Below are 72,089 nucleotides of genomic sequence, written 5' to 3' on the forward strand. Positions count from 1 at the left end.
ATCTGATGCTCCTCCGTGTGCATGTGACAGGGGGGGTAATGCTGCTCCTACTGGTGGTGTCCTCGCTGTCCCCAGCATCCACAGCACCAGTGGTGGCAGAGTGGCTTGTAAGCAGCACATCTAGTGCACTGGTCACCCTCACCAGCCCCCTTGACACATCATTGCTGCAGTGCGCAAGCCCCTCCTGCATTACCACGGAGCGCCTGCAGAGCAGAGAAGTGGACGTTGCTAGGCGGTTCACTGCCCTTGTGTGGTGATCAATTTTCTGCCTCTCCCTCCGCCGTGTTGCTCTGTCCTCATCGAGTTTTGTGCACAGCAGCATGACGGACTGGGACATGTCCCGCATGCCCGCAGCCATCTCCCTCATGCCCTCAGCCATTGAGCTTATGCCCCTGTCAATGTTGCCCATTGTGTCATTTAGGCCCTTCATCTGGCGCTGTACTGACTGGATTGCCTTGCCTTGTAGGCGCTGCACCTTCACCATGGTGGCCTCCAGCCCTAAGAACACACCATGGCTCTCACCCTGTGGAGGTGGACTGCGCACCCGAGCCCTGCGGAGGCGTCTGGCCCCTGTGTGTGCACCCTTAGAGGCGAAGGGCAAACCGGCATTGCTACCATCCAGTGGCACAGTGGATGTGTCCTCCCCCCTCGAGTCTTCTGATGAGGACTCTGACACCTGCAGTCTGGCAACTGCACGCCTCCTAGACCTCACCAATGCAGGTGGTGTTGATGCGGGTGAGGCCAGCAGGAGTGGCGAGGGTGGATGTGGTGGCGAGGCTGGCTGTGGTGGCGTGGCTGGCTGTGGTGGTGATGCTGGCTGTGGTGCTGTTGTCTGCCCAGCACTCGTGGTGGCCTTCTCTGTCCTGTCCTTTCGGGGTGCCCTCTCTCCCTTCTCCTGAGCAGTCCTGCGCGAAGTATCGCCTGTGGACAGAAATTCAACATCAGCTCAGTGTACCTGCAGCCCTGCATTGCTTACATCATAATAAATTTCTGCATCACTATCTCATTGTCCTCTGCCTGCTTATCGCTTATGTGTGTCACATGCCTTGTTGTTCTGTGCGAATCTTGTCATGATAGGGGTGTCACAGACTACATCTCCCATAATGCATTGCTGGTATGCACAAACCCCTGTACTGGAGTGGGATTCACATTGCACAATTGGGGATTTGGGATAGGGGAAGGGGGGGCACAATGCTGTGCATGTGTCTTACCTTGTTTGGTAGCAGCTCTGGCAGAGCTGTCTGCATCCCCAATCCCAACAACACTTTCGGGCTCAATTGTGGTCTCCACGAGCTCCTCAAGTTCAGTCAGGGCAGGTGCCCCGTTCCTGCCTCCTCCTGTCCGGCTGGCCTCTTTCTTCAAATCAGCCATCTTCCTCTTTGTGATGATACGGATATCGTACCACTGCTTCTTCAGCACATCAATGTCCCGGGGGGTCACTCTGATGACATTTACCTGCGCCTGGATTCCAAGCCAGATCTGTCTTTTCTCAGATTCAGCCACTTGCAGGGACTGCTTTCCAAACAGCTTATTGTGCTGCTTCACCACCTCCTCCACAAGTACCTGCAGTTCCTTTGGGCTGAATTTGAGTTTCCTCTTCCTTTCCCCTCCATCTCTCTCTGTGTCCTGGCTGGCCATTGTGTCAAATTTCCTGTGCAAGTTCAGCCACTGGCTCTGTTGCTTTCCTCTGCACTCCCAGCCTCTCCAGAGTCTGCTGATTGTGTGCACCTGCCTGGGTGTGGCCACTTCCTGGTTGGGTGGGGTGTGGTTTGCACAGGATTGGCTGATTCCTCAATTGCTGTTCATTTGAATTACAGATTCGGTAAATTCCGAATCGGTATTTACCGAATCGGAAAATACCTAATCGGTATTTACCGATTCGGTAAATACCGCATCGGAAACACCGGTCGGTATTGTAGAATCGGTAAACATTTACCGATTTTTACCGAATCGGTAAGTGTTACCGAAAAATTAGGTACATAGCAAATACCGATTTCTAAATACCGATTCGGTAAAATTCGGTATTTAGGAATCGGTATTTCTAGGTTACCTACATATGGCCCCATATGTTGTGGACAGGGGATCATGATTAATCACTAGGGGTGGGCGGAATTTGCGAAATCCACTTTCGCAAATTATCGCGAAAATGTTAAAAACTATCGCAAACATGCGGAAATATCGCGAAGATGCGGAAGTTTTTTTCCCGCATGTTCGCGAGATTTTCTGCATGGTTGCGGCTCGCCAACTTACCCATGTGGTTGCTCGCGGGCGCGGCCATCTTGTTTTCAGTTGTCTCGCGGTGCATGATCGCGAGAAGAAAGACGTGATCGCGCGACGCATGACGTCACTGCGGGCGCGAACTGTCGCGAGACAGTGCAAATGGCTAAAAACAATACAACATCTCATGGAGAACGCGACTGGATCAAGAAAACTTGTCGGCGAACGCAGGGATTCAGGTAAGGAGATCGCGCACGCGCGAGACTGTATTATTTTACAGCGCGAGCAAGAAACAAATTATCGCTAAGCTGCGGAATGCGGAAATTTTGACATTTTCGCGCTTTCCGCAGAACGCGAAAATGTCAAATTATCGCAATTTTCGCGAACGGAACGAAATTTTCGCCCAGGTCTATTAATCACACTAGGCAGGCAAGAAGATAAATAAAAACATGGCACTTCCAAGTGACCTTAAGGGCTATGTAGGGAGGGCACGGTACCCAAGGCTGTAGAGTAAACAATTGGATTGATCTTTTTGGGCCTAACTGTAAGTAAATGAGTTCCATCCAAAGCAGCCAATGGTGCAAAATGATTGAAGGTAGTAACCGTTGGATGGACTTCATGTTTTTGCATCACACCAGGAATGGAACGTGCCAACTCATTAGTGGTTGAGGGTTGGTAAAAGTAGCCAATTGGAAGAGATATTACTTGATTAGGGGGAGCATTTTATAAACTAGTTGTACGCAAAATTGTCTCTACCAGGCTTGGTAATTTAAGAGACAAGGCTACACAATAAGGGTCATGTGCATTTCCTACATTGGTTGGAAGCACATCATGTTTCTTAAATACCCCTCACACATCAAAAGGGCCCTTGGTGTCATGCTTCATCATAGGGGTCTTCGCGCCCCTCTACAGAGCGCGGCGTGCGACTACCAGCGAATGCGCGGGAGCACTGATGTTTTTCACTATTTGTGGTGTGAGAGAGGGTGAGTGGCAGGGTCAGGAGTGAGTGATAAGTGAATGTTAAAAGATACCTAGCTCCTGTGGAGTAGAACAATTTAATATTCCGTGGTGCTGGTATTATTAAAAAGGTGTGAGGCGGAGGTGTGTTGTGTTAATGTGCAAGACCTCCTGTGTGTGTCAACATGTTTCGAAGCGTGCTGCTTCTTCTTCAGGACGGGTTCACAGATCCCTACCCTACTCACATAGCATGTGTAACAATGTCAAAAGAGGTTAGATACTATATATAAGCAGGTCGTAAATGCTACATGTACGACAACAATGGTCTCAATCCGATTTGCGATGAAGAAATTCCTTAAGTGTAATCTGAAAAAGAAAAACAATATTTAAAACCGTCAGGTATGCAAACCACTCCGGATGTAACAATGGTGACCTGCAAAAGTGATATATACAGTGCTTATTATGGAGTAAAATGTGAACTACTCGTACTGGTGCAGTGTCCTGTAAAAAAGAGACAAATACAAGACGTACAAACATTTAACAAAAAGCACACACACTACACGAAATATGCTCCAAGGTAGTCTTTGCTGTGACTGAGGAGTTTAGTTATTCATTTGTGGGAGATGAGAAAATTATGCCAAAAAAGGTTTGGTTACATACTTGTTGTACTGAAGGCAGTTGCCTCATGAGCCTTACAATCACGGGGGACAAGGTGCTAATTGCACTCTGTAGACAAAAGATTAGTGCATTAGGTAGGTCTATATTGTCCTTTGGATCAGAACGAAGTTGGCTTCTCTGATACGGCTATGCCGTACTTACATGTACCAGAGTACTACCTTGTACTAACGTCCCACCTCGCTGCTCCATGGATATGGTCTGGCCGTGAGGAGCTCTCATTTATACTATGCTTAATTGCCTCGATTTCCAGCTGGAAGTGGTGTGTGCGTGCGAACTGGAAGTGTTTATCCGATTCAGTTAGCAGGTTACGCTCCAAAGCCTCTAGTCCTGTCTTCCAATAGGCTCTCACGGTTGTTGTGTTTAGCCCTTTTGCAAGCTAAATCAGTCACCTGCCAAGGGTATTCGCGCTGGAGAAGGTCTTTCTTTAGTGTGTCCTACTCCTTTTTGTAGTCAGTAAGAGTACTGCAATTCCTTCTGATACGAAGGAATTGCCCAAATGGTAAGTTCTGTCTCATAGCCCTTGGATGATGGGGATATAGTGAAAGGGGGCAGAACACTAGTCAAGTTCAAATTATGATGAGAGCTAGAGCTAGAGATGCCTTTAGATTTCAAGATGTCTAAACAGCTAGCAGTCATATTTCCTACGATTGGTAATCTTGCAAAGATGGAATCTAATGATGACTTGACTAGGGCTTTGAGGGCTTGAACTGAGGCAAGTACATGTTTAAAGTCCTCCATATCGATTGCTGTACCTTTAGCTGCTTGTTCCCTTTTGGTAATAGGCCTGGAAGGCATGGCCATTGTAGCAAGTCCATCCTCTATGTCAGTATCTGGTTTATCCAAAGGGAGGCCAGGGATTTTCATACACTTAAGTGGTATGTGGGTTAGGGGTGGGCGGAATTTGCGAAATTCGCTTTCCCAAATTATCACGAAAATGTTAAAAATCTCCGCAAACACGCGGAAATATCGCGAAGATGCAGAAGTTTTTTTCCCGCCCGTTCGCGGTATTTTCTGCATGGTCACAGCTCGCCAACTTACCCATGCGTTTGCTCGCGGGCGCGGCCATCTTGTTTTCACTTGTCTCGCGGTGCATGCTCGCGAGAAGAAAGATGTGATTGCGCGACGCATGAAGTTACTGCGGACGCGAACTGTCACGAGACAGCGCAAATGGCTACCAACAATCCAACATCTCGTGGAGAACGCGACCCGATCGGGAAAACTTGTCGGCGAACGCGGGGATTCAGGTAAGGCGATCGCGCGCATGCGAGAATGTATTATTTTACAGCGCGAGCAAGAAACAAATTATTGCTAAGTTGCGGAATGCGGAACTTTTGACATTTTCGCGCTTTCCGCGGAACGCGAAAATGCCAAATTATCGCAATTTCCGCGAACGGAACGGAACGGAATTTTGGCCCAGGCCTAATGTGGGTAATCAATTCCGATGGTGAAACTGAGGTTTCACAGCATTAGCTGTCTTGATCGACGAAGTTCCACTTTTCCCTGCATAAGTTCTATATGGCAAAATTGATGGAAGCTGTTTCCAATGTCTATCGAGATGTGGTGGCAGGTCACTAATCTCTCTTCAACAGTGGTTATCTCTTTTTCGAGTACTCCCATTGCACTACTCAAAAAGTTTGTAATTGAAGAAGAAGGCTTACCCTGGGGCTTGGATGGAGGAAGTTTTCTCTTCTAAGTCTGTGAATGTAGTTGCACACACATCTCCTCTAAAATAAACGCTGTTTAAACACAAATTCTACTCCTCTGCGTGCATCCCAGAAAGAGGCTGCCCCCCCTCTTGCACAATAAAGAACATAAGCTAGTGACTCTTCACTCGATAACTGGTTGCACAGCATGTGTTAAATGTTTCACATATTCAAAGTAATCCAATTAAACAATTTAATCTATAACTCTTTATATTAAATCCTTATACTTTTATTACAGAATCACAATGTAAGTAAATTAATTGTATGCATCCTCATCAATCTCTTGCTAGAATATGTACAACATGAACAAAACCAATGTCCAAATTATAACACACTAAAACATTTGCAACATGAGTTGCCCAATGAATTTTGGGATTCAACAATTCCTTTTTCAGGGGCCTCTGTAAAAGATAACAGAAATGTTTTTTAGCTTAAACATGACATACTAAATATTCAATATACAGGGATGGCTGTACTATCTCCTACATTGCAAACAAACTTGGCAAAAACTAAACCATAGATATGTGAGATTAAAATGTGCCATGCATCAGTAGGAAAGGTGTCAGTGCCTCATGCTGTGTGCAGAAACTATGCTCAGAGGCAAAACGATGAGAAGAAGGATGAAGAATATTCAAACAACCACTAGCCTGTCAATCTACAAACCAAGTGACCACATCACCAAGTACAGATAAAACCCCATACACCACTACCACTCAAACTACTCCATTCTGTACTGTGTAACCAAAGTTTCCAAAAATTACTGGATGTTACTCCCAAAAAGGCGCTCGCCATAGACACTCGTAATGTCTCTTGAATCTCTCCTGAAAAAAACACAATATCGACCCATTAACAAAAAATCCACAATCCTTCGTAACTCAAGTAGAACACAAACTCTTGCACTTGCCCTACCTCCAAAACTGACTCTCTCGCAGCACAATATACCCAGACCTTCTTCGTGCTTTTGAAGAATATTCACAATATGACTGCAACCAACTCTAATCACTAAATAGAATGGTGAAAACACAAGAATGAGTCCTTGAATCTAATGAGTCCCATCTGTGTAGCTTCCACTGCCACTGGGTCTTACCTAAGTATTCTGGATTTCAATCATATCTTGAGTATGTCAGGTCCGCTGGAAGAATCTTTCACCCCAGTACAGCGCCGCAAAAGTCTAAACAAACATCTACGAATTCAAAATATAGACTTTAAATCAATGCCATCGGCTTCACGGACAACCCCCTCCCTCTGTCAGCACTTATGCCAACCTAAGACAAAAGGAAAACTTGCCTACCAGACGCTGTTAAGGAGATTAATCAAACGCCACTGCTCGGCTGCTCTTCCGCGTGAACCATGAGGGCACCAAATGCACTGGTGTTAAACCTGCGCTCAACACTGAGAACGGACAACTGCTCAAACATGGAAAAATGTTCGCCATCTTGTATTATGCGCAACGCCACTTCCGATCTTAACAAATAAACGAGTTAAACAGATAAACCCCGCACAAACAGAAATGCTCACATAATGACTGTTGTACGCCGAACCATCCTGCTCCCAAATTTTAGACTATGAAGTAAATGTACATCTAACTGCTGATGAACGCCTCACGACATCATAACGATGATGTTTGTGCCCAATGAGGCACACACAGTCTAATGTCCTAAAAGCTGGCAGATATCAGTTGTAAACTCCATAGATCAGAACATTAATAGAACAAAACAATCATGTTACATGAAACAGGGGAATCCCTGACTGTATGTACGGAATCTAATCTACATGGTGATAAATCCACCTGAAATCAAAGACAATTTGACTCTCCAAGAACCCAAATAGAAAGTCCAAATATCGAACCTGTGTGTTCTAATATAATGGCCATCTGCAAAATTGACCCACACCTCGTGTGTTTTCAAAGTAAAGAGCAAAAAATGGAAAAATAAATAGATAAGAATGAATAAAGAAATGCGATAACTTGCTGGATGATGATAAACATTTAGAAATTGATGTTGATTTTTGCCATAAATGTTTGCTGAAAATACAATGATGTGATGATAAAAAAACAAGAAGATCTCTGAACTACACGACAATATTCTTGTATTATTGAACCATACGCATTATACAGGTTCATACATTCGATAAAACAAATCATGTTCATTTTGTTATTTAACCCCTAAGGAGTCAAGGTATTCAATGTCCTAATCCACCAAATTTCACGTTGTGATAACACTCTCGCATTGTCTCAACCTGTTTTGATTGCCATAATTTCCAAGATGGTGTACCTCAACTGCACTATTGTATGTTTATGTTCGTGCCAGTGTGAAACTAAGATGGACTTGATATTCTTGGTCTTAATCGTACTTTTATGTTTGGTGATTCTTGTTTTTTATTCTCCTTTCGGTCTTGCCGATGTACAATAAACAACACGGACACTTAATGCTATAGATTACACTTGAGGAATTGGAGTCACCTGAATACCTTAGTGGGATTGGTTTTCCAGAATGTGGATGAGTCACGATGTTGCCAGTAATGACATTGTTGCAATTGACAAAATATAAACATTTACGCATCCCCAATGCTGCTGTACTCTCAATAGTTTTAGGTTGTTTTCACATCTCCTTGATGTTCTGTCTCCTGGTGTGCGCGAAAAATGGTTGCTCCTCAAATAATCCATTAAAATCAGGTACAGACTGAAGAAGTTCCCATCTAGACTTGATGATCCGTTTTATGGCTGCTGATTTGGAAGAATATTTGGATACAAAAACCATGCACTTTTGTTCTTTCTTCTCCTGGGTTTTCAGTAAATCCTGTCTGTGAGTATTCAATATTCTGGTCATTGCGTTAAACAGAGTGCTAGCTGAATACCCTCTTTGCCTGAAATTCTGGATTTGGTTCTCCATGGCCTGTGACAAGATGCTTGTGATAAAGTAATCCTTTTAATTCTCAACAATTGGAAGAATGCCAGCTTCTGGGTGAGACTAGGGGGATGGAAACTTGTGAATAACAAGTTATTCATGTTGGATTCTTTCTTGAACACAGTTGTCTCTAAATTGTCCACTCCTTTCATGATTAATACATCAAGAAAGGATAAACTCTGTTTACTGATGGTGTGTGTAAATTGAATGTGATCTTTCATTTCATTGAGTTCATAAATTTTAAATTCCAATTCAGAGTGAGACGTCTTCCATATTAAGAAAATATAGTCTATGAATCTGCCATAGAATACCAAATTGGAACTCCACTCAGTGTTAGACAAAATGAAGTCTTGCTCAAATTTTGACATGAAAAGATTAGCAAAAAGCAGGTGCCCCGGGAAAACCCATAGATGTTCCACTACTTTGTAAATAAAATTGTTCTTTCCACACTAGGTAACTATGTTGTAGGCAAAATTGTAACAATTCAAGTATGAACACTTTATTGGCTTCAATGTCAGGAAGCTGGAGCAAAGCCCATTCACATGCCTCCAATCTCTCTTGCAATAGTATAGAAGTGTACACACAAGTTATATCAATGGAACGCAACAACTATTGTTGGTATGATTAAATATCCATGTGATTGATTTGTTGAAGAAAATGAGTAGTGTCTTTGATATATGTTTTTCAATTCTGCACAAAACTTTGCAAAAAATAATAAATATATTTCCCCAGTGATTCAAAAACCGAACCACAACCAGACATTATAGGTCTGAAAGGTGGATCATGCAAGTTCTTGTGGACTTTCGGAAGCATATACAGAACCAGGCGTCTCAGATGTTGAACTCTGAGAAAATTGCGGGTGTTAGTTGATATCCAATTTTTCTCTATCGCATTCTCCAGAATTGCATCTAACGTTGCCACAATTTTGTGCATAGTACAAGATGGCGACCGTTTTTCCATGTTTGAGCAGTTGTTGGTTCTCAGTGTTGAGCGCAGGTTTAACACCGGTGTATTCGGTGTCCTCATGGTTCACGCGGAAGAGCAGCTGAGCAGTGGCATTCAATTAATCTCCTTAACAGCGTCTGGTAGGCATATTTTCCTTTTGTCTTAGGTTGGCATAAGTGCCGACAGAGGGAGGGGGTTGCCCGGAAGCCGATGCATTGATTTAAAGTCTATGTTTTGAATTCGTAGATGTTGTTTAGACTTGTGCCAGTACTGGGGTGAAAGATTCTTCCAGTGTATCTGACATACTCGAGATATGATTGAAATCCAGAATAATTAGGTAAGACCCAGCAGTAGTGGAAGCTACACAGATAGGTCTCATTAGATTCAAGGACTCATTCTCATGTTTTCACCATTTTATTTAGTGATTGGAGTTGGTTGCAGTCAAATTGTGAATATTCTTCTAAAGCACGAAGATGGTCTGGGTATATTGTGCTGTGACAGTCAGTTGTGGAGGTACGGCAAGTGCAAGAGTTTGTGTTCTACTTGAGTGTCGGAGGGACGGTTGGAAACAGAAGTGAGGAGGCCATATAGGATTAATATTGTGGTTTTTATTCGGGTTTGGAAAGTATAGTTCAATAAAAAAGGAATGATAGGGTCTTCAATGCACAAAATTAACTCTGAATGTCTGTTCCAGCACAGGGTTGTAGAGTAGTTCTTCTCTTGGGCATCCGGGTCAGGGTTAGAGAGATCCAAAGGCTCGGGTGCTTCTGTGGAACACAGATGGGGTCCCGGAATATACTCGAGAGAAAATAAGAAAGTAGCGGTCAGTTATGGTGTCCTACGTGGTTTGTTATACCATCACCAAACCACGTGTAGTGATAATAAACAAAAATGAGGTCTAGGCGAAAAGAAGGCAGTAAAGGCAGGGTAGAAATAAATTGGGCATTAATCCTTATCTGTTGGATTTCTGGGGTAGTGTTACGTAGTGCCTGTTTTCTTTTTAACCAGGAATGGGGCGAGAAGGACTGTGGTCATGAGAGGTGAGGCCATAAAACGGAACCAGTAAAAGAGCAACCATCAAAAGAATGACTCTCTTGTGTGTTTCCCCTCCCTACATGCCGTTTCCACCCCCCCCCTTTGTCCCGTCACGTACTGATAAAAGCCACAACTCTCCAGAGTTGTGGCGGCTTGTGCGTCCTCCGGGATCGTCCAGTCTTCTGTCCATGTCTCTGGAGCCTCGCAGTCCTCTTCTTCGGCGTTTCCAAATCTGGCGGTCACAGCGGTGTCAGGCAGTGTCTCGGCGTCTCTCCACTCGTCTGCGTCTTCCTCCTCCGGATGCTTTTTCCTGGCTGGCACCCCGGATGCTTCCTTTCCTCCGCTTTTCTGACAATCGTGACCTTGGCCCAGCGTTGCCGATTGGCTGGGCGGGGTCTCCGCCCCGCCTCCTTCGGGACGTTCCGTTTCCGGGTTACATGCCTCGTTCTGCAGGAAGGAGAAGTCTTGAATTATTTCTGGCGGAGGTGTTTCGTCGTCCTCAATACGGTAAGGCATCCATGCGGGCTCAGTTGGGGTTAGGATGGTATTCGTGACCCTAAACCCGGGGTCTTCCTGACATTGAGTTAAGAGGGATTGTGGATTTTTTGTTAATGGGTCGATATTGTGTTTTTTTCAGGAGACATTCAAGAGACATTACCAGCGCTCTATGGTGAGCGCGTTTTTGGCAGTAACATCCAGTACGTTTTTTAAACTTTGGTAACACAGTACAGAATGGGGTACTTTGAGTGGTATTGGTGTCTGGGGTTTAATCTGCACTTGGTGATGTGGTCACTTGGTTTGTAGATTGACAGCCTAGTGGTTGTTTGAATATTCTTCGTCCTTCTTCTCTTCTTTTTGCCTCTGAGCATAGTTTCTGCACACAACATGAGGCACTGACACCTTTCCTACTGATGCCTGGCACATTTTATTCTCACATGTCTATGCTTTGGTTTTTGCCATGTTTGTTTGCAGTGTAGGAGATGGGGCAGCCATCCCTGTATATTGAAAAATTAGTATGTCATGTTTAAGCTAAAAAACATTTCTATGTTATCTTTTACAGAGGCCCCTGAAGAAGCGATTGTTGAATCCCGAAATGCATTGGACAACTCCTGTTACAGATGTTTAAGTGTGTTATAATATATTCTAGAAAGAGATTGATGAAGAAGCATCCAATGAATTTACTTACATTGTGATTCTGTAATAAAAGTATAAGGATTTAACATAAGGAAGTTTTCTCTTCACCATAATGGATGGGGGCAGGGCAACAAAATTATACTATGAGAGCAACCAAAAGGACCAGGAACAAGGGGCTAAAAGAGCAGACCCAGCCCAGCCCTGTCCAGGCTCATATGGGTGCAGACAAGCCCACTCTCCACCGCGGCATGCGCCCGTGAAACATCCCACGCCACGAGTAGCACCAAGCTCTTAAGCCCGCCGCTTGCGGTGTGCCTCTACTCCTGGGCTGGATACCGGCTCCTGGCTGCTGGGGGTCGTAGTCCCACCTCAGCAGCAAAGGGAAGAGGTACAACATCACCATAAGGGTTAATATGTATCACTTTCCCATATGTTTGCACAAACACAGAAGCTAATATGTTGCTTAGTGCAGCCTAGTGGTTTAGCTCTTGACCTTTGCATCTGATCCATGAATTGACTCTACAGGGCAGATTTATCATTCTTACACACAGAGCAACACAGCAAGCCCCCTTGCTGTTCTGTGCTGTGTGAATGGGAAAGGGCCTGGATGTGCCATACTTACAATTATATGGTGCATTACTGTCCTTTCTTAGTGCTGGTGCACTTTAGGCTGCCTAGCACCAATGCAGGCACCATTATGCACAGGGTGTGTGAGTTGTTAGCAGGATTTTTTTGTGCAGTAAGGGACAACATCCTGCACAAAAACAATCCTCAGGGGCATTTTCCTCGTTCTACGTGTGCTGCAGGATGCAGCACACTTAGAAAAAGGAAAATAACGAGGAGAAATAAAGATATTTCTCCTCGTGACAGCTCACCTGGGGAGGAGTAGAATTTTGACGCATTCCCATGTCTACTATTAATGATCAATCTGGGAATGCGCTGAAATCCATAGGTGAATGCCTGGGAACATCCACCCTCCACCCATGGAATGCCTCCCTGCTACAGATCAACGCAAGGCAGCAATTTGCTCTGCTTTCCATTATTCTAGATTTATCAAGCCATACAGGGTCACGCAAGGTGGCCTTGCACTGCTTGATAAATCTCATTTAGGTTTTGTGTTGCCCTTGCGCCCCCTTGTATGTTGCAAGGGCAATGCAACACTTTGATAAATCTGCCCCAACATATATAAATCATTAAATTCTGTTCATGTGCAGCTCATGGCTACCCAAATGCGTGTGCTGTTAAAATGGCAGTAACTGTGATGTGCTACCCATTTGTATTATTAATTGCACTGAGGAAGAATGGAGTTAGTGCTGTATAATTTATATGACCGACTCATGTCTTCACATCAAATCCTTTACCCATTAATCTGAATGCTATAAAATATGGGTCATATTTTTAAACTCAGTTTCATCCCCATTCAAAGTTTGTAACCGAAAATACCTTATTTATGCTTCCCAGGATTCCAGAAAAAGATTAATGGTAGGCTTAAATACATTTTACTACAGCAGATTTCAACTCCGCCTGTGTGGAGAAATCAACAGTAGTAAATCCCATTCAAGGGGGGCTGTGGGGCAAGTGGCCATTCCAAGATATGATTTTCATTGAATATTTGTCAACGCCATCAAACATTACTACCGTGTCCACCTCCCTTGTTCCAGTCCTTATGTCAAGAGGTCTGCCTCGATGCGACACAGAGTTTGCCTATCCAACACTAAAAAAAACTTACAATCATATTACTGGAAATAGGAGGAAGTCCCTGACCCAATTCCCATTCTTAAGCTGAAAAGTGAACCTCCTCATAATCACGTACTGTTATTTTCCTATCTTCATGTGGGCAAGGTGCCTGTCCTTTCTGCAGATATGCTTTCCTTATTAAATGTTTGTTTTAAAACTGTTGGTCCCTGTGGCTGTGCTCTAGCCACCAGAGAGATCTATAAATGCAATATAAACTTCAAAATTGTTTTTAGGAACGACTTCCCTAGCGATCTTGTGGCTATTTCTCTCTCTGTTAATTGTAGGCGTGGTTTGCAGATGTTTTTTATAACATCTGCCAGTCTTGTGGTTGGGGCTTTTCATTGGTAGAGGGGTGAGAGGATATGCTAATTCTGATCATTATATCAGGGGGAGGACTCCCCCTTCTGCAAAGCAGGGTGAAGGCATGATATGTGATTCTGGAAGCAGCACCCTAAAGCCTCTGAGGGGAAACAACCTTTACAACGCAACTATTACATCGCACTACACTTACAGCGCAGGCATTACAACGGAACATCCTTTACAACACATGACACTACAACGCATACCATTACAACGCATAATATTACAACGCAGACACTACATCGCATGTCACTACAATGCAGGCATTACAACGCATACCATTACAATGCATACCATTGGAGTTAGAATAGTAATTTTTAACCCCTACACTATCCAACACTTACCCTACTGTTGCACCCCCTGGAGTTAGAATACTAATTTTTACCCCTATACTATCCAACACTTACCCTACTGTTGCACCCCCTGGAGTTAGAATAGTAATTTTTACCCCTATACTATCCAACACTTACCCTACTGTTGCACCCCCTGGAGTTAGAATAGTCATTTTTACCCCTATACTATCCAACACTTACCCTACTTTTGCACCCCCTGGAGTTAGAATAGTAATTTTTACCCCTATACTATCCAACACTTACCCTATTGTTGCACCCCCTGGAGTTAGAATAGTAATTTTTACCCCTATACTATCCAACACTTACCCTACTGTTGCACCCCCTGGAGTTAGAATAGTAATTTTTACCCCTATACTATCCAACACTTACCCTACTGTTGCACCCCCTGGAGTAAGAATAGTAATTTTTACCCCTATACTATCCAATACATACCTTAAATGCAATGTCACAGTATGCGTTGTAATGGTATGCGTTGTTAAGGTAGTATGCGATGTAATGGAATGCGTTGTAAAGGTAGTTTTTTAAAATGCGTTGTAGTGTTATGCGATGTAATGGAATGCGTTGTAGTGGATGTTGCGATGTAAAAATTGCGTTGTAAGTGCATGCGTTGTAAAAGTATGCGTTGTAACGTCATACATCCCCTCTGAGACCGCCACCTTTGTCTGATTCTGTCAGGTCCTTAGAAACTGTAAATGGGGAAAACACTTCTAGGTTTCAGGCAGTCTTGCACCAAAGAATGTCAAATTTATGCAGGCCTTAATAAATCAAGCTGTAGAAGCATCTTTAGGTTCCCCCGATAGTCCACCTATAAACAGGCTAGATGGGAGGGATATGTGAACCAAGAATTTGCGTTTTGCTGATGAAGACCCAAAACCGATATTGTTCTGTCCAAGAGTCGGACCTTTCAGTCCTCAATCATGCCTGCTCTAATCTAAATAATTTTGATTTGACTTCTGCTTAGGATGAGACAGATTTTTGTCTTCAAACCCAGACAAAAGAGCCAGCTAGCCTGCCTTTAAATGGACCCACTAGTAACGTGTTATATATGAAGATTAAATTGGTGGATAGACTGATATTTCCACTTTTCTTCTTCTGCACTTCCAGGAAATCTTTCTACTCACAGACAAAGTAAATGCTTTTCAAGGCACTTTAATATCTGAAGATACCACATCTTCTGATGAAATAGATAAGAATGTTGTTTCAGTCTAGGACAATAATTATACTGTGCAAACGGTCCAGTACATACTGTAAGATTACAACTCACTGGCTCAGGGCATGCAGCAAGGCGGAGACTGCAGCACACTGGTCAATTATGGAGAAGAAGGTATCATTTCATTATTTTCTTTTGATGGACTATGTGCTGCAGCTACTGTTTCAGAAACCTCAGTTGCGGCTAAGCACAGTAGCAAGAGAAGGTTCTGGAAAGCAGGTCGCTCTTCTAGGTCATCTTGCCCTCACTGACGTCAAGCTTTCTGGACTACAGCTATAGCAGAGTTATTTGGCCAAGAAGTAACCAAAGGATAAACATTCATGGCTCCAATTCGTTCTCCTTACAGGGGAAGGGGATTTGTATTTCATGGATCATTTGGTTATGCTACTCTCAAGAAGTCAGGGGAGCCTCTTAGAAGCCAAGGTCATGGACAGTGAAGCCCCTTTTCTGACAAGTCCAGGTAGTAATGTGTTTCTACCCCTCGGCCCCACCTGCCTCCAAGTCTCAACTATACAGAGCCTGTGGAGGGTTGACTTCTGAACTATTATTATATCAGGGTGACCACTGTTTTGTGTAACTGGGATCTTCAGATCATCAACAGAGGGATCCATTTTTCAATCAAAGACTCTGAGAGTTTTTTTTCAACATTCTCCCACACCAAAATGAACTCTCAAATTGCGAGGCCTTCTTCACAGAATCCAGGAATTATTAACAAAAGCAGCAGCGATACTGGTTTTCGAAACAAAGAAAGACCTGTTATGCTATTTCATACTGTTTCTGGTTCAAAAACATGCAGGGGAACTCTGTGCCATCTTGGATCTGAATACAGAGAATTCATGTATTCCCTACCAACGTTTTAAGATGACAGCTCTACAAAAAATGATTCCACTAATCAGTGCAGAATAGTTTCTGGTTTCTCTGGATTTGAAAGATGGCTATTTCCACATTCCAGTTAATCCAGTCTCAAAGATTCCTCCACGTCTGTGTCATGAGTCAACATTATCAATTCACTTTTCATACTGGCTTCTGCTCTTAAAGTATTAACCAGGTTTCTAGCTCCATTGGTAGGTATTTTGTATTGTGAAAGAATACTTGTCTTTGGAAGATAGGTTCATTTCTATCTCTTCATTCTCAGATGTAATTCAGGTCTTCATACTTCACCAGTTCCATGGGTTCTTGCTGAATCATCTCAAGGGACACCTCATTCCATCTCAGAACCTTGAATTTATAGAAGCACTCTTCATTATTGACTCGGTACGTGTGTTTCTACCAACTGTTCATTGTACAGCCCTTCTTTTACAGCTATGGGGATTGGCATGAGGCTGTTTAAGAGTACAGAGGGAGATGGCAGCCTCTCTGTAGCCTGTTTAGCACATCTACATCTTCTTCCCTAGTGCAGCACCTTTTGGCCCAGTGAGACTGGTGCTTGAAGAATAACAATACATTTGTTTCTGTAATGCCTGAAATCTCCCAGGACCTTCAGTGGTGGTTAGTGGTTGCTCATCTTTGGTACCTCCACAGTCAGTGGTTTTTACATTAGATGCCAGCATCAGGAGATGGCTTAAAACCTTTGAGAATCCAACAGCTCAGAAAGGAAGGAGTACTTGGGAGATTCCTCCATTTGTAGGGAACTAAGAACCATCCATTGGGAGATTAAATCCTTTGGCCCATTTCTGCAGGGTCAGCAGTCTGAATTTGAACAGACAACCAGGTCCCAGATCTAACATCTACCACCAAGAAGGGACAAGTACCCCCATCATGACTGCTCTAACTCAAGAGATCAGGGAGTGGGTGGAGAACAATCTCCCTAACAGTTGCTTATCAACCTGGTGGGGAAAGTAGCCATGAAGATCACTGGAGTAGACTCTTTCTATTCTCTCTGTGTCTTCACCCTTTTCAGCCAATTGCAGATTGGTTTACCCAACGCTTTCAGGACCTTTTTGCTTACCCTCAGAACAATATACTTCCTCTCTTTTGCTCTCTTCTCCCAATTGTTGGAGTATGAACAGTTAGCACATTGTTAGTCACAAAGCAGAAGGAGGTTTTTTTCTCCTTTGCATTACTAGACAGAGTTTTTAGGTTAATCGGGAATGACAAAGCAGAAGTCTTTTTGGTGGCTTCCTATTGGCAACAAAGGATTTGGTTTCCTCTTCTCCTCTTCTCCTCATACTGATTTTAAACTCAACCCCTAGATATTTACAAAGCACCTTTCTCTTCCCAGGGCTCTTTTGCTGCCAAAGGCCTCTCATCTTTTATTCTGATTTAGAGTCTGGAACTTGAAAGGCTAAATCTTTAGTCTACAAATTATATATCTAAAGTGTCACTCATTATTGAACAGTCTAGACAACCACATATCATATGATACGCATGCACAATGCGGTTCTGATTGTGACCACAATTCCACTTAGAGACACCAATTTCAGGTTTTTTTGCGCACTTTAAGCGTTTTTGAATCACAATCGCAATAACTATTTAAGCTGCAGTATGCCACGGATGCGCAGCGGTTAGCTCTCTGCTATTTTAACGTTTGTATGTACTGTTTAATTCATGACTAATTGAATTTGCATATTCACTTTTGGTGTTGAATCTTCCTAAAAAGCCTAATTATTTTTATTTCTGGGAACTTTTAAGGGCCTGAATACTGTTTTGATTGCCTCATTATTTTGAGTATTTAAACTGCAGTATGCTGCGGATGCGCAGCTGACACGCACAGTGGGGGTGCCTAAGGCAAGCATGTCTGTGCCCATCCATGTCCAGATCGCGGTCAGTGCCAGCCATGCTGCTTGTAAAACCTGCCACAATGCTCCCTTACAGGTGTATTCGAGTTGCTGAAGTTGTGCACTTCTTCCTGCAACCATTTGTGTGATCTGACCCCTGTTAATAAGGGAGTGGGGAACAAATGTCCCCTTTGCGGGTTCTCCCTTGACTTTTCAGATAAGTCTAGCTCGAACGCTGGTAGGGGCGGTAAGACTACCCTTCTTAGTGGGGCCAATGCTATGGTTTCACCTCCCTTGTGCGTTTCCTTTTCTACATGCCTTATTAACTGTTGATGCCTTGCCCCATGCCCTTGTTATTTTTAACTTATTTGCTGAGAACCACTCAGACTTGATGTTCCTAACAGAAACCTGGCTTAAAGATTGTTTGGCTGCTGATATTAGTTTGTTCGCTATAGGTTGTCTCGTGCCCCCAGTAGTCCTAAAGGTCAGCCAAAGAATCTTCCAACGTATCCAACCATTGTTACTCCAGGTGTCCCCGGGTAGGCCCAACTTATCTTCTGGAATGTGGCGAGCCTGGGATCTAAAATAATACGTCCGGACTGGTGTGAGTTTATTGAACAGTATGAACTGTGCCTCTTTCACGAGACATGATCCCTCCAACCCCAGTTCCATGTTGGCTATGCTAACTATACCAAGGTCATCACCACGGCATGTAAGGTCTGGCCTTCTGCGTGCCTAACGATTTGGGTTAAGACTACAGTGAGTTATACAATAAAATACATTATGGTTGACTCTCCTGATTTACTGGGTATATGCTTTAAGGCCCCTCAGGTTGAAACCTACCTACTATACAATGTGTGCTGTAGGCAGGCTGGAATAGACCGGAAAACAATGGTTTTTGACCAACTGAATGCACATATATCACTCCAGTCACCAGATGCAAAAATAATTGTGGGGGGCAACTTTAATTGTCAGTTCGAACCTTTGGGTCTTGACATCTCGTCCCTTTTTTGCGGAAGAGGATGATTTATGTTCAGTCCCAGCCCTTGAAATATCTCCCCTGTGAAAATGGTCTCCGACAGCAATAAAGATCAAACCCCTTACCTTAAATCAGGGGTTGAGAGCCTGTAATGTCAGAAACATTGAAACAAGGCGTATTGTTGAGAGGAAGCAACCTCCAACCTAGTACAACAAAACATGCAGTGACGCCCAATTCAAATTGGTTGAGGCAATAAAGGCGCAAGACAGGTCCTTGATCCAGGAGGCCAGGCATATACATAGAAAGGCCCTTGTTGATGCTAAAAAAGTTTGGGAAAGGGACAAATAGGAGAGCTTGAAACAAGATGCCAATTGTAAGGATTACTATCGGTTCTGGAACATTATATCTAGTGGCAATAGGGCCCCGTCCCCAAGATGTTAAAATTCCAGCAAGTGACTGGGTAGCCCATTTTTCAAGTCTGTATGTCCAGAAGAGAGAACAGCCCCCCGCTTTTAGTGATTCCGTATGGTTGGGGTTCAGGGGACGATTAACACAGGTTATAGGAGAGGAGGCTGACATCTGTGAAGCAGCGGCCCCTTGGTGTGCCCTCAATGACTGGGTAATAACAGAGCAGGAAATATGGCTAGCTGTACAGAACGTAGTACCCAAAAAGCATCAGACCTAGATAAAATTCCCGGGGATGTATTTCGGAGGGAGGCCGACATCTGGAGTGCTTATTTCTCCCCATTATTTACAGCTTTTCTAAAAGGGGCCCCTTTGCCCGCCACATGGGATGGGGCCGAAATGGGCCCCACAATGAACCATCAAATTATAGACCCAGAATTCTTATTGCTGCTCGCAAAGCCTGTTTTGTAGGGTCATACTTGGCAGACTGCAGGAGTGGATGGTTAGGAATGACATTCTGTCCCCCCTACAGGCGGGCTTTACAGAGACCACAAGCATGATAGACCAGGTGTTCCGGCTCAACATGGTGTAATGGAAAGTGGGCACCCTGGGGGGTGGCCGTCTGTATGTCGTGTTTGTTGACCTTCTCTCCCCATTTGGTTTGGTCTCCAGATCCACCCTGTGGAGGGTACTGAAAAGGATGGGAGTACCCAGTGATTTACTAGACATTATTGTCAGGCTGCACATGAACAATTATGCGCAGGTGAGGTGTGGCCAGACTGGTGAGTTCTCAGAGCCCTTCCCCGTAATTAGTGGGGTAAGACAAGGCTGTGTACTTACTCCAACGCTCTTTTCCCTTTACATCAATGGTCTTATAGTCTACCTGGGCCAGATTGATAATGATGCACCCACACTGGTGAGCATGAAAATTCCTGCCCTCATGTTCGCTGATGATACTCTCTTGCTGTCAAAACTCCCCATGGGTTTGCGAAAGCTCCTGGAACATTAGGAACAATTTTGCATAGATCGGACCTGGAAATCAACAGTGATGTGGTGTGTGTATAAATAACGGAGTTGGTGTGTATAACTGTATACATGAGTAAATGGGTATGTGATAAATTCTTTGCATGACTGACTATGTGTGTGAGTAACTCTATGGATGAGTGGCGGAGTGTGACTGTATGTATAGGTGTATGAGTGCATATTATGGTACTGTATTGATGAGTAACTGCATGTATAAGTGACTGGATGTGTGTGTAGACCTAGGAAATAGTGGGTGGTATGTAGTATCTGGCATTGTTGTGTGTATGGTTTCAAAAATAGTAGTCTGTATTTTAGAGTGCGTGTAACAAAGTTTATATTAGGGCATCAGTATGTGCATCAGATTATAAAGTGGATGATGTCATCAGTGATGTCATTTGAGATGTCATCAGTGATGTCACTGACCATGTCATGAGTGATGTAATATGTGACGTCATCACCAGTGCATTGCGGGCGCGCAAGTTATAGTTAGCGCAACTAACTATAACGGGTGAATTTCTCTGGTTTTATATGAGTCAAATGTACAACTAACTATAACATCCCTGAAACCTATGGTTTTTTCAGTGAATTTCTAAGGCTTTTTAAATGCTAATTCCTAACTATAACGTCTGTAAAACCTATAGTTTTTTCAGTGAATTTCGAAGGTTTTTTAAATGTTAATTTCATATTTTAATATGTATAAAAGCTATATTTTTTCTATTTTTTTAGTAATATTTTGGAACGCTATTATCCTTTTTTTATTTGAAAAATTGTGTAATTTTTTATAGCTTCAAAAAAAAGTATGTATATCTTAAATTTTTTTTGTTGAGAAAACGCCATATTGCTAAACTCGTAAAGGATGCGCATTTCGTATCCGACGGCTTCGTCTCGCCTAACATCATATACGTATAAGGTCGTGCAAGCTGCTAGTTTGGTAAGCGACGGGTGCGCAGTACCAAGCCGTGCGATACGTCATATATGTATGGGGTCACACTGGCTGCACGTTCCGTATTCGACGAGTGCACGCTGCCATGCCCTGTGTTACGTCATAGACATATGGTATCGCGCCGGGTACGCCATTCCCTCATTTTTTTTTATGTCTAAAAACTATATCTAAATAAGTTTAAAGTGTATATGAGAGCAAGCGATAACCTAAAATATTTTAAACATTTATATATTTCTAACTGTAATAAACTTATAGTATGGTAAATATATTTTCTCAAAATCACGTCGGGTGCGGCCTCCTTGTGCGCTCCGTGCGCGATTGCCATGTGACCTTAAAAAAAGCATTTGATTGGCTCATAACATTTCCCATTGTAACAGTTGGAGGACCCCACCCATTTTTTGTCATTTTCTCTACAGAGTTTGATGAGACACCTCTTCTGATTAGAGAGCTTTTTTGAAAAGTTTTTTGCTGTGTACACATATCTTATTGTACACACAACATGCAACAATCATCATGATCAATATTCATGCTCTGTATAGTAGCCTTCCACGTGTGATGGCCATGCATCTGAAACGTTACATCAAAAAACAAATGTGTGTTACACAATGCCCCTGGTGTGTGTGTGTGTGTGTGTGTGCATTATTGTGCTGCCTTTCGGCATGGGTATTGGTGGCTCGAAGGGGTATCATCAACCACGGGCAGAGTGCACATCCTAGATCGCATGTAAACAGTAAAGAGTAATGTGTAGATTTGTGTTCCAATATGCTCTGTTGTCAGGCTTTACCAGTATAGTACTGTGTCATATGTGAGACTTTCAGATTCACGTTTGACATGCATTGCTTGACTGTAATGAGCGTTATCACTGTGTATGACATAGCCTCACTGCTGATCCTCCCTCCATCTGAGCACATTCACATGTGTGCGCTTCGCGATAGCAACACTTTCAATAATACCGCACACCATTGACATGCATGTCTGTGCATATCCACAAGCTTGACAACGACATGTGATGTTGTCCATTCAATGTTTTCGGACAGCATCTCATTAGCGATAGTTGCCGCCCTCCCGAAACATGCAACATTACTGTAAATTGCGGATTGTGCGACGTCAAAACTGCAAAAGGGACACACACATAAGTACACTTCCTGCCCAGGCAGGAACTGAACAACGCTCAGGTCCCCGGAATAATTATTCACACCCCTACGCTGGCCTGGCGTACACAAGCCCATCCCACTTTGCGTACATATAAATAGGATAACGACGATGCCACATGTCCCAGTTCTTCCACACTGCCTCAGGTGATATGGTCGCATCCACCTCGCATATCACAATGCGAAATAAAAAAAAGGGATCCATGAGGTGTACACCATCCTGACAATCAAAACTAGATTTGAATTGTGAACCCTGCTCGCCGTCGTGTTTGGACACACACCAATGACAGCAGGTGAGCAGTGGGGCCTGGGTGCACAGGGGCTGCAATTGAGCGCAGTGTGGCGGGAGGGGTGGGGTGCATCAGCCTGGGTGCGCAGGTGCGAACAAGCGATGTTGCAGTGCATAATGATGTGATCTCTGACCTCATTCAGTCACATCTCTGTCTCATTTTAAGGACCTGCTGGACCATACTGTAGGCCTGAGCCAGCGGGCAGTGCTGCCCTACAGACACGTGGCATTGACTTTTGGGGCACTGTAGTGAGTTGACTACTAAGTGTGCATGCACACAGGCTTGCGCCACTGCATTGCACGTGCACATTATGCTTCTAGCATGCGCTCTGTTCCTTTGTATTTGAACGTTGGCATAACATATTATTATTTAACCTTGTGTATTCTCGTGCACTCCAACTCCTCTGTGGACCACAATTACCACTAACAGTTGGTAGACCGTACCCCATGAAGGAAGGATGTACTCAACTGGTGTTCTCTATTAGGATTGAAATAAACCTTCATTTACCTCAAGACGTTTCCAGCATTATATTATTTCTCCCTTTTCAGACACTGAGTTAGTGGCACCATAATTGGCGGAGCGGATGCTCAGCCCGTGATGAGGCCCTGGGCATTCTGACGCCTTCCATCGTGGTATCAAGACACCGTCCCCGACCGGAGACCTGCTGTGCCACCCTGAGAGTGGCACCCCGGAGTTGGAGCTCGCATCGGCACGTCGTTGGACACACCGGTTGTGGCAGGTGAGCATTGAAGCCTCGGTGTACAGGAGCTGCAATTGAGCACAGTGCGGGGGAAGGGGCTGGGGTGCAGCAGACTGGGTGCACAGCTGCAGGCAAGCGATGTTGCCGTAGATAATAATGTAATCTCTGGCCTTATTCATATCTCTGTTTAATTTTAAAGACTTGCTGGACCGCACTCTTTCTCGCGGACCCCAGCGTCCCCGACACACGGGTGACGGGAGGTGAACAGTGAGGGCTGGGTGCAGTAGGCCGACGCTTTGTCTCCTCCTCCCTCTGTTCTTTTGACTCTCCCTCCCCTTCTCCCTTCCACCCACTTGCTCTCTGTCCCATTCTCACTTTCTTCCTTTCATTCTGACTACCTTTCTTTTTCTCTTGGACATGGCACACATACCTATGTTTCTTTTTTGTCTTGCAGGTTTTGTACGCTGCTTCCGGAGGAGTCCCACCCACTTATTTCATGTTTTACTGTTGTTTGTTCGAATAAAGTTGTGTTTCCATTTATTTGTGTTGTTTTAATAAAAGTAATTTTTTTACCAATAAATAAGTGAGTGTATGGGTCTTCTTTTTCTGACAACACTTGTCTGTGGATTATTGTGAAAATCAGCGGTTGATAGGAGGTTATGAGGGCAAACATTTTTAATTTTGCGGTGCACCTACCAAATATAAACCAACAGACTATTACATAAATGAAGCCTGGGTAATTCTACAACTGCAAGGGTTCTGTTAGTGTATCACTTTATAACACCATGAGTACTGCCCGTGTGATTACAGAACCAATAAGGCACTGCCTAGGGCCACCGAGGCTTCAGGGACTGGCGACGCCCACCCTGCATATTTAAGTAAAGTCCCGGGGGGTGGCAATCCCCGGACTTGAGTTGGCCTCAAAGCCCCCCGAACAATTACTAAACAATACCCGAGGAGGTGGCGATCCCATAGGCTGCGAAACGTCGCCGTGCCCTCCCGTGCCTAATTTACATGTGAGATTAAGGTCCCCAGTGCGGCAGAGACCCCGCGATATAATAATAGGATTGGTCCCGGAACATTACCCACCAGGGGGCTCATTTAAATGAACGGGTGAGACCCCACTTCATTTTCTTTTTCTGTTTTTACCATCCGGATCTGCTTTAGTGAAGCGATACGAGGTTTTCCTCCTCTCGCTCCAATGAGGCAAACAAGGATTTGCTATCACAGGGTGGAAGCCATGCTCCCGCCCTGTAATAGCAAACATAAATGTCCCGTGGATGCACACCCCGGGACATAGTATGAGCTGCGCCTGGGAAGTGGCGCTGTTAAATGGTAGCTACCAAAACAAAAGAGATGCCAATGCTGCACAAAGTATCAACACAATACTTCAAATCATGGACTGAACAAAACAGTACCACTAAAAACCACTTATTCCGTTTGATTTTAATCAACAATTTTAAGGGATCAGTGCTTCATTAACTCATTTTTAAGCACGGTCTTATTTACTATTTGCTATGTTTTTTGCTATTTTCTGTGTAAATAAGACCGTGCTTAAAAATGAGTTAATGAAGCACTGATCCCTTAAAATTGTTGATTAAAATCAAACGGAATAAGTGGTTTGTAGTGGTACTGTTTTGTTCAGTCCATGATTTGAAGTATTGTGTTGATACTTTGTGCAGCATTGGCATCTCTTTTGTTTTGGTAATTATATATTGACTTGGCCTTGCTGCCCTTGAAGTCAAAACCCAAGGTTGTTCCTAAAGTTAAATGGTAGCGGCAGTTTCAGTCGATAACCTTTCAAGTATTGCCCGGCGGTAATCGCCTCTCATACCATTCGATAATTTACCAATGAAAGAGGCAGGCGCCGGAGACTGGAAGGCAGGAAACAAAGTTTTATTCCGTCGGAGCAGAACACATCAGATCAGACAGCAAGGTATCGTCACGAGGTGCTCTAACTGCATCTCTGAGACTTGGCCTCTTATACACACGTTTATGACTTTATTGCAGGGTTATCATACATGGCACATTCTTGAGATCACTTTGATGCATGAAAGAACATCCTCAGAATCCCTGGCTCAGATCCGATCCCACGCATAGCTACAGTAGAAGTTCTCACCCCACCCGCAGTAGGAGATGGCTATCACACAGCAGGATATTCCGCCAATTCCCGGGGGTGTGTGTGACCGGTCGGGTCTCAGGGGGTGGGGGGCCTTGATCTACTGTAATACCTTTACAGTAGGGGCAATAAACTGCATCCGCAGGGCTAGGTGATGGCCTGGGATCGGTTCGGACAATGGGGCGCAGAGGAAGGGGGTTATCAAAGAGATGCATGACCATGTATGGGATGTCAGTCAGGCGTGGGATGCGGTTCCATGGCAGGGTCGCGCAGAAGGAGAGGGTTTATGGCCCGTGTATGAGAGAGCGGGGGTGGCCGGCGCGCGGGGGATGCTTGCAGCGCCAGGGGGACGCGCTGGCGATCGGCAATGAGCAGGGAGAGACCAGGGTGCCTAAAATGGCTGCCGTGCGCTTTCCTGTGTGTCGCGCTGGGGAGAGACAAGATGGCGCAGATAATGTTCAGTTTGCAAGCTAAATTTCCACAGTCCTCCCTTTTAACATATCTCGCCAGCTTGTTTAGTTCGGATCTATCCCCATAATACTACGAACTTCCACCTCATACAGAGCTTTCATTCGTTCCGCTTCAAAGTTCAAAGTCTTAGGGCAGATGCAGTTCATAAAAAGCGAACATAAAGGTGGCAGACACTGAATCCCCAAGCAACATCCACATAGTATCACAATCGGTATTAGGATAAATGAAAACAGCCTCCATCCCCAACCTTTAATAGTGTCCCAAAACCAACTCCCAAGTGACCATCCTTCTTGCTCCTGATGAACCTCTGCGGAAAATCTGTGGAGGTGTTCAATTGCTTTGTAGACTGAGGGTGAGTTATCCGGTACGTAGGTACAACAGCTGGACCCAATGATGCGGCATGCTCCTCCACGATCAGCCAGAACCACATCTAGAACGAGGCGGTTCTGAAGAGCCACCAGGCGAACGGCCTGAAGCTCGGCGGTGTTGTTGGCGAGGATGCCAGCCGTAATGTTCATCGCCGTCTCGACTGCCTGAGTTAAGTGGCGGATGGCACGGCTGTTTGCCATTGGACCCCAGAGTGGAACAAGTCCCTTTACTGCATCCAGGAACTGTGCTCCGGTGGAGTCGGCTTGTACAAGGTCTTTGGCACGTTTCCGTCGGTGAAGGTTTGCTGGAGCCACATATGTCGGAGGAAGGACAAAAGCGATGTAGCAGGTGCCTCCCCAACCTTTCGGAAGCCAGGTGTAGGCCTTAGTACCACAGACGAAGTACATATTCGGGGAGGCAACAAAGGAGGGTGGATCAACTGAGTCCAATGTTCGGGTGATGAGGCAGGAGCTCTGGCCCACCAGCTGCGCCCCCAGGCCTTCGAGGCACACAAATCCAGTGATGTTGATGACGGATAGGGCCACTGTTAGGGTGGCGGCCGTTCGTTTCCGGAGGTAAGGGAAGATGGGTCTGGCTGGGTTGTTGAACACTTGCATTTCAACTCGTTCTTTGGCAGGGATGTCCATGTGAAAGGAAGTGTTTGATCTCAGAGGGCAGAAGGGGGCAGAAGTTTTTCCAGTTTTGTTCAGCCAGAACCCATGGTAGAAGTGTGACACAGTTTTGTCGGAAGTGGCATTGTCCTTGTAGCTTTCCTGCAGGAGGATTAGCCAGGCGAGGCAGGAACCATGGACAGAAAAAGGTGAAGGGATGAAAGGGATAGAGTGTCCAGTGGCATGTGGTAGCAATCCACAGATCCAGCAATTAGTGGCGTTGGCGGCAAGATTGTGTTGGTGGAGCAACTGCACAAAAGAGTTATTCCAGAACTCCTTACGCCTTTCTCGGAGTTGGGGTGAAAGTGAGATCAGATGGTTTTCTTTCATGGTGATAGGTTGAACGGTGGTCAGCAATGTCTTATGAGCGGGTGTGCTCTCCTCCATGATCCAGAAGGTGACCATGAGGAGGAGGCAAAAGAGAAGGGTAATGAAAAGTGCAATAGTCTTTGAGCTGTGCATTCTGTCAGTCTTTGGGTTTTTGTAGTGGATCTTCGGACGTCCGGTTGCTTCCATCATCTTCATGTCGGGCGCTTCCATCACCTTCAAGGGACTCGGTAGCGGGCAGAACCACAGACTTTGTTTAGTTTCTCTCCTGGTGGCCTTTGAGGTGACTAGGCTACCGCTCTGAGATTTCCACTTAGTTTGTGGTCTGCTTAGCCGAAGTTCCCTCCTTTCGTCGTAGGTTATACCCTTCCTTGGATGGCACAGTGGGATCGGGATATTTCATTAATTCAAGTGTCTCTGTATCTGGGCAGCGACTCAGGGATGGTCGGTCTTTGCCCAGAAGTTCTTCTTGGGCGGTGATGTTGTCCGTGGTCGTCAGGGTCGATGATACCTTCTTGCAGTGGTGCGCATGCAGCCAATTGCGCTTCCCCTCCACTCGAAGAGCTGTTCGGGTGGTGATCAGGACTTGCAGGGGGCCCGTCCACCGGGGCTCCAGACTCTTGGTGCGCTGGAAGTTACACACTAAGACAAAGTCACCGGGTTGGATGTTGTGTCCGGGGCCCCTGGAAACATCGGGAATGGCTTGCAGCACCTGCTGATGGATAACAGACAACGTTTTAGTTAGGTTATACAAATAGTCAGACATGAGGACGTCCGGGACGTCGTGGATGGATGTTGGCTTCGGTGCAGTCCAAAGGTTCATGGGCCGCCCGAAGACGACCTCGTAGGGGGTTAAGTGGTGTTTGGTGGGGGTGGAACGCATTGATAGTAATGCTAGCGGGAGAGCGTCTGGCCATTTCAGTCCTGTGGTGGCAACTATTTTTGCTATCTTAAGCTTCAATGTGGCATTATGTCGCTCAACCAAGCCTACAGATTGGGGATGGAAGACCGCATGGAACTTCTGTTTTACACCCAGCCCCTTTAAGATGAGTTGGATAACCTTGGCTACAAAGTGGGGGCCGTTGTCGCTCCACAAAATTCGACAAAGGCCGTATCGGGGGAAGAATTCTTTCAGTAGTACTTTTGCGGTAGTCATAGCGGTGTTGTCGTGGGTTGGGTAGGCTTCCACCCACTTGCTGAAGGCACACACAACGACAAGTACGTACTTCAAACCTTGGCACCTTTCTAACTGGACGTAGTCCATTTGTAGGACTTCAAAGGGGTGATTGGGAACCCCAAACCCTCCCCGGGGTACAGCAGTTCCTTTCCCAGGGTTGTGTTGGAGGCATACCAGGCATTGTTGGACCAGACGTTTGGCTGAGTCTGGGATTTTGTCGTTGTGCCAGACTTTGGAGATGAGTTCGATCATGGGGGCAGACCCTATGTGTGCGGGGGAGTGTGCCATGGTCAGCATGGGGATCAAGTATGAGTCAGGTAGCAACCATTTGTTCGAGTCTTTAGTTCGCCAGCAACCGTCATCGTCCTTCAATCCCACCCGGGCCCATTCAGTTAATTCGTGTGGTGTGCTGGCTAGTTGGATATCCCTAATCGTTTCCCTAGCATCCTTCCATTTCTCAGTTTGTGACCTGGTCACGTACATACGGGTCGTGGACCTATTCTCGGCTGTGATTCGGGCAGTAATGTCAGCTAGTGCATTTCCCTGTCCTATAATGTCTGTCACCTTCTTGTGTGCCTGGCATTTGATCACAGCCAGCCGTGTGGGGAGGAGGACTGCTTCGGTCAGGGCAGAGACTAGATCTCCATGCAGGATGGGTGTGCCATGGGAAGTCAAGAATCCCCTCTCTTTCCATAAGAGCCCAAAGTGGTGAACTACCCCGAAGGCGTACTGACTGTCTGTGTAAATGTTTGCGGTTGTCCCTGCTGCCAGGATGCATGCTCGTGTGAGAGCAATTAGTTCCGCCGCCTGTGCGGATCGCTGTGTGATGCGGGCTGTCTCAACAACTGTTCGGGCTGTGGTGACTGCATAGGCAGCTGAGGTGGTGCCATCGGGGAGCTTGATGTATGAGCCATCCACCCACAGTTCTCCGTCAGGGTCCGGGAAGGCAGTATCTCGGAGGTCAACCCTACTCTTGGTCTGTTCGTCGGTGAGGGTCACGCAGTCATGTATAGGGGACGCATTGGGGTCAGTGTCAGGGAGAGGTAGTAGAGTAGCTGGATTCAGAGTGGTGCATCGTTCCAATGTGATGTGGGGTGCAAGCAGAGTCAGTTCGTAACCAGTCAGTCGTGCGCTAGTCAGGTGTTGAGTCTTGGTCTGGTTCAGGAGGGTGTCAACCGCATGGGGTACCAATACAGTGAGGGGGTTCGAGAGCACGATCCCCTCACTTTGCCGGATAGAGACAGCAGCGGCGGCTACTGCTCGAAGGCAGGCGGGCAATGCTCTGGCTACAGGGTCAAGAGTGACAGAGAAGTAGGCACAAGGGCGTTGTTTAGGGCCTATGGACTGGGTTAGGACAGACAACGCACATCCCTCCCTTTCGTGGGTGTAGAGGGAGAAAGGTTTAGTGTAGTCTGGGGTTCCTAGGACTGGGGCCGAGCAGAGGGCGTCTCGTAATTCTTTGAAGGAGGATTGGCATTCGGGTGTCCAGGGGAGGGGGAAGGGGACATCTTTAGCCAGCAGGGAAAGCAGAGGTTTTACAATAAGACTGAAGTTTGGCAACCATTGTCGACAAAAGGAGGTGAGGCCTACTAGAGACCGCACTTGCTTCTGGGTTTTGGGAACAGGGGTTTCTAGGATGGTCTGAATTCGGTCAGGGGTAAGTTTCCTCCCATCCTTGGATAGGAGGTGGCCTAGGTATGTCACTTGGGGTTGGCAGAACTGTAACTTCTTCCTGGAGACCTTGTGACCGTTCTCCGCGAGGAAGTGGAGGAGGTGAATGGTGGCCGTGACAGCAAGTGGGGTGGTGTCGGCCGCCAAAAGGATGTCATCGACGTACTGTATTAACACCACTCCATCGGGCAATTGGACTGCATCTAGTTGTCTCTTGAGGGCTTGGCTATAAATGCTGGGACTCTCAGTGTAGCCTTGGGGTGCCCTACAGAATCTGTACGACCGAGCTTTCACAGTGAAGCCGAACAGGTAGCGGCTGTCTGGGTGGATGGGGATGGAGAAGAATGCGTTCTTGAGATCAATAACAGTAAAGGTGGTGGCAGTGGACAGAATTAGGGTGAGGATGGTGGTGATGTCTGAGACCACGGGGTACTGAGGTATGACTACTTTGTTGACTTCTCGCAAGTCGACAATGAAGCGGTATGCTTTCTCATCTCCCTCGCCTTGCTTCTTTACAATGGGTAGGATAGGGCTGTTGCAAACATTACTGACTACTTCTTCTACCACTCCTGCATTGACTAGGGACTGGATGATTTCCACCAAAGCCTTCTCACCTTCGGGCGATATTCGATACTGTGGAAGCTTTGGTAGCACTGCGTCTGGTCGGACGGTTATGTGTACTGGGTCGATCACCATGCGCCCTACATCTGAGTCGGTTTTAGCCCATAGATGTGAGGGTAACGTGTCGAGTAGGGACAGGTCAGCATCAGTTATAGAGAGAATACGTCGTGTGTGACAAGGTCTGAACAGATCTGGGTTATCGTGCAGGATGACTCGAACTCCGTCTGGGGAGCATCTGATGGTAGCTCGGAAATGTTTTAGCAAATCAAGTCCCATAATAGCATCGGGGGTGTTGGAGGAGAGCAGAAAGGTCGTGTCAGTGGCGTTATCTTCTAAGTCAAAGGAGATTGGTGCTGATAAGGGGTTAGTGGAGGGCGTTCCATCGAAGCCTATTGAGGTTACGTGTGAGCCAGACAAGGGTGCCCTAGGAATCAGTCGTTTAGATAACGCACTACGTGTCGCCCCAGTATCTACCAGGAATGGAGACTTTGTGCCCAAGACCTTAGCAGTGACGTAAGGACCTTGCTGGTCAACACGGAGTTCGACTGGATCCCTCCCTTGCCCCTGGCGGTCCTATGCGAAGTCATGGGTGCTTTCATAGTCGGACTGCTGACACTGGTTTTGTCGGGGGCGATCAAAGGTGTTTGGTCTGCCTGGCCTGTAGTTGATGGCGTCGTTCGTGTACCCTCGTCCCTGTCCTCTATTTCTGGGGTCATATGCTGTGTCTCTGGGGTCCCTATTTTTGTTCAATTCCAGAAGGACCGGGCACTGGGATTTCCAGTGTCCGAACCCTCTACAGAACGCACATTGGTTCCCATCTAAGTCTCTCCGTCCGTTGTAGGGTGCAGGTGTATGGTCTCTAGGGGGTAGCTTTCTAGGGGCGGTTGGTTGGTGATTCCCTTTTGGGGGTTCCCTTCCTATGGTCACCCCTTGCAACTGTGCTATCATTACCCTCTCCTTCAGTTCCTTTTTCTTCCTCTCTGACGCCCTATCGTTCTCATTCTTTTGGTTTTCGTAGTATTGGGCCATCTGGAGGATTGCTGCGGGTTTGGAGGCTGCCCAACTACTCTCGCTGGTCTGTAGCTTCTGGGAGACTTCTTGTGACAGACCCTTCACATAATTCTGGACAAAGAGGTGATGTCCGGTTGCGGTGGTCATGTCCTGGCCACTATAATCGGAAAACACAGTCTCGAATCGAGAGAAGTATTCAGACACATCCTCCTGGGGTTTCTGGCGACAAGCCGTCACTATCGACCAGTCTACCTTTCTTTCTGGGATTAGAGTCTTCAACTTCTGTACAATCTTGTCTGGGAGCTCCAATATGGCTTTCGGGGGTTTCTGTCCCGGTTCTCGCTGTTTATCTATGGTATCGAGTTGTACCCAGGTATATCCGAACGGCTCAGCGTGGTCAACTTTCCGGATTTGCTTCCACACATCAGCCGGCAGACATAACCCGAAGAACAAGTCGATATCTGCTAAAGTCATTATTGTTGAACCTAAGGCTGTACCTAGTTCGGTGTAGAAGGCAGTCGGGTTCTTTCTTAAGTCGGGTAGAGTTTTTCTAAAGGTCAAAATATCTTGTCGGTCCCATGGCTGGTAGACCCAATTATATACAACCCTTCCCTTCGCATCTTGGTGGTTGATGTCGTCATGTGTTCCCTGACCTCGTGGGGGGACCCAGTAGGGGGCGGCCTCTTTGATGGGCATCATGGTATCAGTCCTTCCTGCCTGGGGCTTAGTCGCTATGGGAGTTTCTGCTTTGGTTGTCTGTCTGTGTTCTTTAAGGTGTCGATAGACCTCGAGTGTACGAGTGAAGAGGTTCGTCACATCACCCTCTCCTTCTTCCCCAATGTCTACCTTCCTATATAGGGCCGCTAAGCCTTCGGGACCTTTATCGTGGTACCTATCCTCATATGTATTCAGGGCGTGATAACAAAGTCGTACGACAAAGTGTCGTCTGCGGTTGTCGGCATACGAGTTATACACGTCTGTTATATACTCCTCACTTTCCTTTCGCTCCACCAGTGTCCCTACTATCTTGTCGATTCCTGCTCGTTCATCCTTTGTTAGTCGATTCATTCTGGTGGAATCTTTCTTTCTCATCTCAGGGTCATCCAACGTTATTGCCGACGTTGTGTTCAGTACAAGAGGCTCGGCCGGCGCGGAGGCCGTGAGGACCGAGGCCCCTGTACTGCTTTCGCTCGTGTTTGGGGGTTGTGGGTGTTGCACTATCGATTGGGAGGGTGCGTATGGAGGGGGCATGTAAATGATCGGGGGACCTAATAGTAATTCGTCATTCGTTCGTTGCTTAGAGGACAACTCAGGGTAGAGCATAGAGGGGGTCCTAACAGGGTACTGGCCTGATGTTTCGGGCTCCTGTCTTAGTTTGGTTTCCCTTCTCTCCTTTATTTCTTCTTCTAACTTTCTAGCGGCAAGGTGAGCTGCCTTTCATAATTCCTTTTCTGCTTTTACTTCTTCCCTCTTTTTCCGTTGTGTTGCTTCTTTGCGCCACATGCCGATACTGTCAAGCATAGTAGGCGTCGTCTTATTGCTACGCAGAGCTATTTCTAGCATTTCTATCTTATGGCCGTCGAAGGATCCCATCAGTGGCCACTGACTCTCGGGGTCCTTCTTGGTATATTTATGCCATAGCTTGCTATAAGCTACGGCGACTAGTCCATATTTAGTGAACATGTCCTTATTAGGGGTGCCCTCCAGTGGAGCCGGATGGTCCACCTCTAATAAGCGGTCCGGGCAGAACCAACTACCAATCAGTGGGGAGAAGATAGGCATGACGGGTTACAACGGGGACAAAAGTCAGCACTACCTATCTTTTCACTGCTTGCAAAGACTAGACAGAATATCTCTATTCCTCGTTATTTGTAAGCAGAGAATACCTCCAAAGAACCAATATCGAACAACTAGTGTTCGGACAATCGATCAATCAATGGGGAGATAAAGATAGGCACGACGGGTTACAATGGGGACAAAAGTCTGCGTTACCTACCCTTCACTATTTGCAAAGACTAGACAGAATATTTCTATTCTACGTTATTTGCAAACAGAGAATATCTCAAAAGAGCACTATCCTTCAAAACAATCAATGTTCGGACAATCAATCAGTGGGGAGATAAAGATAGGCACGACGGGTTACAACGGGGACAAAAGTCTGCGTTACCTACCCTTCACTATCTGCAAAGGGAGAGAGAGAGAGTATTTCTACTCCTCCCCGTTTGTAGACAGCGAATATCTCAAAGAGAACAATCAATAAGCAATACTAGTATTTTTCCATCAATCAATCAATCAATCGTTTCGCAATTTGTCGTGTTTCACGACCTTACCCGGACCGCGTGGACAGTTTCTCGTCTTCCGCCTCCAGCGCCCGATCGTCCTCTATTCTCCGTTATTGCCGCGGCACTCCTGATGGTTCCCAGTCAGGACCGTAGATCGCTCGAGAGAGGTCTGCTCGGAATCAGTGAAGTTCGGATGATCGGCTGCCAGACGAGGGTCTATCGGGCAGGAGCTCTCCCGATCGTTGCAGTCGTTCACTCTGTCGTCGGGACCTCTCCCACTGGATCCACGTGTCGCTGATGGGCCCCACGCTTGGGACGCCAATTGTTAAATGGTAGCGGCAGTTTCAGTCGATAACCTTTCAAGTATTGCCCGGCGGTAATCGCCTCTCATACCATTCGATAATTTACCAATGAAAGAGGCAGGCGCCGGAGACTGGAAGGCAGGAAACAAAGTTTTATTCCGTCGGAGCAGAACACATCAGATCAGACAGCAAGGTATCGTCACGAGGTGCTCTAACTGCATCTCTGAGACTTGGCCTCTTATACACACGTTTAGGACTTTATTGCAGGGTTATCATACATGGCACATTCTTGAGATCACTTTGATGCATGAAAGAACATCCTCAGAATCCCTGGCTCAGATCCGATCCCACGCATAGCTACAGTAGAAGTTCTCACCCCACCCGCAGTAGGAGAGGGCTATCACACAGCAGGATATTCCGCCAATTCCCGGGGGTGTGTGTGACCGGTCGGGTCTCAGGGGGTGGGGGGCCTTGATCTACTGTAATCCCTTTGATGTAGGGTGTTTCCCTTACAGTAGGGGCAATAAACTGCATCCGCAGGGCTAGGTGATGGCCTGGGATCGGTTCGGACAATGGGGCGCAGAGGAAGGGGGTTATCAAAGAGATGCATGACCATGTATGGGATGTCGGTCAGGCGTGGGATGCGGTTCCATGGCAGGGTCGGGCAGAAGGAGAGGGTTTATGGCCCGTGTATGAGAGAGCGGGGGTGGCCGGCGCGCGGGGGATGCTTGCAGCGCCAGGGGGACGCGCTGGCGATCGGCAATGAGCAGGGAGAGACCAGGGTGCCTAAAATGGCTGCCGTGCGCTTTCCTGTGTGTCGCGCTGGGGAGAGACAAGATGGCGCAGATAATGTTCAGTTTGCAAGCTAAATTTCCACAGCGCTCCATAGGGCCATGATGCATTGGTTACTGCATAACTACAGAATTAGTATAAACGCATACTAACACTACTTGCACACGTGTTGTACAGCAACCAGAGTGTAGTGGAGGCAGAGGAAGCCCAAAATCCAAAAATTTAAATCCTACCAGAGGTCGGATGACATAGTTCGATGAGCCAACGACCCTGGGATGAGTAGAAACAGCTTCACCAAGAAAACGGGTCTTCAGCAGAACGCAAGGAAGCTCAAAATATTGCTGAGTGCTGCCTTCTTTTTACATTCTCCCGCTCGCCGCCAAATTTATGTAGTGAAGAGGAAGACAGCAGTGGATCCGATAAGTAGATTTATTGCAGGAAAAGAAGACAGCTTAAACAGCCACCAACAGGAGCAGACAGCAAGGCAACTGTCTTCTCCAGCACCGTGTACAAACTCCCCAAGATTCCCCTTATGACAGCCCTGCATTCTAACATTACATACTTACATTCTATTAGCATTACATACTAACATTCTACTATGACTTACATTGGAATACTGCACAGAGCACATGACTTTACAGCAATGAGCTCATGGTTTCATCCACGAGTCTTGAGACCTGTAGGGGTGAGTAGTTTGCTTCCCACTCCCTGTATTGTATAAATGCAAACTAACACCACTGCCACAGGTATGCTACAGCACCCAGAGCACATCACTTAACAGCAATGACCTCACGGTTTAATCCCCGAGTCTTCAGACCAGTGGGGGTGAGTAGTTCGCTTCCCACTCCCTTTATAGTATAAATGCATACTAACACTACTTACACAGTTATACTACAGCGGCTAGTATGCTACAGTGCCCAGAGCCCATCACTTTACAGCAATAAACTCGGTTTGATCCCCGAGTCTTCACACCAGTAGGCATGAGTACATCGCTTCCCACTTCCGGTATAGTAGAAACGCACGGTAGAGGTCAGTAGTTTGCTTCCCACTCCCTGTATGGTATAAACGCCTACTAACACTACTTGCACAGGTATGCTACAAATACCAGACCACATCACTTTACAGCAATAAGCTCACGGTTTAGGCTCTCGGTTTCATACCCGAGTGTAGCAGCATCTCATTTCAGCACCATGTCACTCTGAGCAACACCGCACTTTCAGACCGGTAGGAGTGACTACTTCGCTTCACACTCCCCCACAGAGGTTACAGTGCTCCTATCTTACTCTTTTCGCCCTTTTTTCCCCTTACTCGTTTCAACGGAATCACAAAATGGCTGCCAACACTTCGTGGTTGCAACAGCTCAAAGCCAATAAGCAGCAAGCTCGTGCTCGTAACGCCTCAGCCAATCAGATGGCAGAATTCCCAAATATCGATATCTGCAGATTTCGATATTTCTCCAAAATTAATGAATGGATTTACACCAAATAAAAAAAGAACCTGCTTTCTAGACCAAGGCCCTTCTCCCTGCCAAATTTGGGGTAATACCGTTCAGCCGTTCGACCTGTAGCCTTGTCTACAGATTCCTATGGAAATTGCATGGAGAAAACACGTTTTGGGACCCCCCCTTTTTTCTCGGGCCCCTCTTGACAAATCACCCCCAAACTTTCAAAATAGGAGCTTTCGTTTTTCATGTGTGGGGGGCCTCCAAGGCCCCCCCCAAGCCCCGGGGACCGCCATCCCTGGGGCTTTTATTAATTATTTTGCAGGGGGCTGACGGCCCCCCACTGCCCCGGGGACCGCCACCCCCGGTGCTTTGCCAATGTAAGGGGAGGGGGGCCACGCGGCCCCCCTCCTGGAGCCTGTGATGGCCCTGGGGACTGCCAACCCCAGGGTACCCACGCAAAATCCGTGCTGGGAGCGCGGATCCTGCCGATAAAAAAAAACGAAGCGCGGTCTCCCGCGTTTCGTTGCTAATTTGCCCCTGGGGGGGGCCAAATCCCGGGGGCTACGTATGTTTTGGGTTGGGGGGCCCAAAGGGACCGCCACCCCCTGGGTCTTCAAAAATTAATGGCTGGGGGCTCAAAGGCCCCCCCCTCCAGCCCCGAGGACCACCACCCCACGGGGCTTTCGAAATTGGTGGGAGGGGGGCCGCATGCCCCCCTGGAGCCAATGATGGCCCTGGGGACCGCCAAACCCCAGGGCCGGCTCCTGCAGTGTCCCGGGGTGCCCACCCCGGGACACAGCTGTTTGCTATGGCAGGGCGGGAGCCTCACGACTCCCGCCGTGCCATAGCAAACATGGTTTGGGAAACCTGCTCTCTCTTTCAAAATTCAAACCAAATTGCTTTTCCACACGGGATGCTGCATGTTAGCAGCTCCCCATGTGGAAAAGCAAGGCTGGCTCCTGCAGGAGGTGGGGAGCCGGCGGGGCCGTGAGGGGATTGGGGACCCCCCACGGCCCCCAACGGAGAGGGCCAGCCCCAGGGGATGGGGTCCCCGGGGCTATTAGTGGCCCCCCTCCCCCAAATAAATAAATAAATTAGATAGGCGGGCCCCGGGGGATGGGGTCCCCGGGGCCTTCAGTGGCCAGAGGAGGGTGGCAACGCAGCCCCCCTCCAAAAACAAAAATTTAAAAAAGGCCATGTCCCGGGGGATGGGGTCCCCGGGGCTGATTAAGGCCTCGGGAGGAGGGCCACGCGGCCCCCTTCCCAAAATGTAATTAAAAAAAAAAAAAAATTAGGGGGCAGGCCCAGGGCCAAAAAATAAGAAAAAGAATGCAGCCCCCCTTTAAAAGAATAAAAAAAGAAATACCGGCATCGCGCCGGATGCCACACCCCCTCCTTTCAGCAGTCTGCAAGCGCGCCCCCTTGCGCGTTTGCAGATGGGGAACGAATTGCCCTTGAATAATGGGGGTCCCTTGGGGCCAAATAGCCCAACAGGAACCTCCAGTATGCGCCAGGGGGTTGCGTTGCAGAGCGGTGTTCTGAGGCCACGCCCCTTTTTACACCTCTCTGCAACGCAGCTCTGTGGCGCTTAATGGAGGTAGCTGGTGGGGTAGTTGCACCCCAGGGACCCTCAGGATTCAAGTGGGGGTAATACCCCAACTTAAAACACGCCACGGGGCGCGTTTGCACAGTGGTGAAGGGAGGGGGCAGGGCCTGACGTGATTTGTGTGCAAACACGCCCTGTGGCACGTTTTAAGTTCAGGAATTAATTCCTCTTCAATCCGGAGGGTCCCTGGGGGCCAACTAGCCCATCAGGTACCTTCAGTAAGTGCCACGGAGCTGCGTTGCAGAGTGTTGTAAAAAGGGGCGTGGCCTTTGAACACCTCTCTGCAAGGCAGCTCTCTTGCGCATACTGGAGATACCTGGTGGGCTAGTTGGCCCCAGGGACCCTTAGGATTGAGGAGGAATTAATTCCCCAACTTAAACCGTGCCACAGGGTGTGTTTGCAGACATGTCACTTCAGGCCACGCCTCCTTCCTTCACCACTGTGCAAACGTGCCCCGTGGCGCGTTTTAATACTGAGGGTCCATAAGGGCCAACTAGCCCAACAGGTATCTCCTGTGTGCGCCAGGGAGCTGCGTCGCAGACAGGTGTTCAGAGGCCACTCTCCTTTTTTCACCTCTCTGGAACGTAGCTCTGTGGCGCTTACTGGAGGTACCTAGTGGGGTAGTTTGACCCTAGGGACCCTTAGGATTCAAGGGGACTTAATCTCTCAACTTAGAATGGCCACAGGGCGGGTTTACACAGTGGTGAAGGGAGGGGACGGGGCCTGAGGTGACGTGTGCAAACACCCTGTGGCACGTTTTAAGTTGGGGAAATAATTCCCCTTCAATCCTGAGGGCCCATGGGGGCCAACTAGTCCACCAGGTGCTTCCAGTAAGCAGCACTGTGCTGCGTTGCAGAGAGGGGGTCCAGGCCATGCCCATTTTCTCTGCAATGCAGCTCTGTGGTTCTAACTAGAGATACCTGATGGGCTAGTTGTACCCAAGGGACACTCAGGATTCAAGGGGACTTTATCCCCCAAATTAAAACAGCCATAGGGCGTGTTTGCACACGTCAGCTCAGCCCCCCCTTCACCAGTGTGCAAACGCGCCATGTGGTGCGTTTTAAGAGGCAGTTTTAATCCCCCTGCCCTATTATATACTTGGGGCTTACAGAGGAGGTCATGCTAATAACGGGGGTACCCCAACGCATAGTGTTCCCTAGTGTATGTAGGTGTTTTACCTGTATTCTAAATGTCTTTTAGCATAGCGCTGGCTCTAGGACTGGTTAGTCAGAGTCAGTTAACACCAGTACCCATCTGAAAAAGTTGAGGTACAGGATGATTTTGCATCAAAGACTCTTTCTCCTCCTCTGTTTGTTCTTTCTGCACGTCTTCCTTCTTCCGGCACTTTTCTTTGTCTTTGAGGACTTTTGTTGCATTTCTTTTTCTTCTTTCCGTGTGTTTTTTCTTCTTTCTTCTTTCTTCACATGTCCTATTTCTGTAGGCATAGTTAGAAATTAGCATTTAAAAAACCTTTGAAATTCACTTAAAAAACCATAGGTTTCAGGCACGTTATAGTTAGGAATTAGCATTTAAAAAACCTTAGAAATTCACAGAAAAAACCATAGGTTTCAGGGGTGTTATAGTTAGCTGGACATTTCACTCGTACAAAACCATAGAAATTCCCCTGTTATAGTTAGTTCAGCTAACTATAACTCGCGCCCCCGCAATGCACTGCTGAAGACGTCACATATTACATCACTCATGACATGGTCAGTGACATCACTCATGACATCACTGATGACATCTCAATGACACCGCTGTTGCCCCCTGTGCCCTCCCGCCCCGCTCCCCACTTTCCGCCGCCGAGTGATCGGACATGCCCCCTTTTCTTTCTGTGCCCTCCCCGCTCCCGCCTCCCAGCTGCTCCTCCCTCCCTCGCACTTTGCCATAAATGGCGACCGTGCGCACGCGCAGCGTTGATGCGCAGCGGGCGTGCCCAAAGCGCGCCGAAGGTGCGCCAAAGGTAAGCCCGTCTGCGCCCGTCCGCGCCTGGACCGCGCCCAGCGCCGGACCCCCCGGCCCCCGCAGCAGCCAGCCCACCCGCCGGACCTACGATGACGCCACACTCAACGCACTCAACACCGGCCGAAGCCCCGGATGCTACCGAGCATCCCCGCGACGCACCCATGGACCCTTCCACTGCCGATCCTGCAACTTCTCCTGCCTCCGAACCTGCACCGCACCCACCAAGACGGACAGCAGCAACCACCTCAAGTGCATCCTGCTCAACACCCGCTCCGTTCACAGACATGCCGTGGAACTCTGGAACCTCCTCGACATTACATCTCCAGACATCGCCTTCCTCACGGAAACCAGGATGAACGCCTCCTCAGCCCCCGACATCGCCATCGCCATCCCGGACGGGTACAAGATCATCAGGAAGGACCGCGTCAACCAGACCAGAGGAGGCATCGCCATCGTACACAAAAACACCATCCGCATCTCGACCGACCCCATCGACGCATTCAACACTGCCGAGCACCTCCACTTCCAGATTCACACCGACCCCAAGACCACCCTCAGAGGCACCCTCATCTACAGACCCCCGGGACCACGCACACAATTCTGCGAAGACATCACGGACTTCATCAGCCCACACGCCCTCCCCTCCACCGACTACATCCTCCTCGGGGACCTCAACTTCCACCTGGAGAACAACAAGGACCGCAACACCGCCGCCCTGCTGGACAACCTCGCCAACCTCGGACTCAAGCAACTGGTCAACACCCCCACCCACTACGCCGGCCACACGCTTGATCCCGTCTTCTCATCCAGCAAGCACATCACCTTCAGCCACTCCACCGGACTCCACTGGACCGACCACAGCTGCGTCCACTTCAGCTTCAGAAAGAATACAACCCACCACCACCCGAAACAGGTTCCTCACAGAAAGTGGAGCAAGATCACCGCCGACCAGCTTACCACCTCCCTCAGCCAGAACCCACCTGCCAGCACAACGGACCCCAACGTAGCAGCCCGCAACTTCGCGCAGTGGCTGACTGCCTGTGCCGACGACCTCGCCCCACTGAAGAACCCCCCCACCAGACCCAGAAGCAAGAAGGCCCCCTGGTTCACCGACGAACTCAAGGACTCCAAGAAGGCCTGCCGCACCCTCGAGAAAGCCTGGCTCCTCGACAAGACTGCCGACAACATGACCGCCATCAAACACGCCACCCGCAAGCATCACCAGCTCATCCGCACCACCAAGAAGAAATCTCTGAAGGAACGACTGGACAACAACGCCCATGACAGCAAGGAACTCTTCAATATCGTAAAGGAGTTCTCCAACCCCAGCACCGGCAACAACGACATCACTCCTTCACAAGACCTCTGCGACTCCCTCGCTTCGTACTTCCACCGCAAGATTGCCAACATTCACAACAGTTTTGGCGAACCATCCACGCACCCTACCGTCGAACCAACGCACCCCACCGCCGCCCTCTGGACCTGGACCACGGTGACCACCGAAGACAGCGCCCGCACGATGAACACCATCCACTCCGGATTTCCAACCGACCCCTGCCCCCACCACGTCTTCAACAAGGCCGACTCCACCATCGCACCCCAACTCCGAGACATCATCAACACCTCCTTCAACACCGCTACCTTCCCGGAGAGCTGGAAACATGCCGAGCTCAGCGCCCTACTGAAGAAACCAACAGCGGACCCCACCGACCTCAAAAACTTCCGCCCCATCTTGCTCCTTCCTTTTCCTGCCAAAGTCATCGAGAAGATCGTCAACAAGCAGCTGGCCACCTTCCTCGTGACGAACGGATCCCTCGACCCATCGCAGTCCGGCTTCAGAGCCAACCACAGCACTGAGACTGCCCTCATCGCAGCCACTGACGACATCCGAGCCCTGCTTGACAACGGAGAAACAGCAGCACTCATCCTCCTGGACCTCTCTGCAGCATTCAACACTGTCTGCCACCGCACCCTAGTCCAACGCCTCAGCAACACCGGCATCCAAGGGAAGGCACTGGAATGGATCATCTCATACCTCGCCGGCAGATCATAGAGAGTCCGCCTCCCCCCGATTTGCTCCGAGGCCACCGAAGTCATCTGCGGCGTCCCGCAAGGATCATTACTAAGCCCCACCCTCTTCAACGTCTACATGAGACCCCTCACTGCCATCGCACTCCAACACAATCTCAACATCATCTCCTACGCCGACGACACCCAGCTGATCCTCTCCCTCACCAGAGACCCCGACACCGCCAGGGCCAGCCTACACGAAGGGATGAAAGACGTCGCCGAGTGGATGAACATCAGCCGCCTGAAACTGAACACAGACAAGATGGAAGTCCTCATCCTGGGACCATCACCCTCCGCATGGGACGACTCCTGGTGGCCCCCAGCCCTGGGCACCGCTCCCAAGCCAACGGACCACGCACGCAACCTGGGCTTCATCATGGACTCCTCCCTCTCGATGACCAGACAAGTCAACGCCGTCTCCTCATCATGCTTTCACACCCTTCGCATGCTCCGCAAGATCTTCCGATGGATCCCGACCGAAACTAGGAAGACGGTCACCCAGGCCCTCGTCACCAGCCGACTGGACTACGGAAACACCCTCTATGCCGGAACCACAGCCAAGCTTCAGAAAAAACTCCAACGCATCCAGAACGCCTCCGCCCAACTCATCCTGGACATCCCCCGACGCAGCCACATCTCCAGCCACCTGAGAGACCTGCACTGGCTCCCCGTCAACAAGAGGATCATGTTCAGGATCCTCACCCACGCACACAAGTCTCTCCACGACCTGGGCCCCAAGTACCTCAACGACCGCCTGACCTTCTACACGCCCACCCGCCAGCTACGCTCCACGAGCCTCGCCCTTGCCGCCGTACCTCGCATCCAGAGAGCCACCGCCGGAGGCAGATCCTTCTCCTACATGGCGGCCAAGACATGGAACTCCCTGCCCATCCACCTTCGGCTGACCCAGGATCACCTCGCCTTCAGGAAACAGCTCAAGACCTGGCTGTTCGAGCAGTAGCAGACCCCCCTCCCCCTAGCGCCTTGAGACCCTTCCGGGTGAGTAGTGCGCTATACAAATCGCATGATTGATTGATTGATTGATGACATCACTCATGACATCTCAAATGACATCACTGATGACATCACAGTTTTTTAAATGCTAATTCCTAACTGTAACGTGCCTGAAACCTATGGTTTTTTAAGTGACTATATATATATATAGCCTGGTGGCAGCCAGTAGGTAGTTATAGTTGGAACCTTGTTTCCATATGAAAAGCGGTTTTTGATTTGTCAATAACTTTGGCGTCGTTTGACGAATCTTCACAACATTTTCAAATCTAATTTTCCACTCAGGTCAGCTCCTGTCTTCAAAGTTCTGGGGTGATTCGTCAAGCGGGGGCCAAGAAAAAACAGGGGTCCCAAAATGTGTTTTCTCCAATGAGGAACCCCTAAGGTTTATAACCTCATATAATAATCAGTCATGGGAGATGAGAAATTGTCTCAAAAAGTACTGGCATGTTTTAAATACTGATCCAACATTGAGTAAATTTGTGGGTTGTCAACCAAAGATTACTTACAGAAAATGTAATGCAGTCACAGATATATTGTGTAGCAATGTGTTACCTGATGACAAAGTTTCGAATCCAGTACAAGGCTTTTTTTCCATGTAATTCATGCAAAGCTTGTAAGAACAGCTCTAAGTGCATTGTCCAAGGATCAAAAACCATTTACCATAACGAAACAACTCACATGTAAATCTGATTATTGTGTTTATGCACTGAGTTGCCCTTGTTCGCCAGTATACATAGGAAGTACCATCCATCCAGTTGAACAGCGTGTGTTAGAACACACAAGGGCAATTGCGAATGAGGATAGACAATATCCAGTCGCCAGACATTTTAAAGATATTCATAACAAAAACATAAGTCTCTTACGTTTCTGTGCGTTAGACAGAATTCTTAAATCGGAAAGAGGAAGGAATAGAGTGAAAGAACTTAGATGTCTGGAATCTAAACTAATCATCAAATATGACACAGTACATCCAAAATGATTAAATAAGAATGAGGAGATGTGGGGTCATTTCATTTGGGTTAATAGGTTTGATCAGAATACTATATCAGGTCTGTTCCATTGTATATATTTAGCATTGATACGTCATAAGCCATGTTTGTGTTTATAATTCACATTATATGTATTGATGGCACTATTTTAATTTTTTGTAGGAGACAGAATTATCAGCTGTTCAGGTCGAAGATATGGCAGCAGAACCAGTTGAAAATTCTCTTTGTGATATTAAATATTAACTGAGCGAATATACATATATATATATCAACACTTGAACTATGACAGAGGTTATATTGTGCTACAATCAGGAATTAAATTGAAGTTCAATTTTTAACTTGGCCCACTTGGGCAGAATTGCACGTGATTGCTGTTATCCCTGTCATTAGCCCACAGGGCTTTATTTAACATCATTGCGGTTTAAAATTCGTCATTTTTGACATATTGTGTATTTTATACTTGTTGGTATCAGCCCACTGCGGCTTTGTTTAATAATTTGGCGGTTTGAAAGTTGCCATTTATTTTCAATCTGTCGGAAACACTGTGTATTACATACATTATATATTTTTTCAGTTAATGTATTCTATAATTACATTGATCAGTTTCTTTTTATATACATGTGAAATTGTATGTTTCAACTATCTGAAAGACCATTACAAAATGCATGCCATGTTGAAATTAGGGATAAGTAGTCCTACATTTATGTTCATGAATTGTGCACTATATGTATTCAGATTAGACAAACAGTTCCTTGACCCATGACCAAGGTTCGGCTGCACCGAAACGCGTCGGGTGTTGTGCTTGTTCCATGTTTGAATAAACTACACATTGTATGGATTTGGGCTCGAGTTGATTGTTTACTGAAGGATTAAGAATCAAGTGGAATACTGAGAGGGTCGCGACCTCACTCGAGCCCGCCGCCGCTAAGCAGCAGAGAGACCCATGACTTTTCTTGTTGATATATACATATATATATATATATATATATATATATATATATATATATATATATATATATATATATATATATATATATATATATATATATATACATATATATAGCCTGGTGGCAGCCAGTAGGTAGTTATAGTTGGAACCTTGATTCCACAGGAAAAGCGTTTTTTGATTTGCCAATAACTTTGGCGCCGTTTGACGAATCTTCACAACATTTTGAAAACTAATTGTCCACTCCTGTCTTGAAAGTTCTGGGGTGGTTCGTCACGCGGGGGCCGAGAAAAAACAGGGGTCCCAAAACGTGTTTTCTCCATGTTAATTTCCATAGGAAAATTTGGACACGGCTGCAGCCTAAACTGCTGAGCGAAATTTGGCACAGAGATTGCTATTGGTCCAGAAAGCATGCTTTTCTTTAAATGGTGTAAATCCGTTCAGTAGTTTTTGAGATATTTTAAGATTTACAGATATCAATATTTGAGAATTGTGAGATCTGATTGGCTGAGTCCTCCAGAGCACGAGATTGCCTCTGATTGGCTGCTAACACTTCAAACCAGGAAGCGCTGGCAGCCATCTTGTGACTCGGTACCGAGGGAGAAGGAAAAAGGTGAGAGAAACATTAAAAAAAAAGAAAAGGGGGCAGGGTAAAAACACCCTGATCCCCTAGGCCTGGCCAGGGGGTCCCACAGAGACCACTAGGGCAAGAAAATTCAGGGACATTTTTTTTACACCCCCAGGTGGGCCAGGTCCCGGGGCAATACTGATTTTTGTAGCATAGGCACGTGGCCCCCCTGTGGTCCTGGGGACTGCCACTTTCCCGGGGCTTATAATAAAATATGTGGGGGGCTCCTGCCCCCCACTGCCATGGGCACCCCAACCTCCTTCAATTATTAACAAAGTGTGGGGGGGCTTCTGCCACCCCACACTGCCCCGGGGACCACGACTTGCCCAGGGCTCACTTTATTGAAATACGGGGGTCTATAAATGTTAAAAAATAAAGGCGGGCTGGGGATGGGGTCCCCAGGGCCAGAAGTGGCCCAGGGAAGGGGGGCCACGCAGCCCCGTCCCATATTAATAAAAAATAATTTTTAAAAAACGAGGCCATGCCCCAAAGAATGGGGTTCCAGGGCCCGAAATAGGCCTTGGGAGGGGGGCCGTGCGCCGCCTTCCCGCCCCCTCCCCAATTTATTTTTTAAACAATGGATCAGGCCCTGGGGGATGGGGTCCCCAGGGCCCACAAAATATTAAGAGAAGGGGGCCACACAGTCCCCCTTGTAACAAAAAGAAAACAACAAAGAAAAGCCGGCATCTCGCCAGAGGCCCCGCCCCCTCCCTGCACCACTCTGCAAACGTGCCTCCTGGTGCGTTCTAAGTTGGGGGATTAAGTCCTCTTAAATCCTGAGGGTTCCTGGGGGGGCAACTAGCACACCATGTACCTCCAGTAAGCCCTACACAGTGGGATTGCTGAGAGCTGGTCAGAGGCCACGCCCCTTTTTAAATCACTCTGCAAACGTTCCTCTTGGTGCATTGCTGATGGGGCGAAGAGGTCCTATTGTGCCCAGAGGACCTCAGGACTAAAGTGGACTTCATCCCCAGAGCAGCAGTGCGTCAGGAGGCGGGTTTGCACAGTGGTCCAAAAAGAGGACGTGGCCTTGGACCACTCTCAGCAATCCAGCTGTGTGGGGCTTACTGGAGGTAACAGGAGGGCTAGTTGGCCCCCAGGGACCCTCAGGAGGTAAAGGGACTTACTCCCCCAACCAAGAGCACGCCAGGAGGTGTGTTTGCAGAGTGGTGGAGAAAGGGGTCGTGGCCTGTGTCCACCTGTCAGCAATCCAACTATCTAGGGCATACTGGAGGTATAAGGTAGGCAATTTGGCCCCTAAGGACCCCCAACAGCAAAGGGGACTTTAATTCTCATCCAAGACTGCACCAGGGAGTGTGTTTGCAGAGTGGTGGGGAAAGGGGGCGTAACCTGCTATGAGAACTTAGCAATTCTGCTGTGTGGGTCTTACTGGTGGTCATAGGAGGGGTAGTTGCCCCCCAAGGTTGACCTGGGGGGCCAATTACCCCTCCTGTTACCTCCAGTAAGTCCCAAACAGTGGAAATAATAAGTTCTCATAGCAGGTTATGCCCCCTTTCCCCACCACTCTGCAAACACACTCACTGGTGCAGTCTTGGATGAGGATTAAAGTCCCGTTTGCTGTTGGGGGTCCTTAGGGGCCAACTAGCCTACCTGATACCTCCAGTATTCGGAGGCCATGCTCACCTTTCACCACCACTCTGCAAACGCACCTCCTGCACAGTACTGGTTGGGAGATGAAGTCCACTCTACTCCTGAGGGACTCTACGGCCTAGTAGCCCTCCTAGTACCTCCTGTAAGTCCTACGCTGTGGAATTCCTGAGCGCTGGTCAGAGGCCCAAGCCCCTTTCTGAAACCACTCTGCGAAAGCGACTACTACGTTATAGTTAGAAATTAGCATTTAAAACCCTAAGAAATAAACTGAAAAAAACATAGGTTTCAGGGACGTTATAGTTAGAAATTAGCATTTAAAAAACCATAGAAATTAACTGAAAACGTTTTAGGTTTCAGGGACGGTATAGTTAGAAATTTGCATTTAAGAAACCTTGGAAATTCACTGAAAATAACACAGGTTTCAAGGACGTTATAGTTAGTTGAACATTTTACTCGTATGAGTGCAAATGATAGTGGCTGTATTGATAAGTGACTGCATGTATGAGTGACTGTATGTGTGAGTGAGTGGATGTGGGTGTAGACCTAGGAATCAGTGAGTGGGCATGTACTAACTGGTATTGGTGCGCCTATGTTTTCTAGAATAGTAGTCTGTATTTTAGAGTGGGTGTATCAAAGGTTATATTAGGGTGAGAGGAGGTGCATAAGAGGATCACCTGGATGATGTCATCAGTGATGTCATTTGAGATGTCATCAGTTATGTCACTGACCATGTCATGAGTCATGTAATATGTGACGTCATCAGCAGTGCATTGTGGTGGTGTGAGTTATAGTTAGCTCAACTAACTATAACGGCCGAATTTCTCTGGTTTTGAATGAATGAAATGTCCAACTAACTATAACGTCCCTGAAACCCGTGTTTTTTTCAGTGATTTTCTCAGAAGTATATTGAATGTCAAGGGTGCTGAATACCAAGGCTGTGTAGTCTTAATTCCACCTCATGCTCTTTCATCCACCATCACACACTCCTTGTCCCTTTATCTCACTCTTTCTGGTTATTTTTCATGACTGCTTTCTTTATTACTGTTTTTCAGTCTTTCAGTCTTTCTCTTCCACCTTCTTTCTTTTTCTCTTGTTGCACAAACTGGCTCAAAATAAGCTCTGGTCACTGAGTTTGTTGCCCAAAATCATATTCGAATTCACTTTTTTTTAAATCATTCCAAATAACTAGATTTTTCTTAATATAAATTTGTTTACTGAGAGAGTCATTTAAAGTACGACAAGTAGATAGGTAACTTCACCAAAAAAAAACCTATTTGCGAACTTTCATTTTACGATTATTCAGCGAGACCTGAGGGACTCATGCAAATGTTGCCTATTTTGTTGCCATTCGCTCAGGTATAGATAAACTATGTGCTTCCTCACCTAGAGGAGAAAGGGGAGAATATGGTAGGGGTGCTTATAAAATGCATCATAGGAGGCATTTAATTTGACTATATGGACTAATATCCCCAAGAGAAAACATCCATTTAAGAAGAAAACTGGACTGGACTAATTCAAGCATGAAGAGACAGGTGAATTAAGCTAGCCCAATGGCAGGTAAGCTGTCCTACATCTAGTAAGAAAAGAATACAAATGAGTTCCTGTGTTCCGTAAGAGTAAAAGTGAACCTCATATGAACATAACAAATTGCCGTTTCTGGAAACACGCTAATATGATAAATCTTCTTGGGCTGACCACAAACAGTTTTGACTGGCAGTAATTCATGTACTTGATGGTAAGTTAAGGCAGTAATTCTGGCTCAAAACACCTTTTACTACTATATTATTAAAACATGATTCTGGAGGTGGTGATTTATGACAAGATCCTTTATCTTTATTTTGTGGGATTTTGTTGTGGTAGTAATATCTCCTGTTGTTTTTTGTCAGAGCTGGACTGAGACACAAAAGGAGCCCTACAAATTTAGTAGACCAGCACACCATTCTGCAGGTGGTGAGTGAGCGAAGTGATTGACCGTGATTCAATATGAGGGAAATAGAGAGATCTGTCACCAAGAAAGTTCTGAAAATTGTATATATTGTGTATTTTACAACACATTTTTTATTATAGAATCATGTTCGATCATGGAATGGGCTAGATGGAAATTGGAGACAGGGCTGCATGACTCAATGAATGAACAGTGGGCCGAAGTCAAGTGGATGGATGAGTTATTTCATGAATGAGTGATAATAAATGAAGACTTTTAGCAAAATGGAGTAAATGACTTCAATGCACTGATCAAGAGTGGGTGCTCTGGTTGTCATTTTAGCTTTTGCATTAAAACATCACCCTTCACTAACACTACTTCTGCCATTCCTTAGGAAACACATATATCCTGGATGTATTAACACAAAGCATTTGATCTAAAATGAGAGAGAGAATATCCATCTGGAGGCTAAATTGCAAAATGTGAAACCAGGAAACACTGCTTTAACTCCAGGTTTCACTTAGCTACATTGTCTGCTCCTAGGCAGTTATTTTCTTTCACAGTGCCTCCTTTGACTTCATCATCACATGAGAGCACCCTGAAATACATTGTCTCTGGGTATGCACTCCAAACAATTTCCACTCGATGCAATGGTATGATTTATTATACTAAACGGAAATGAATTTCAAAGATCACATAATACAGAAACTGTTCTGAATTTTAACGCTTTTTTGTCATATATGTACTGGACTCTCTAAGTCAGGCAACAGTAGGCTCTTCACCAGCCCACCTTCCCCCTACCCTCCAAAGCCCTGAAGGCCAGAGCTGCTCATTGCGAACAAGCAGGAGACATAAACCACCTAAATGCCAAACATATGGTTTTGAAGCACACTTTATGTCCCAAAATCAATTCGCTTTGCATTGCTTGTTTTTAAAGAGCTGAAGCCCTCCAGATAGGAAATGCAGCCAGCCCATCCCCAGCAACATATCTGGCCCCACAGCAGTGAAACCTGCTCTCACCCTGCCAGCCCACCAGGAAAAGGCCCAGTAATGCCAGTCCGTGACTGGATTATGTGCTGCATCATTGCAATTTGATTGTGTTGTTTTGTACTGCAGTTGTTGTGTTGCATTGTGTTTTGGCATTTTGGTTCTGATTGCCCTCTTAAGTTTTAGTTGTGTTGTTATGTTACTTTTTGTGTTATTATGTTCTGTTGTTTACTACATTTCTAGCCAAAAGCAGCAAATGCCTTGAAAGTTCCGATAACAAGCAACGCTTACCACTGCTTAAGGTGCTTAAATAGCACTGCTATTTAAGATACCAGTCAGCCCATAACTGTGGCACTCTCTGTGGATGGATCAAAATGTTTTGCAGGGCCGGCTTTAGTGCTGGTGGCGCCCTGTGCGACAAAGTTCTTTTTGTCGCCCCCCCCAATGACCACCTCCACCACGGATTCTCTCACTAGCACCCTTTAACAGTGACCAAGTCTCCATAACCACACCCTCTCAGATGCATTGAATTAGTTATACAGCACCACTCATACCAGTGTAGGGTGTCTTGCACTTTGCATCACACACACATTACACAGAGACAATCAATCATACTGTGTAAATCCGTGTATAGGAAATGTTACATAAGCCATAGGACTAAAAGTGTAGGAGTCATATGTCATCCATACTGGTAGGCAGAATAGTTTAAGAGTGCTTGATGTGGAGAAGCACAAACTCAGAGTCGAAAAAGAAACAGCATAGTTGGGAGTTTTCTTTAAAAATAAGAATCGATTTGTAGCCAAATTAACCCTTTTTGCAACATTCATCAATGCTTTAATAATGTATACTTTGTAGTGTGTGTGCAGTTCTAGGATGAAAGTTAATAGCTCACTATCCTATATTAGGACTTTAAGTTATAAATTGCAAGTAACAAAAGGATGTCTCTTTTGAAAGCAGTAACCTGCTGATCTGTTTACATCATATGCACTCTGTAATCTACTTGGTACGCGTTCTTCGCAGCAGGCATATTAACCCGCTGCACTAACTTCACCTAAAAGTCAAAACCTCAACTATACAAAATGCTGATCTTTCTGCAGGAAGATAATTAATCACACAAGTTATCTTGACATTTATGTGAGGCCTGGTAATTGCCGGAGGAAAGAAACGCTGCAGCAGGTGCTTCAAAAGCATAATAAACTTTCCAAACACGGCTCCCCCAGGAAGCCAGCACCTGGTGCGGTGGCACCGGTCGCACCGCCCTAATGTCGGCCCTGATGTTTTGACTGGTGTAGGTAAGGTAATGCTTGCACTAAACATCTTTTACCACCGTATTATGAAAACAGGATTCTGTAGGTGGTAGGGAGTGACAAGTACCCAGCTGCGCATTCGCTGTATGGCAATTTGCTGTAGTGATGAGGTGTTCTATTGTTTTTTGTGCTGCTGTCTATTTGTAGCACATCATTGCATTCTGATGTTTTTTGGTTCTGGCTTTTCTGTGTTGCAGTGTTTTGAGTGTTCTGTTGTTATGTTGTTATTTGCCATGTTATATTTTAATCATGGTGTCATGTTGCTTTGTGTATGTTACTGACTTATGTTTAGTTGTCTACTTTAGATATGTCAACAAACGTTATATTTCCAGCTAAAGGCAGCACATGCCTTGAACGGTCTTGTGACAGGCGCTTTCTAAGGTGGTAAAACAGTGTTGCTCCAGGTGTCCAACCACTTAATACACCAGTCTGCCCTAAACTGTGGCCTCCGCCAGTGCTCACATTATGTTATATGGCCCTTGCTCTGGAAAGCTCTTAAACAGTTGCAACTGTTTCCTATGCCCCAACATCTGCTGGTAAGTGTGAACTTTGCACTTGGCACCCTATGTTTGATGGATAAGATTTAGTAGCTCCGCATAGATTTTTTGCATTTAGTTTTTGGATCAAACCATGTTCGATATCACTCAAGTGCTCCAAATTTCCCTATGTTTGTGAGAGGTATGTTTTGATAGTACATCTTTAATAGAAAGGGCAGGATATTGCAAAGCTCTCTGCAAATATACAGAGATAAGAGTGCCTGTATCTGGCACTCGTACAGTAATGGATTTATGACTGCCCCAGTTCACCCAGAAGTTGGGAGGAAATATAAAATAAAACGGTTTTTGTGATGAATAGACACGTGTGAATTCTCAATTACAAATCCCCTTGCAGCTGCACTCGCCTTCCCCATAAACATACCAGTCATACTATGTACATTTATTTTCCTTTATGAAAGTTTGGCACGCTCATTTTCTGTTTTTTGGAACGCAAGATTATGTAGTAAATACAGGTTTGAAATGCATTTGAAAATAAAGTTAGTCTTGTTTCTCCCCTGGACAGATCTACAGAACACTTAGATACCAAAACTTTGCTGTGTTCCATATTTCATGCAGAATTATATAACAGTACAATCTTCTTAGCAAGGTCAAACTATCTATCCATCTACCTATCAGTCCGTCCGTCCGTCCGTCCGTCCGTCCGTCTATCTACCTATCTATCTAACTATCTATTTACCTATCTACAGAAGTGCTGAGTGTAATGTGGTATTTATTACCATGGTTGAGCATGTGGCATGGCCATGAATCATGATAGCTGAAATGAGAATAAATAGAGTATTACATGAACACATACCTTTTGTGAGTTTTCCCTCCAATTTTCTGCCCAAATTGTTTGCCGGCATTAGACCCTTGTACACTTTCCCCGACTACACAAGAGTAAAGTGCCTGTGCTTTCCCTTTAAATATATCAACATTGGTTTAAACCTGATTGGTGCAATAAGCATTCGTATAAGGCCATAGTATATATTGTGTAAATACACAAAGTTAAATCCCACATGTGGACTGCAGTACCTATTGTGCCATCCATTAGAGTGGCAGTGAAACGTAACTTTAGGTTTACCCTGTGTAGCCTGACAGCAGCAACATGAACCTTGTTGCATAGCCCTAGCAATATTGTCCTTTTGACAGGTAGGAAAACCTAACTTTAATCTTTGAATAAATGATCCCTAAGCACACCTTGCTGCCTGCAAGGTAGTGTGAATATTATTCCAGAGTGAAACATGTGTAACATTAGAAATGGTATGTTCCACCAGTGGCAAGGCCCAAAACAACATTGTCTGAGGATGTGAATGGCACACAGGAATAGTCGAAAAGTGTACACTATATACTTTAATCTATAACTTCTGACCTGTACCAGCTATAGGCTCCAATTAATGATGTTCTCAATCTAATGGTGAAGTTGGATTGTTTTATTAAATATTTTGGAAATGTAACTTTTGGGAAGTTACCTTTACCCTGCCTGTGGCTGCTGAATCCTAATTTGTATTAGTTCTCAAGCCACTGCACAGCCTGTACTTGGCCTGAATGAAGTGCAAAAGAGGTGTTAAAACTACTCCCAGAACACAAGACACTGGCCTGGGTGTGGTGAGGTGTTTTCTTCCCCTTGCAGGAATATCAGTTACGATGGACACAGGAACTTCATTAATTTCAAAGGGGCCTACCTTGTCACAAGCAAATGTTAGGTGATACCTGGAAAGACCTAACCTTTGTCCAAATATGCAGGCTGCCACCAAACCCAGTGGAAGGAAACCTACCCCTAGATCTTGGTTTGATTGACCACAGATGGGGGACAGCTCATTACTCTGGTCACACCTCCAGGTGGGCACGCAGGATCTAGAAAAGGTTAGAGGGGTTTCCCAATCTTGGATTTTGAGATTAAGGGGCACTGTGGAATAATGTGCAGTAGGAAAAACACGAACTGTTGAAAAAGTGAGTAGGGTTGTCCCTGTGAAATTTTACTCTGTTGATTAGGGAATGCCAAGGAGTCACCTCAACGTACAGAGGTCCTCATTCTCGGACCCACCCCATCGGCCTGGGACGACTCTTGGTGGCCAACATCCCTAGGCACAGCGCTGGAACCCACGGACCACGCACGCAACCTGGGGGTCATCCTCGACTCCACTCTCTCCATGACCAGGCAAGTCAACGCCGTCTCCGCGTCCTGCTTCAACACCCTCCGTATGCTCCGCAGGATCTTCAAATGGATCCCCCTCGACACGAGAAAAACCGTTACCCAGGCCCTCATCATCAACAGACTCGACTACGGGAACGCCCTCTACTCAGGAACTACAAACAAGCTCCTGAGACGGCTCCAACGCATCCAGAACGCCTCGGCCCTACTCATCCTCGACGTCCCCCGCCGCAGCCACAGCACACTCCACCTGAGAGGCCTGCACTGGCTCCCCGTCAACAAAAGGATCACCTTCAAGCTCCTGATCCACGCACACAAAGCACTGCACAACACCGGACCCACCTACCTCAACAACCGACTCAGCTTCCACACCCCCACCCGAAGCCTCCGCTCAGCCAACCTCGCCCTCGCCACAGTCCCTTGCATCCGAAAAACCACCGCCGGCGGCAGATCCTTCTCCTACCTCGCTGACAAGACCTGGAACACTCTCCCCACCATCCTACGACAGACCCAGGACCTGCTGGCCTTCAGAAGACTCCTCAAGACCTGGCTCTTCGACCAGTAGCACCCCACCCTCCCCAGCGCCTTGAGACCCTCTCGGGTATGTAGCGCGCTTTACAAATGCAGTGATTGATTGATTGATTGACCTGCTGAAGATCAGAAGAGGCCAGATCTGCTATCTGTGACCTGAGAGAAGCTCTTAATGACTGGACCTTCTCCCTCCTGTACCCAGAACAAAGAAGTGGACTCCAAGGTTCAATCTGCTGACCTCCTATGTGGTTACAGGGACAGAACAGCTGCAAGAGGCTTTTCTCCTGAAGTGGCCAAGTGACCAGTGGCAACTGCACCTGACCTGGACTTTGCTGTTGCACTGCCTTACACCCAGAGAGCCTCTAAGAGTCAAAACCTGAGGTCCTGGGGGCCTAATAAATGTGCTCCTGACGTCATTTGGACACTAGAAGACATTTTGGAAACGTATGAATACTTTGCCTCCAGAGCTCAGAGCTTCAGTTGGACCTGCCAGAAAAAGTATCCAATCAGCAGTTGTACAGCATCAGATCAATTTTCAGCTTCATCTTGCCCAAAGGTTCCTACTCCTACAAAATGGTACTTAGTACCATTCTTCTTAAAGACTTGGAAACATTTTAGCGACAAATCAGCAAAGTTCCAGAGCACCAGCCGGATCAACCTGCTTCAGGTATCAGGCCTTTGTTCCATGGTAGTGGCTGCAGTTTCAGCAGCGACACCCTCAGGGAGGATTTTTTCTTCTCAAAAAGTGACAAATCCCCTTTCTGTGTTGAGACTTTGAAGACATTTCAAAGCTTTTATTTATGAATGTGACAAAATCTCTTTGTGAAGTGGAACTAAAAAACGTTTTCAACCTTTTGGCGGCTTCCGATCTTAGACTGGGACCAATCCACTTGGTGTATCTGATCCAGACTTCATTTCAGTCAGCTGAAATTGCACCTTGGTCCCGATACACTGTGGCCATTGACTTACATTTAGAGCTTTATTTTTCTTGGTAGTTTTTCCACTAAGGAGGCAGCCTTTGAAGTGTAAGTGGGGCAGGGGACAGCTCTACGCCACTCATCCAAGCAGGATGGTCCATTCTGCCAACTCCTAGTCCCCTTTGACTTACTGTCTGGGAGGAATACGCAAAGTCCAACAGCTGAGCCATTCTCAGTCATGTGACCAAGGACACTGGCAGCAGGGGCACATAGGGTTAGGGCAAGAAAATGGCAACTTTCTAAAAGCAGCAAATGCAACATTTCTTCCTAGTTTCAGTCAAAAGTTAGCACTTACTAAATGTAATAATTTAACATTATCCAATAGAAAAGACAGGCCTTATAGTGGTGAAAAACGAATTTAGGGCTTAACCCCAATTTTTTAAACATAATACAAATGTTAGGTGATACCTTGAAAGGCCCAACCTTTGTCCCAGTAATCGGCTGGCACCAAACTCAGTTGAAGAAAACCCATCCCCAGAACTGGCTTTGAGTGACCACAGATGGTGACAAATGTTTATTTGTCAGATTGAGTTGGTAGCTTAAAACTGCACTACAGGCTGCATTGGAAGGTATGAAAAGTGCTACCTTAGAGGGTGGCACAATGCGTGCTGCAGGCCCACTAGTAGCATTTAATTTGCAGGCCCTGAGTACTTGTAGAACCATATACTAGGGACATATAAGTAAATTAAATATACCTATTAAGTACAAACCAATGTTACCATGTTTTAGGAAGAAAGCACTAGCACTTTAACACTTGTCATCACTTGTGAAGTGCACAGAGTACTAATGCCAAGAAATAGGAATTCAGAAAACATGAAAGGAATAGGCAAATGTTTGGGGGAAGTCCACAGAAAGCATGAGAGGAATAGGCAAAGGTTTGGGGGATACCTCACCAAGGACCCATAAAACAGAGCCCGACAATGAAAAAATGCCAGAATAGCACACCATTCCCCAGCCTATCCTTATTCTACTCACCTCCCAATGACATACTGGGAATCCACTATCCCATCATAAGGTTAGTGGCATGTTGGTCAGGTCCTTGCCAGCAAGAAAAACTATCTTTTTGCATGGTCTCCCTGTATTTATGTTTTGCTTTTATGAGGCTTACTTTGCTCCTATATTTTGAATCTGTGTGCTTTAAAATCGCTAAACAGTTCCCAGAGCATGTGCTTTGACCCTTAAACATTAGAAGATATTTGCCCGGCTTGCATAGGAAATTTGTAAGTAGAGCCACAGTAATGTGGTGTAGGAAGTGAATCAGTTGCATAGCAGGTAAATGCAACTTGGGTCTGCAATTGGATTTACGCACCTTAAAATCAAGACAACAGTCCTGATTTGTTATGAGCAAAGCTTTAACAAACATAGGTCAAATTGAAATGTTTTTGACATGTTTAAAAATCTACATTTGACATTTGAGTTAAGTATATATGTAAGTAGTGCCTTGAAGCCCAAAAGGCCTGAGTAACAAATGTCCAAACATCGGTCATGCCTAATACTTAGATTTCTATGTTTCTGCAGTAACATGATAGAGAGGTAATTTTCGTTGCATTTGGCTGTGGCAGCTGTTGTGAATAGAAGTCATTATTTTCATTAGGTCCGGTTGCAAAATAGCTACATATGTCTCACATGCACTGTGATAGTATTTAGCAACAAGGAATTTAGTGGTAACCATAGATATTGGTGAATATGCTGCAAGGCTTCTTTTATAAATTCTTGCGTTTCTCTGCCTTAAAGCCAAGAAAGGAATTAGTCCAATTCTGACCAAGCTGCGCCATCGCCAATGGCGGTTCGTACTCTTTAATGAGGTGTGAAATACCTTTCCTCGGAAACGTGAATAGGCTTTGCCTGCTAGGAGTAAGGCAGGGAAGGTTTAAATACAGAATATCTACTGCTAGTTATCTTGGAATGTAGGCAAGGGGAGTGAATAAGAAACAGGGTCTGACCACAAAAAAAACACAGAGCGGGCCATGGGACTTTAACGTGTTTGAAATAAACACAGTCCTAGTGTTAGGACGGTCTTTGATGGAGGTCCGTTTCACAGCTAAACTACCTCTGCTCTCAACAGCGGGGGACCTGACCTGAGAGCCAGCCAAGGCTGGTTTTCTCAGCGAGTTGCTTCATTTCAACAGGATGGGTCCTGGGTGGAATTTTGGGCACCGCACTCTGGCACTGGGGTCCCTCCACATTGAAAGACCCTTACATCAAGGTTCCCTACGATTATCTATAGTAGAACACCAAGAAGCGCTGCAAGAGCAGGCTGGTTTACCAGCTAGAAGCATTTTTTAGGATTGGTTTGGGGTCAACACCCATCACATGATTGTTTGCACCATGAGAAATGCTTTCCACCACCTGTAAAGTCAATGGTTCTTGGAGGAATAGCTGAGGCAGTGGACCCTGATTCTCACGTGTAATCCACGTCTGGAGGCGCTCTCATGGGTCAGACAACCTCGGCTCCCTGTTGTCTCAGGGAGAATAAAAGAGGCAAGAGAATGACATCTTGGAAAATGTTGTAAACTTGTAAAGCGCACAGCTGCCCCAGCAACGGGGCGTCCCGGCGCTGTAGACCGCTGGGGAACCCGTCCTGGCTATCCCTGTGAGATGGTCCCTTTCTGGGTATCTCCAAGGTGAAACCAGGCATCCCCGGCGTCTGTGGGGGGCCGTTGTAGAGATGAGGCAAGCTTAATGCCCAGAGTTGCCGAGTGTGTTCCTGGTTAGAGTAGGTACCGAGGCGAGAATTATCGAGTCCGTTTTGACCCTGGTCCACGACCCTGCCGCGTCGGGAATTGAACCCTGGTCCCTGGCCGATTCTCTGCTTACGGGTCTGCCGCCTCTAACCAGTGAGCCACCAGCAAACCTATTTGTGCTTGAAGACCTGGCTAAAGATAGGGACGGAGATGCCTCTCATGCTGACTGTAGCTTGAACCAGAGACTATACCCCCAGCTGTCTGGGTACTTTAGCAGTGATCACCATATGCAGCATCGGAATAAATTGGGTCATTTGGCTGTAGCAGGAACAGGGGGGCTTATGTCTCTATTGGCTCTGTGGTTGGAGTACCCGAGAAGAATTTTGGAAGTTTGGAAGCATTTGAGTGTACTAGCCTAGAAGATAATGACCCTGCCCCCAACCTTCCAGCATGTGTAGGTCAGTACAGTTTGCTGGTCACTGTTGGTTTTGCCCTTTTGGTGCAAGAGTGGTCTCACCTGCTGCCTTTTGTAATGCGCCTATAATGATATTGATTTTTACACCCACTTTGTTTCTATCGGCGTGTTTTATCATTTTCTCTGAAAATGCATGCCTTTCTACCCGCTAATCCACTGAGTGTCTGTCATTCTGATCTAGTTAATCAAGAACGTTTATTACTTTTTGATACATTGGTTTTGGAATGTGATTGTTCTGTTTTCAGACACTAACGTGTTTAGTGCTGCTAAATAAATAAATGCTTTTCTCTGTTGCTACGTGGCATTGCTACCATAAACTAACCCTTTTTTTACTCTTTGAAATGTTGTTTTATCTAACAGGGCACTGTTTTACTAACTTTGTGGGAGTTCATACTTTGCCTCTCCCCGGGAAGAAGAGTGAAAAATGAAAAATATATCCAAATCTTGCCGCATGCACACAGAGAATTACGCAGGAGACTTAACTGACCTGATTTCCCCTTTTCTTCACACGAATTGTAAACAAATACAAAAGTCAAACATATTAACAGAAAACATTGCCAGGAAACCTTAAAAGCAAAAACACTTCACACATTGTCTGCCTCCCAAGTACTCTTTGCCCATCAATTAGGAGGATGTGATGAAGAGTAATCTTGACTAGTCTTCACACTGCCCACTCCCACCAACAGAACATGGGCATCAGGACCAGTCACCTTCACTACTAGAAAAGGATAGTTCCTGCTTCTATTAGGGCAGTATAGCTTCATTATCCTCTGTGTTGGACTTGGCCCTTTTGGCAGGTTCACCCCTAAACTTTTTGCCTTTCCTGTGACCTGGTATTGGTGGTCCAGTGTAAAGTCTGTGCGCTCTCTGACTGTGTGTGGTGAGACTGGCCTGCCCTCCCATAGGAATGCATGGGGGATATGTGTGTCCATGATAATTCCTGGTGTGAGAGGAGTGCAGGGTCGAGTTTAGTATGTGCGAACTCGTGAGAATAAATGCTGTGCAATGGTGTGCGCAGATTTATTGTGACTGGTGGAGAAGTGCCCCTTTTAGAAGTTGGCATTTCTGTCTGCTGTGTGTCTGCCTGCCTGATGTGGAGTGCATGTCTGGCTTGTGATTGACAGGTGCTGGATGGTGTGACGAATTCCAGGAGCCTGTGTGAGTCAGCCCAGTGGAGAATAGAGAGATCTGCACCTAGATGGGAGGGAGGAGTTGCACCTGGGACCTGAATAGGGCTGTGCCTTCCCTCCACAATGCCGGCTCCGCCCCCTGTGGTGCGTCTGATCCCTGAGCCCCAACCTAACAAAGGAGAGAGGAGCTGAGCAAAAGAAAGTGCTCCAAAGCTCCCCTATACCAGTTCTAACTGGTATCCCTAAACCCTGTGCTGTGACACAAAGGGGAAAAGTGGTATAAATACAGGGGCTCAGACCCCATGAAAATGTTCTGCTGTGCTGGTCCTGATGCTGGGGGCTGCTGGGCTCCAGGAGGAACCACCACAAGCGACTGCCTCCCTGCTGGAGGGACCTGTGCGCTGGCCTGCCTGAGTCCAGCCTTGTGCCCCCTTGTGCTTTGCTATTTATTGCTGGGAAGAGCGCTCCATTTTTGACCCTGGACTTTTGACTTTTACCACTGGGAGCGCTTTTAAAGAAGAGGGCTGGTGACTTTGCCCTAGCGCTTAGAGAGCGCTTCTATTTTGCATCTGCAGCGCTGAGCTGCTCATTGGGAACAGGGAATCCCCGGCGTAGGGGATTCCCCCGCATTTCTGTGTTCTTCAGCGGGAGCCCACCCTGCATTTGTGTGCACTAGAGTGGGTGCCCACCCCGCTTATTCTGGATTCTGGCGGGTGCCTACCTCGCCCAGGGGCGTAACACAAGCCCCCGCATCCCCCGCAGTGAGGGGGGCCCCCAAGCTCCAGGGGGCCACCTCAACACTGCACTTTGGCCAGGGAGCTCCTGACAGAGTCCGGAGGTGGCCCCTCCACGTACCTTGCAGGGGGGCCCCCTCAATTGTCGTTATGCCACTGACCTCACCTTGATTATTGAAGTGACGAGCAGGTGCCAACCCCGCAACGCCGCCAAGCCAGGAAGTCAGGCAAGGGAAGGCCTGATCGTACGTGGGCCTCACCCCAAAGTAGCCCGGAAGTAGTCACCGGCCAAGCGGGGCTCCTATGAACTGGTGGAAGCCCCGTGGTTGTGAGGAAGTCCAAAGTGGTCCCGTTGCAAGGGGGGCCCGACGAGGCACGTTGCCAGTGCCTGTCCCCCCTGCTGATCTCATTGCGGAGCCTCGCCGGCTCCAAGTTTATGTCCCGGTCCCTGGAAGGGGGACCAGGAGAAGAGGTAAAACGCTGTCCCGCCGGAACAAAGTCTGCCGGTGAGCAGGATCCCACCCCGCAGTGAGGAGGCAGCGCGACGCACGCAGGGCTCTGTGTGGTGAGAGAGACCTGCATGTTGAGGAGAGCCCCGACGGCAAAGAGGGAGACCGGAGGAGCATACACAAAGCCTGGTGAGTGAGGGCTTCACTTTTTGGGGATTCTCCCATCTGCCCTGAATTCCAGTGGGAACCAGTTCATCTCCAGTGCAGGGGCCGAGTTTTCCTCAGTGGTGCCGCCGTATCGGGCCACTGCAACGTTGGGGGCCATTCTGTTTGAAGTCCCTAAGTGGGGCTTTCGTGGCACAGTGAGTGCCAGTGCCGGTTCTGTCTCCAGCCGCACCGCAGTGGCGGGCAGCTGCAACGTGGAGCATTTTTGGCCATAGAGTCCCAGGAAGGGGATCAGGGGGCACGCTGGTGCCCATGCTCCATTCTATAGCTGCCCAGCAATTAGTGGGCAGCTACCAATTTAGGCTTGAACAATTGCGCCTTTTGCTTTTGCTGCATTGGCAGCTTACGCCCTGACTGTTGTGGACATAGGGCATTTGAGCCCCTGAGAGAGGCCAGTTGGCCTGGGGCCAGTGTCAGTGCATTGCGCCCCCGATTGGGGCTCCCTGGCTTGATGCCCATTGTTTCCTAAAGTGTTTATGCTTGCGAGGCCTAATGCCTCATATTATTATGGCATAATGTTTGATGGTAATTTAGTTTCATGCGCAAGGTGATTTATGCCTCCTGTGTTTTACATGGCAGGATCTCATGCTAAGTTCCTAACTTGACCAGTAGTTACTGGTTGTGCGCTACATTTACTATTTGTGCTACATTTACAATTGGTGATTTGTGATGGTTTTGACAGTGGCCCCATTGGCCCTGTCATGTGTAAATAGTCCCCGGTGAATATTGCCTAGTGCCAGTTGGCACAGTGTATATAATGTGATTATGTTTCTAATGTATTTATGACAATACAAAGGCTATTTTTATATATAACCTTGTGTGGAGTTGCTTTTGTGGTGTACCTAGTGTGTTGCTGCTGTGTGGGTGTTGCGCAAACGCTTTACACATTGCCTCCGGGATCAGCCTGACTGCTCGTGCCAAGCTACCAAGGGGGTGAGCAGGGGTTATCTTGGGCATGTAACTCCCTTGCCTTGACAAGAGTGGTGGTCTCTGTCTGGCTTTGGCGCAACGCTTAGCCAACCCGAGATCCCATTTCTAACACTCTGGATGATGCTGGTCGTTTGACGAGCCTGATTTCATTGAGCGAAGTACAAAGAGTGAACAGATTTTAGTTCAATAGAGTGACGGTTTAGAGGTAGAAACATTTCCATTTCACTTGTGTCTAAGTGTCCCTGATGATGAACTGAGCAGCTCTGACAAGGGAAAATGGACAACATAAAATATTCATGTCTGCATGAATACCTCTGGCTCACAGTTCTATACTTTGCTAATATTGAAATGAATCATCTAAATGGTCCCCGTTTTTGCACAGCGCAATCATGTGTAAATGATGTTTAAAGCACAGGACCCTTTCTTAAAGGCATGTAGCTGCCTGGATCATATCCAGGTGATGGGACTGATTGCATTATTCCTTACTTTCTATGCTGCCAGAGCCATGCTTAGGACGAGGGATTGTCTTGCTGCCACTTTTTCACTTTGGGCAAACATTGCTTCTCAAAGCAACAACCCCAATTATGGTAGAGTGAATGCCTTTAATCGAGACACAAAGCTATTCTTACAAGTGTGTGGGACCTGTTTCGATTATCAGTCTGGCAACAAATCTGATATATACACTAAAAACATTATGGCATATACTCTAAAAATATTCATCATCAATTGTTGATGAATAATGCTACAGCTTTTATTTAATGCCTAGGTACTGTCGTCGTATGCCAGGTGGAATATCCCAGGAACCCATTAGCCATCCAATGCTCATTTCTGAGCTTCGAAGGCAAGTGCTGACTCAGTTAGCCACTGGTAGACTCAAAATATCAAAATATAAAGATGTAAATTCTCATATGCCAGATGCTGTCTAAAATGTTCAGGTACTGCCAATATAAACAACCTTAAATGCACATTTGAAAGACCACACTACAACAGAGAGAGACAGCCGACAAACTACGTCATTAATATCATATGCAATGTGCAGTCTTCTATGAAGAGGTACAGACTCCCATGTGCACAGTCACAGGCCAAGTTCATTCATTGTTTGCCCAGTATAGCCAATACATGACAGGTACAATCTCACGTGCTCAAAGAGAGCCGTAATTAGCTAGTTACATCCCCCACAGAATAGGTGTACGATAATCCCATCTACAGCCTTCGTTTGTCCTGGTCCAGACTCAATTGTCTTGGAGAAGCATTTCACACTTATTGACAGGGTGCAAATATTATAAGTCATGCACACGTACAGTCTCGCCTCATGTGAAGATGCTGCCTTCATATGACAAATCCAGCCACATAGTCTTAGGCACTGCCATCCTGTGCAGTCACATATGTCTTATTTTGATGATCATATTCTGAACTATACACATTAAATTGCCAGGTAGGGCTACCATATTGGCAGGCACTGCCTTAAAATGTTCTGGACAATTATGTCCATGTGCTGTTGTCATGCATGCAGGTACATTCTTATGTATCAGATGCATTGGATCATATGTTAGTACTACATACAACACCTAAAATGATATCCCTGTACAATATATATTGGTTTAATACGTTTGGCACAGATCCTATTTCCATATGTTCTTATGACAGTTGAAGCCTTAAATGCTATGCTGAAGCCTGTTTATGCCATGTACAAAATCGTGTGCCTAGGCATCGATTTACATGGTTGAATATTGATACATATAAACATTGCAACCTTGTTTACTCATTAAAGTACATCCAGTTCTGAATGCACCACACACTTCTGAGATAAGGCAGCATCTAGGCTCTGTCTACCACACATACATATATTTACATTTAAATCCATCATATGCTAGATGCAGCATTTTAGGCCAGAATAAGCCAAATGCATCCTCATAGTCGAAGGCGCTACCAGAAAATGGCTAGTCTAGGCTCATACGCTAAGGTACAGGTACAGCATGTTAAAGAAAGTTTAACATGCCCACGACTTGATTAATTGGCAAATATATGGTAAGCGAAGCCTCATATTTTGAGTTAAACACTAACATGCATTATTATAGCTTCACAGTCCCAGCTGCACCCTTGTATCCCAACTACTATTTGATATGCAAAGCCGATACCCGATTTCGCCTGGTGTCTGGTACGGAAATCATATGCTCACGAACCATGGCTCCCTTTCAACTTTGGTTTTGCTTGGATTTCAAGCCTGGAGATCAGTCTGCCTCTCCTCTGCCGGCCTCCATGCTTCCCACCTGGAGCGGGAACCACTGGAGAGGAAGGCCCCTTGCTCAGGGATTGAGCTGAGTCAACACAGGACCTTGGCCTCCCTATTGTTCGCCACTGTGCTTTGGCAGGGATACATGGGAGGCGAGAGGAGTGGAGAGAGAGAAAAGATCTTCACAACAAAACTACTGAGCCTGTAGCCACACTCTCGTTGCTCGCGACTGAGGACTCAGGAATGGAGGTAATGTTAGAAATGCGGGTCTCTAGTTGGCAGAGGTAAGTACCTTTGTCCAAATAGGGACCCTTGCTTCTATTCAGGGTAAGGGGAGACACTTCTAAAATAACCCCTGTTCACCCCCTTGGTAGCTTGGCACGAGCAGACAGGCTTATCTCCGAGGCAGTGTGTGAAGCTTTTGTGCATGCATACAGTAACACAGTGAAAACACTACAAATGGACAGCACAACAGTTTAGAGAAATAAGTAAACTTTATGTAAACCAACAAGACCAAAAACATCAAAAATCCAACATGCAATACTCCTAAAAATAGTTACGGTACAAAGTGACCTTTAAATTGCAGGAAAAACATGAAAATACAGTTCCTCCAACTCTGTAGCTCCGTTCGGGGTTACCATGATAATGAATGCGACACAGTGTAACAATTCCAGCCAACCGTGTCGATAAGGGTTAGCTAAAGCGTCAACAGACTCGGAGACAATACCTTTTGTTGTTGCGGCCGACACAAGGTATGAGCCGGTCCAGGGCAACCGTCGCAGTTGAAATGTGAGATGCAAGCGTTGTAGCATGTGGTGTCCTCACGGCTCGGTGAAGGAAGAGGCTCATTGATGGAGTCGGTGAGACCAAGGCTTGCGTTGCAGGGTGAGGTGGTGCTCGATGTGGTGCTGGCAGGTCATGATGTGGCGATGGAGCCGGTCAATATTTTATGCCGGGCAGCGACGGAATCAATGACGACATTGCAGCATGTAGCGAATAGGTGCAGAGTGCAATGCCCACAGGAAGTGCTGCAAGCAGCGGCTCATTGACGGAGTTGGTGAGACCAGGGTTGCGTTGCAAAATGAGGTGGTGCTCTCTACGGTGCCTTCAGGACATGGAATCCTGCGACAAACTTGGTGACAGAGTTGCTTACCCTTTTCTTCTCCAGGCAACTGAAACCAGCGGTTCCAGAGACGGTGCCCAGACACTTGGTGAGGTCTTTGATGTTCCTGAGACCTTGTGAACAGGGGGCAAGCTCCACTTCAAGCCCTTGGAGATCTTCCTCAAGCAGGGGACACAGCAAACAACAAAGACCTTCTCCTTTCCTTGGCAGATTCAGCAACTGCAGGCCAACCCCAGACAGCACACAGAAAAGGGCCAGTATTCCTCCTCCAGTTTCTCAAGCTCTTCTCCGTGACAAAGCTTCCTTTTGATTTCCCAGAAGTGATCTAAAAGCCTGGGCCCCCCTTTTTATACAGCAACATCCTTTCTTCTCTGGTGGCAGAGAAGCCCTGTGCTTGGTCAAATCCGGTTCTGTCCTCTCTGGTGCAGCTTCCTGGCAGGAGGTGGAGACAGCATTGTGGAAGGCAGACCAGGCCCATTCAGGTGAAAGGAAATCTCCTCCCCTACTCTAAATGCAGCCCAGGTCTATTTAGCCCAGCCCTGACTTATCAGGCACTCTGGATCTACTGCTCCTCCCCAGCCCCTGTCATCCAAAACCCAAACATGCAATACACTAATCTAGCTGAGGCACACTGGATGGCTAAGCAGGAAAATACCTACTTTCTAAAAGTGGTATTTTTTAACACAGAACGTAAAAATCACCTTCACTAAAAGATGCATTTTAACATTGTGAGTTCAGGCATGCTAAACTTCATTTTTCTACCTTGTTCCCAGGGGTAGTTATATTTATAAGATGTTATAAATAAACTCCTCATTCTATCCTATGGGAACAGATAGCCTTGCAATAGTATAAAACGAAATTGGCAGTAATTCACTATCAGGACATACCACACACACCAGGGCATGTCCTGCCTTTCACATACACTGCACCCTGCCCACAGGGGTACCTTAGGGACAGTCGCAGCTCACAATATTCGTTCCCTCCCCTCCCCTCTACCAATCACAACGCTGCAATGGCAGCATTGTGATTGGTGCGGACAGCGCCCAGCCGGGTGCCTGAAGGGGGGAAACAGCCTTTACAATGGAAGCGTTACAACACATGCCATTACAACGCATGTTGTTACAACGCGAAAGACATGTTGCAGGGGGGAGAAGGGGTTGGAGTTAACTCCCACACCTTCCCTACTGTTGCACACACTGGAATTGGAATAGTAAATTATACTATTACAACTTCCAGCGCACCCCCAACAGCAAGTTGGGGTAAAGGTATGCGTTGTAATGGCATGTGTTGTAATGGCATTCGTTGTAACGTCATACAACCCTGTAGGGAGGCCATTTTCTCAAATGTAGAGTGCCCCACTCTGAGTACAGACAGGGTACTCAGAGTGGGGCAAGCCACTACTGGAAATATTGGCATGGGAAGCACAGCAAACATCATTTTACCTTGACTTCAGTGCAGCTTTCAATACAGATTCACATCACACCCTCTTCCATAACCTATCACAGTTTGGTATATGTGACCTAGCTCTGGTTCTCCTATTTCTTGGTCAACCATGCTCAAGCTGTACAACTGGTAAATTATCGCTTATTCATTTGTGACCTATCCTGTGGAGTACCACAAGGATCAGCCATAAATCCCACTCTATTCAGCCTCCACGTGCTTCCTTTAGCACTACTCATTCGTTCTTATGGTTTCTCTTTCATGGTATATGATGCTGACATGGCCATCATTTTTCATAATAGCTTCTATGAAACCCAAACTAAATTGGATGAGTGCATGAGCCAAGATGCCATTCAGGCTTGACCGTGACAAGACTAGTTCTCATTCCTAATAACGATGCAACTATCAGGGATGCCAATTGTTGGCCAAATGAATTTGGTAACAATCCCATGCAATCCACCCTTGTTCCCAATTTCGTCATCCAAATTGACACATCATATCACATTGACACATTGACACAACAGCATATCAACAAAATCACAGCCACTTGCTTCCATCCAATAGGAACTCTTGAAAAATTTCTCATCTTCCTACCTACAAATGCTCCTCAACTTGCGGTCCTGTACCTCATTCTACTAGGTTCCCTTCTGGCACTTAAATCAGCTTCAGATCATCCAAAATAATGCTGCTATACTTATCTTAGGCCTTCCTTCCAGATCACACATCTCTATGTACCTTGCGGCACTCCATTGTCTGTCTATTCGAAAGTGCATCTTCTTCAAACCCATGTGCATCTGCCACGGAGACAAATACAAAACCGCACCCGACTGTCTTCCACACAGATTGTACCCTTATTCAGCGACCCGAAACATTCCCACTTCAATGGATCCAAATATGCAATTTCAGAGTGAGTGGTCGTTTATTTTAGTTCTTGGCTGCCAAATACTGGAATACTCCTTCCCTCTGTCTCCTCTCCGTTCCAGATCATCTCTTGTTCCAAAAAAGCATAACATCTTCTTTTTCTATGCCAGTTAATTCCTCCCTGATGCTGCATTCCCTTATGCCCCAGGACCAGGACACCCTATGAGGTAACATTGTACTCTAGAAGCTGATAAAGTAAAAAAAATAAAAACAATAAATAAAGGCTCACATTGATTTCTAATTGACAGATGTCTGCCTGGCTGGAGTGCATGCAACACCATGAAAATGGAATTTGGTAGACAATGGTCCCTAAGGCCAATTAATTTGCTCAGCTGTGGAGAGATGTGACAGAAGTGTTAAGAGGACATAGAAAACGCAGCCTGGGAGTCTGCCTCCTCCTACTGATTCATAAGCAACATTTACCAAGAATGGATATGACCTGGGGAGGTTAGCACAAAGAGGCCACCGCCTTAGGGTGTGGCCCCTTTATTAGCTATCAAAACTTATATTAGCAGTATGCTTGCACAATTGATCTCGGTAATGGAATACCAAGTACACTGTGTACTTAGAAAATTATTTTAGTTTTGGAAATATAGTTGTCATATTGTACTAGGGAGAACGGAGAAAACAAGAATTACAGCAGAGTCGTTTTAAGGCGTGGGCAAATTTGGCAGTTGTCAAGGGCCCTCACCTTCCAAGGGGGCCTCTGGTAAAGAGATCCGGAAAGTCAGAAGTCCTGCTTTATTAACATAATATATACATAAAACAATTTGCTTTTAATTTGATAACGTGTTAAAAGTGCATAAAAACAGATAACGTCTTTATTAGACAGCTGGCATGTGCAAGTGTTAAAGAAGTTCAGTGTGCATGCACCGCCTGCCCAAACATAACTCCTGCACCGCCAGGTAGTCAGTGGCAATTAGATTTAAAACAAGCATTTACAATGCAACGGTCTCGGCATTGTTAAAGTTAGAGCTATTGGCATTGCTCATGACAATGCCGTTTCTTTAAATGTTTTAAAAACAAAAACATTAACAAAAATAATGTCATGAGCAATGCCAATAGCTCTAACTTTACCAATGCTGAGACCATTGCATTGTAAATGCTTGTTACAAGTTCACAACGGGTCTGATTTGGAAATGTGGCCACTGGTTTGCTCTCTGGTTCGCCAACGGTGGCCACTTTTATTGTATGTCCCAGTCCGACGCTGCGCTCGTTTCTGCAATGAAAGTTGAGTTCATTATTTCTACATGGCTGGTGAGACCGCTTCACACGTCTCGAAAGGCAGAAAGATGTTCGGTGTCTCTCTAAACTGGAGTTTAAGGCAGGGGCTTGTGGTCAGCCCCTGAGCCTCGGCTCTCCGGGGCGTTATTGGGGTACCCTCGCCCCACCGGCGGCACGGGCGCTGCCGGCTCCAGTACTCTGTGCGAGACAGAGTTTAAGCCCGCGAACCACAAGTGCACACGATGTGTTAGTGCTCGTAAAAGGATGCTACAAACAGCTGTTTTGTTCATTCGAGCAAAGGCGTTCTACTCACGTGCAACTCGGAGGGGTAAACATTAAAATAAATATTACTTAAACAGGAGTATAAATAAATCACCGCCAGGCCGTCCTGCAATCCTAAACTGTCCAGTTCTTGAAAAATGCACAGACCGTTGTTCCGTAAATCAGGAATCTGCTTTAATGACAAAAAAAATGACGGAAAAGAATAAATAATAAAACGAAAATTCGACTAGATGAAGAACCCCCCCCCCCCCCCGTTCCCCCCCCCCCCCGAAACATGGAAGCGCTGTAAACTAAATACGATCTAATATCCGAAGAAAACGCCACGAAACTAGACTTTCGGCGCATAGGTAGCACATTCATGGGCAGATTTATGAGCCCCTTGCGCCACTTTTGCGTCACTTTTCCCATGTTAAAAGTGACGCAAAAGTGGCGCAAGGGGCTCATAAATCTGCCCCTAAATTCCCAAATGTGTGGCAAAACGACAAAGCACACCTAATTTAGCAAAAGTACCCTGTGTATTTGAGTATATTGTTTTCAAAGTGCGAAAAAAATTCAGTGGAACAGTCATTTAGCAAGTTGGAATTCGGTGTTTGCAAAACATATCGTACGCGTTAAATGCTCCTAATTTTTTTTTTTTTTCAAATAAACCCTATTTAGAACACGGTTGTGAAATTAAATGCATTTCAATCAACAACAACAAATATTGGTTGCTTGTCAAATCACTGCGTGCGCCGCCAGTGATGTTTCCTTCAAAAACGCTGTTTGCCTAAATTCACATTGAATTGCATTTGACCGCACTTCATGGCGCCTCGCAGCCGGCTCTCAGTGTATATTTGTTTTAAAGTGTAACGGTGCATGGCAAATGATGTGTGGGGAGTCGGACCCTCCACACACTCTGTGGGACTCTGCCCTGATCCTCGCTCTTAACTGCATTTCCATCAGGACAAAGCGCCGTGAAGCAGCTGCAAGGAGATACATAGCGCTATCTAAACACCCACATAAATAGGCTCGCAAACAACGCACCTATGTTCCATTCAGAAACCTGGTACCTACAGGAGACCTATAGATGAGACGCAGCGGCGATGAAAAATGACAACAGAAAAAACCGTTTCGGAGTGCATTCTGTACATTGAAATAGCAGCCACGTCGATACAAAAAAACCTTATTTTCCCACCAAAAATAAAATTTCGATGCTAGACTGTTAGTCATATCTGGTTTAAGCTCTTAAAAAAAATTGCACGTAATTGTCTCAGGCAATAGGCTTTGGGATTCATTTTGCAGTTGGTTATTCTCATTTCCAAATAATATGAAAAGGATAAAACGGCCTCAAAAAACGGATATGGCTAATGCATTCTTGCTTTCATTTGGCATCATCGTCCCGAGCAATGAGAAGGCGCATGTGACTGGTGGCAGAGGCAGCTCGCAGGATATCCACAGCCCTATGGAGAAAAAAAAAACAAGCCGAGGGCACCGGAAGACACCACCGCCTTTCTCCGAGGCAGAGCAGAAATGCCTCGGAGAAAGGCAGCGTCCTTTTCGGATTCGGGGGCGTGTTTTGCTGTTGTCTCCTCCTTGAGACTTCTTGCAAAAAACACGCCCCCCGATCCGAAAAGGACGGGGCCTAATCTGAATGACTGACCTCTTCTCCAATGGCTGGCCAGCATTCAAGAGACCAGCAAATGGTGAACAGGGGAGAAGAGGGGCGGGTTCAAGCCCCTCTTCTCCAAGTCATTAAATCTCTCGACTTGGTCCCGAGACCTAAAAATCTATCTCCTGAGTCTCTAAATACTTCACCTCTTATACCGCACCACTCTTTCTTTACCTCCCTCACTGCATCTTCCCATACAAGACCCCTTCAGCTCTATGTACCTCATCTAGGTCTTCCTCACCTCTCAGTACATCTTACTGACCCATCTCCCTCTCTCTCTACAACTCTCTGTGTATACTTCTCCCCCTCTACATCACTACTTTCTCTCTCTACCTCAACTCTCCTATTGCCTCATCTCTCTGTATGCACCTCATTTCTCAGTTAGCCTCTAACATCTCTGTATCTCACCCCAATACTTTAACTTCACCTTTCTATCATCAACCTCATCTCTTTCTTTCTCCCTCCTCTTTACATCCCTCTCGATCATGCAATACTCCACCTCACACTCAGCTCCTTCCCATCTCACCATTCTCAATCACATTTCTCTTTCTCCCTATATGCCAGCTCTCCATATCATTACCCAACTTCTCAATCTACCTCGCCAGTCATTTTCGAACTCACTTCCCAATCTCTTGCTCTAATAAAACC

Source organism: Triturus cristatus, chromosome 7, assembly GCF_964204655.1.
Source record: "Triturus cristatus chromosome 7, aTriCri1.1, whole genome shotgun sequence".
NCBI lineage: Eukaryota > Metazoa > Chordata > Amphibia > Caudata > Salamandridae > Triturus > Triturus cristatus.